The 72089-nt window shown below is 38.6% G+C and overlaps 1 protein-coding gene and 1 long non-coding RNA gene across 2 annotated transcripts; both read left to right on the top strand.

The window, feature by feature from the left end:
• The first annotated feature begins 1214 nt into the window (after positions 1–1214).
• LOC128509847 (uncharacterized) lies at positions 1215–11214 on the top strand. Its single transcript, XM_053481705.1, has 6 exons — positions 1215–1412; positions 3226–3525; positions 4796–5083; positions 7236–7354; positions 8165–8452; positions 9740–11214. The coding sequence occupies exons 1-6, from the start codon at positions 1352–1354 to the stop codon at positions 9962–9964; spliced, it is 1281 nt and encodes a 426-aa protein (XP_053337680.1). The 5' UTR covers positions 1215–1351; the 3' UTR covers positions 9965–11214.
• Positions 11215–50206: 38992 nt separating this feature from the next.
• LOC128509850 (uncharacterized) lies at positions 50207–70617 on the top strand. The gene is made up of 4 exons (XR_008356077.1): positions 50207–50320; positions 62222–62413; positions 69718–69780; positions 70270–70617. It is a non-coding gene; the product is annotated as an uncharacterized LOC128509850 (long non-coding RNA).
• Positions 70618–72089: the final 1472 nt, after the last annotated feature.

The following is a 72089-nucleotide window of genomic DNA, read 5'->3' as shown; positions in this document are numbered from 1 at the left end:
AAATCATATTCGGAGAATTGTGTTCCAAACATGGGAAACGGTTTAAGCAATTCTTATATCCTGTTCAAGTATTTGAATAATTTAATGCTAAATAACAAATATCATGTGAATTTGCAAATCTTTATAAACAGATTTAATTACAGAGCACTGCATAGATTATATCCCGATAAACACTTCCTGCGTAGATATTTAAGTTATGAAAACCAGGAGATGATGTGATACTGATAGTGAAAGTCTTTCACATGAACTGTTTGAAAAATTCTGCTTGTGTTTTTAACATGAAATTAAAGATTATTTGATAACTATCTCAGGAAGCAACACTTAGAAGCCCTTTCTCTTTTTAAAGATTATATGTAGTGTTTAATTTGTGATTTGTTTACTTGTTATATGTTCTTGTATTTCTTACTCTCTGTGCTCCTTCATGTATAGATGTCACTGCTGATCTCTGTGTTTTATGCTCTAATAAACTTTACCATGAAAAAAGTCTAAAGTTGTGTCTTTATAAATATTACATATAATAAATAATGTTATCTATGAGACTATAAATCAGTGTTAGTGTGATACCGGTGGGCGTGTCCGATGACGTCACGTCGAAACCGAAAGTCCCAGTTGTGAGAGAAGAGAAGATCAGTGACGAACCGGTGAGTTTATTACAGACTTTACAGCAGTACAGATTATAGAATGTGGTTTAGAGCCCGTTAGTGTGACGTGAAGTGTTATTGAAGTGTGTGTGTGTGTGTGTGTGTGTGTGTAATCCTCACTGTGAACAGCAGTTACACACACACACACGGATATTTCACATCGTTGAATGTTATTCCTGCACTAAACCCTGCTGTCTCTAAGTCCCGCCCTCGCGCTCTGTGATTGGCTCCTGTACCACAGACTCTCACGCGCTCAACCAATCACAATGTGAACTGATTACAGGAACTGAATTCTTGTAACCAATCATAAGTCAGGAGGCGGGACTTGTAGTTAAGGTGTTTGTAGATGATACTGTATCTCTGTGAGTGTAGAATCAGAAAACTACACATCAGACACTTTAATATTAATAATGTGTCTAAATGTAAAGTCTGAGCTGCTGATGAGACTCAGTGTGATATCAGTGTGTTACTGCTGTGTGGACTGATGACACACACACACACACACACGCACACACACACTTTCTCTAGGTATTCCTATTAAATAAGTGCCTATTATTTTCATAACTGAATGAGAGATGAAAGCTTTTAAAGTGTCCTGAATGTGAGTAAATGTGAGGTTTAATGATGTAATGTTGCTGTGAGTGGGTTTCTCTCTCCTGCTTTATTCTCCACCTGTGCAGTGCTGATGGTGGTGTTGTGTCTCCTCAGACATGCAGTCCTGCAGCGTCCATCACTGTGTCCTGTTCTTACTCACACTCACACTCACCACTGGTAAGTCTCACTCTACACTCTACACTATACACACTCTCACTATACACACTCACACTCACCACTGGTAAGTCTCACTACACACACTACACTATACACACTCTCACTATACACACTCACACTCACCACTGGTAAGTCCCACTCTACACTCTACACTCTACACTATACACTCTCACAACACACTCACATCACTGTGTCCTGTTCTTACTCACACTCACACTCACCACTGGTAAGTCTCACTCTACACTCTACACTATACACACTCTCACTGTACACTCTCACTACACACACACACTCTTACTGTACACTCTCACTCTACACACTCTCACATTCATCACTGTGTCCTGTACTTACTCACACTCACCACTGGTAAGTCTCACTACACACTCTATACTCTACACTACAAACTCTCACTACACACTCTACACTATACACTCTCACTATACACTCTACACTATACACACTCTCACTACACACTCACTACACACTCACCACTGGTAAGTCTCACTACACTCTCACTACACACTCACTACACACTCACTACACACACTCACACTCACCACTGGTAAGTCTCACTACACACACTACACTATACACACTCTCACAACACACACTCACTACACACACTACACTATACACACTCACACTCACCACTGGTAAGTCTCACTATACACACTCTCACTACACACTCTCACATTTATCACTGTGTCCTGTTCTTACTCACACTCACACTCACCACTGGTAAGTCTCACTACACACTTACTATACACACTCTCACTATACACACTCTACACACTCACCACTGGTAAGTCTCACTACACACTCTACACTATACACACTCTCACTACACACACTCACACTCACCACTGGTAAGTCTCACTACACACTCACTATACACTCTACACTCTCACTATACACTCTCACTACACACTCTCACTATACACTCTACACTCTCACTATACACTCTCACTACACACTCTCACTGTACACTCTACACTCTCACTACACACTCACTACACACTCTCACTACTCACACTCACTACTGGTAAGTCTCACTCTACACTCTACACTATACACACACTCACTACACACTCTCACTACACTCTCACTGTACACACACCCTCACATTCACCACTGGTAAGTCTCACTCTACACTCTCACTACACACTCTACACTAAACACTCTCACTACACACACTCACACTCACCACTGGTAAGTCTCACTACACACTACAATATACACCTCACACTCTCACTACACTCTCACACCCATCACTGTGTCCTGTTCTCACTCTACACTCTCACTACACACTCACTACACACTCACTACACACACTCACACTCACCACTGGTAAGTCTCACTACACTCTACACTATACACACTCTCACTATACACACTCTTACTACACACTCTCACTGTACACTCTCACTACACACTCTCACTACACTCTCACTACACACTCACTACACACTCTCACTACACACACTCACACTCACCACTGGTAAGTCTCACTACACTACACACGCTCACTGTACACACTCACTACACACTCTACACACTCTCACATTCACCACTGGTAACTCTCACCTCACTCTACACTATACACACTCGCTACACACTCTCACTACACACTCTACACTCTCACATTCACCACTGGTAAGTCTCACTTCACTCCCACTACACACTCTCACTTTACACTATACACTCTCACTCTACACTCTACACTATCACTACACACTCTCACTCTACACTCTCAACACACACTGCACACTCTTACTGCTCACTTTTAACTGTTTCTCTTTATCCTCTCCTCCAGCTGGTGTATCAGCTGCCGTCTGCTCTACAACAGTGAAGCTCCATCAGCCTGTGACTCTCTCGTGTGAACATAAATGTTCTGGTTCAGTCAAATGGAGCTTATTTTATAATCGAGACGTTGTCCTGGCTCGGTGTGATCAGACATCATGCAGCTCACAGGAGGGCTTTACCATCTCTCATGATCAGTATAAGAAGGGAGATCTCTCTCTCACCATCACTAAAGCTGATTACAGTCTGAGGGACACGTACTCGTGTGAATGTGGGATCTCAGAAATCTCTACTGTACGTCTCAGCATCGAGAGTAAGTGTCTTATTACTTCTCCTGCTGATTATTCAATCGGAATTCTCAGGATAATATGTTAGGATCTCAGGATTATAGTGCAGTTAAATACACAGTGAAGGTCTAATTCTGAAATTATGCTCATTAGTACTCAGACCTAAATTGTTCCATAAATAAATATTATTCCTGTAAAGTCCATAAAAACTCTATAAGTTGAAGAGACATTAAAAGATTTAAAAGACATTAAAGGTTATTGTGTGTTTAAATGTGGTTGTTTAGACACTAAGGGAAAACCCCAGTCTTGGTGTTACTGTACCTACCTGAGAAACAGCCCTTCACTTTCTATTTTGGGGATTTTTATTTTATCTTTTGGTTCCCTTCAGTTTTTATAATGCTTGTCACCTGTTTCTAATTTGATCTGTATTAGTGCCATCCTTTAAACTCCTAAGATTCTTAGTGTCATCTTTTGCTGCATGTGTCTTTCATGATGGACGTGTTTTATGTTGCTGCTGGGATTTCCATTAACTACCTTTGTGATGCTAAAGTTAACACTGGCTTAAATTGCTAGTTTGTAGCCTCGTTTTGTGTTTAAATTATGTCTGCTTAGCATTATGATTTATAAAGAAGACATGCAGGGGCTTACTGTATATCCTGTTTTAAGCTCATTTCTATTACTTGTAGGCTTCATAAGCATGAACTACACTTAGCTAATTAAATTCATTATTAAACACTGCACAACAAAGATTTTGCTTTTTGAACACTGTTAATGAAAATCACACCTAAATTTGACTATTATGTAAAATAGTATGAAAAACTGTCGGTAAACTGGTGTGTGCACACACGTGTTTACTATGTTTACTGGAATCTATCAGTGCTCGCTGGCTACTGTTGGACACTGAAACGTGATGCACCAGACATTGAATACAAGCAAAAATCGTGAGCTTATTACTTTGAATTATGTTAAACTTTAACAGCATATGAGAAACTTGAATGTTTCTTTCTAATTGTTTTATTTGTCTAAGTTTCTATGTGATGCAGCCAAACCAAAACTATATTTGTGTTTACCCATAAGGTGCATCTCATAATCAGCAAAAAAAACTTTTCAGGAAGCAAAACTTTTTATTTATTTATTGTTGTTGTGCAGTGTAATTGAAATGTGGAGCTTAGAAACTATAATAAAGCAGCTGTGTAACCAGACTACCACAAACATTTACACATAAATCCTGGACAGAATGTTACTATAAGGGTCTGTGTTTGGATCTAATTAAAGCTGAATGTTTTTTCTCCTCAGCCATTTTCTCAGCAGTTCAGAAGAGTTTTGGTGAAGATCTGAAGCTGGATTTGTCCGTACCAGAGTCAGTGGAGGTGATTTATAGAAGCAGAGACTCAGCTGGTGATGTACAGATCTGTAACGTGACTCAACGCTCACTACAGTGTAAAGCTGAATACACACCAAGAACATCACTCAGTTACCCAGAGCTCACACTGAGAGACGTGAAGCCAAGTGACAGTGGAAGTTACACCATCCGGGACACGGAGAATAGTGAAGACATTCAGTTATATGCTGTCTCTGTGGAAGGTATGTCTCTGTATGGTCTTTATTATAATAAGATTAACACTGAATTATAGCTAACATTTCATGTGTTTTGGTCAATAAGTGAACTCTGTAAGTGATGCACTTTGATCAGAAGAAACACTGTTAAGTACAAGTAGGTAAGCTGAGTAAAAAATACTATTATATTAAACATCAGATATTGTTTTTATTTGTAATGAACTCTGAATCAGAAATGAGAAATCTGGTTAATAGGACATGGATTCAGTGGGCAAAGTAATCTCAGAGAGTGAAATATGACTTGATAGTGGTTTCATCCAACAATTAAATAAATGTTCAAATGTTGCTTAGTTTCTGACAGAAGTTTGAACACTGAAGCTTTATACAAATGTAGAAAAGACAGAGGGGATGACACAAACAGAGTGTAGACAACTGTTAAGAACGATCTGATACAGAGTGATAAGAACTCACAGGATTGGGACTAAACAGCTGTGTATCCATAAGAAAACTTCTTGTTAATGAGATTAATTAGAGAAAAGGCTTCTGTTTGCTAGGGAGAAGAAAGATTTGACATTGGAACAATGGAAAAAGGTTATGTGGGTATAATGAGTCTATTCCAGAGTGATGGGCGTGTCAGGATAAGAAGGGAAGAGCATGAAGCGATGCTCCCATCATGCATAGTGTCCACTGTACAAGCCTCTGGAGACAGTGTTATGATCTGGGGTTGATCAGTTGCTCAGGTCTAGACTGTGGAAATAAAATTAATTTTAGACAGTTCCCCGACTGGGAAGGGAGTCTTAACATCAAGCGTTTTCTATTGGTGGCTGAGTTGGGATGGCTGGCCATAACCAAAAGCAAAAAAGTTTGGGGCAGTTAGCGCAGTCTTCCAAAGCCGACCCTGGACAGGCTGCCAAGCGGTGATGCAGGCATTTAAAGTCTAAGAGGCTTATAACAGGGCCCTCAAAACATGTCACTCTCTCTCTTGACTTCCAAGCCCCAAACTGAACCTCATGCCTCCCCTTTAAAGAGCAGAGAAAGACGTAGGTCCCTAGGAGGTAAACTAAAAGCCTACATAATCATGGGTCAGTTAGGGTTGCAGACTTTAAGTGTGCGTACGTGCAAGAAAGAACAATATGTACAGGGAGTAGCGGCCTTGACCTATGTACGTTGATAGAGACTCCGCATCAGAAGATGTAACTCGCCTGGTTATCAGCACTCCATGGATCATCAGCTGTTGCTTGTCACATTATGTGTTTCAAGTGTCCCAATGATCTGCTTAGGCAGGATATATAAGGCAGTGTAGCACTGTAAGGAGAGGGAGGGTTACCTCTCTCTTGAAGACGCTTTGCGGTCTGTGTAACAGAGATGTCCAGCGCTGTTTAAATAAACCTCTAGTCTTGTTGTGATACTATTTAAACATCTCTAGAATTAAGAGTTGAATAAAAGTATGTTTTTTCCATGGCAGGGGTGTAGCTCCTCTGCAAAAGCAGCCCTCTGCCAGCTTAATCCTGCTTTCCCACAGGGCTCAGCAGGAGAGGACATTAGCATTGGGCCTAAAACAAAAAACTTGCAAAGGCAGGAATTATATTTATCACATAGATGGCTAACTAGCTGCATTACATTATGGGATTATGGGTCCAACATTGCCTCATAGAATCATGGAGACTAAGTCTTTGATAAAAAAAAAATTATATATTGTAATTGAATTTAATATTCTTTGAAGTGCAGTGGAACCTTGGATTGTGAGCTTAATTTGTTCTGGTAGCATGCTTGTATTTCAAAACACTCATAAATCAAAGCAAATTTCCTTCATAAGAAATAATGAAAACTCAGTTGATTCATTCCACAACCCAAAAATATTCATATAAAAATACTGAATACAAAATATAAGGTAAAAATAAAACTAATTAACCTGCACTTTAACAATGATGCATGATGATATTTGGTACTCGAATATCAAGACTTGCTCGTTTAACAAGTCAAAACTTATTTAAAAAAAATCTTGTCTTGCGGAACACTCACAAACTGGGTTACTCACAATCCAAGGCTCCACTGTACTTGATAAATGGACACCCTTAAAGTTAATGTTAAATAGCTGCTATGTTTTAAAGAAAATACACAAATTATTCATTCAAGCTATGTGTGTGTGTGTGTGTGTGTGTGTGTGTGTGTGTTGTAGATGAGAAGACTGGTGTTCCTGTGTGGGTGATTATAGTTATAGTGCTGATTCTGTTGTTGTTGCTCATTGGAGCAGTGTTACTGTATCTAAAGATCGCACCCCATCAGGAGTTCCTCAAGGTAAGAGTTATGTAGACATGCACATGTGTGTGTGTGTGTGTGAGTGTATACATGATTTACCACTGCATCCTTATCTCGGGAGATCTGATACATCCTTTTAAACATCCTCTAGATTTTATCGTTATGTTAAGAAAGAGCTTCCTTGAGTGTCTTTATACTAAGGACAGGATGTGATGTGATCATTACCAACATGTCCTCTAAGATAATAAATACAGTATATTGTTTGGAAATATTTCTATTTCTTGCCTTATATTGATAGACAGACAGACAGACAAATTAATAGATAGACAGATAGATAGATAGATAGATAGATGGATAGATAGATAGATAGATAGATACTTTATTGATCCTGAAGAAACTTTTAGAAGGGTAAATGTGCTGTGATCTTTCTAAACACATACACACAGTCTGTAAAAGATTATATGATGAGATTACAGATGTGGTGTATATGGTGATGATCTTTTAAATCAACAATCTGAAATGACTCTGACACTTTCACACTTCTGTTTTTTTTTTATTTTACAGTTAAATTAGAAAACTGTGTACAACTACACTGATGTTGCATTATTAATTCAGTGCACTGGGGAACCTTACAGACCTCTAACCTGTGTGTGTGTGTGTGTGTGTGTGTGTGTGACACTCAACATACGTTTTAAATTAGTTTCCTAATTCTGTTGTGTTTTTATGAACTGTAACACTTTAAAATCATTTAGAAATATGTTGGGTAAATAAATAATGCCTAAGTTACTAAACATAGTTTGGAATGTGTGATTTATAATGTGTGTGTGTGTGTGTGTGTGTGTTTAACAGTTGAGTAAGCAACTGCAAAGTATAGACAAACATGTAAAACAGGCTCAGCCCAGGCAGGGACAGAAGAATAAAGAGTTCACCATGACAGGAGCAGCTCTGAGGAAGGTGGAGAAGGAGCTGGATAAACTCGAGCAGCAGTACAGAGAGAACATCAGACACTCAGAACAGGTCTCAATGTTCTGCAAGGCCAAGAGGTCAGAGCTGAACAGGTACAGACTACAGTACTGCAGTGAGGAAGAAGGAGGAGGAGGAGGAGGAGGAGGACTGCTACTGACTGAGAGAGAAGGGGTATGGTTATTGGTGGTGCACACACACACACACACACACACACACACACAGAGTTACCTACTGTGCAGTTAGTTACTGAGAGAGAAGGGGTATGATTTAGTCCCTATTCTGTCTCACTCCCTAACTAACACAACAACATGATTAACCCGATTAGCATCAGCTATGTAACTAAACTAATATTGTCAAACCTTAAACCAAATTACCTGATTAACCTAAATAACCTAAACTACGTCATCAGGAAGATCTGACTATGTTTATCCTAATCTCTCTAACTAACCTAAACCTTTTAACCTAAATACTGTCTGTATTCAGACTGTGCTGTCTAATCTAAAAGGGAATAAATCCATCAGATAAACTGCAGGTGTAGGGACACAACAGATGAGTCTCCGCCCTGAGTGGTGATGTCACTTACTGTCCTCATGTGCTGCTCCTCAGTCCGTCTTCCTCTCTCATCTGCATCGTCTCATTAAAATAAGATTCTGGGCATGATCGGTTCATAACCTCTGTAATCACACAAAAAGCCCAGATAAACAGATAACGCATGTGTATTTTATATTCAGATAAACATACAATATACAAATACAGTAAAATACATAACATAGTGCGACTGCATCAACATACAATAAGACAGACTGGGATTGGGGGATCATTACGAAATACCCAGACCATTCCAACTCTACTAAAAAGACTGACCGACTTACCCTAACCTAAATCACCTGACTAGCATAAGTGACTTGACTAACTTAACTTCTACAGTTGTAACCCAGGTGACCTCATTAAACCAACCCATCTAACTTGGCTAACACTCACTTACTCATCTTCTATACCACTTTATCCTGTATTCAGGGTCGGGGGGTGGAGCCTATCCCAGGAGACTTAGGGCAATAGGCGGGGTACACTGTGAACAGTGTGCCAATCCATCACAGGGCACACACACACATTCACACACTATGGACAATTTGGGAACACCAATAAGCCTAATCTACAGGTCTTTAGACTGTGGGAGGAAACCAGAGAACCTGGATGAAACCCACCAAGCACTGGGAGAACATCCAAACTTAATAAAAATAAATGATTTGAATAAACAATTTAAACACCCTAACCCCATATCTAACAGAAATGATCTGATTGTTCTACTTAAAATATCTGATATTATCTAATATAATAAGGTGGCCCAACCCACACAACCTGAATTTAACATCCTTCCTGACCGAACTAATGACCAGCTGTTAATGATTTGGTGTGTGTGTGTATGTGTGTGTGTGTGTGTGTGTGTGTATTGAGCAGATACTGGAGAAGATGGAGGAGGTGATAAACAGTTTACAGTGGCTCAGGGGCGGTGCAGATCGAGAGCAGCAGGTAACAAGCAGCACCACAGGGATGGATGAGGTGGAGGACCAGGTGGAAAAACATCTGGAGGAGATTGAAAAGTGGTGTGGAGAGAAGAGGGTGGAGCTAAAAGACCTTATACAGGAGCACAAAGGCGGAGCTGAGAGACTAACACTGCAGTGATCGGTCCCCCTTAATGGTCTCTAACAAAAAGATTAAACTCTATTACAGTAGATTTGTATTAAGCTGAAATGGCGCTTGTACAAGAATCACTAACAATACAGTTAAAGCACAGCTTCTCTTCCTCTCCTACAGAATGACAAATGAGACAGTTTACACATGGATCTAGAATGATTGACAGCAGTGTGTGTGTGTGTGTGTGTGTGTCTGTGTGCGTTCTGCCTTTATAACATCACAGCTAACACACATTACACACATGCTGTACACAGCTGAGATGATTCTACTGTGTTTATAAGAGACACTGCTGAACTATTTCAGCTGAAAACAGATGAATGTTTTTATCCAAAAGAGTAAAAGGCAGATAGTTTTAGCCTAAAGAACAATATATCAGATGTAACATTTATAACTAATGATAATGTTTTTGGTAAATGTGCTGCTTTATTATTTTCTTTGTTTTGTTTTTTTACATTTCTGAGACTGAGGTCAGCCACGATGTATCAACACTTTTTCATCAGATTATCTGATCAGCACTGAGACACTTTGAACAACAGATAAAGGTTGAAAATGTTGATTATTGGAATATTAAATCATTTGTGAAATGATTATATCAATTACGTCCTGCTGCACTTGGTGACAGTATTACAGTCATGTCCACTTACCTCGTCTGGTGGAAATGATACTTTTACTTTCTTTTTAGACTAAACGATCAAAAACACACAACTGATTGTAATTAGTGTAACTAATGTACTGTTGGTGTTCATACTGTAATAAAACTCATCAGTTTTCATAAGTACATCATACTGATCATACATCACACACACACACACGCACGCACACACACATACACACTTTAGCCACGCTATTTGTCGTAATCAGATTTTTTTTTTCCTTCTGAAAGTTGCATTAACTCTGATCTCTTTGAGTAAGAAGCTACAGAACGCCGCACTAACACTGGCTGTGCTGTGTGTTTTATCTCAGCAAACCGTCTGAGCTGTTTACTTTATTCTGTTTACTTCCTCCTCCTAAATGCAGAAATGTAAAAATGGTTCTGTCTGTAAAATCGTCTTCTTCAGCCATATTCAGTTCCTACTTTTACATTTTTATGTTAACGTTTACATTCAGTGTTTTTTACTGTCCGGTGTATTATGTATATTTAAGATCTACTTTTACTGATTTTTGGTGTCTTTTCCTTGTGGAAGCTGATCATCTGTGGTTTGTATTTAAAATGTCCCAAATAAATATGGTTTGATGTTGAGGGTTGCCACATTGTTTTATTTTTATTTTATTTTTTTATTGTGCTCGGGGACAGAACTTACTTATACGAAATCAGAAAATCATGTGTTTGTGCAGTGTTTTTCTTTTTAATTCATTATTTGATTTGTTGAATTAATAAAATGAAGCCAGTGTTTGTGTTTATTCATGGTGTGTATGAGTAAAGTACACATGTTCAGTGTGGAGCACAGTTCAGTTCAGTTTAATTAAATTTTATTTGTATAGCACTTTTAACAATGGACCAACTTTATAGAAATAGGAATTCCAGATAAAATTTTCGAAATTATTATTATTATTATTATTATTATTATTATTTATCCCTAATGAGTAAACTGGAGTCAACAGAAAGGCAACACTCCCTGAGATAACACGATGGAGAAACCTTTAAGGGAACAAAAGTCAAAAGGAACCCATCCTCTTTTAAGTGATAGTAGTGTAGACATTAATTTTTTTATAATCATGTGCCATATGGTCAGAGATGCATTGTATAACAGGGAATGTGTTTTATTTAACATGTTAACATTTCAGTTAATATTTTGTTGATTTGTGCCAACAGTTCACTGATGGAGACTGATGATGTACAAATCTGTTGGTGGGAATTTCAGGCCTAAAACTATCAGAGTGACTGCAGTCACATACCATCACAGTTAACCTGTTTGCATCAGTGCAGTCCAAAGCCATCTGTGTAATATCTTTTAAGCAGACCAGTGAGTGGTCTACATTTAACATGAAATCAAACCAGCACTAAACAAATTAGATTTCAGCCTAGACGTAATCACTGAGCCTGTGTCTGGGCTATTTCAAAGCTGTGAAAAAAAGCATTGGCTCCTGCTGTGTTTTTTATTATACATAGTACCAACAAATAGTCTGCACTTTTTAATTAAAGTAGGCCATTTAATGCTTTATACAGATGTGGCCATTAAGACTGCGCATGTTTTCCCGCCAGATGCTGCAATTTAGCGCGCAGCGTTCCGCGACTTGCCGTAGGCAACATTCGTGAATTTAAATAAATGTGTTGTGCTTCACTGAATATCCACCAGATGGCGCATGGAAGGACTTTATCTAAAAGCCGGACCAAGTACTGTACAACGAAGAATTGTGTATAATTACTTAGCCTAAAACAATATTGTTCCCAATGCTGAAGCAAACATGAATTTTATTTTGCTTTACAACAGATCTTTCATGATGAATGTGTGTTTATGTGCTTCATATTATTTTCACAATGATGAAATAAGATGCCCAAATTCATGCTTTAAAAGTTTCTTATATATTTTTTGTAATGTCTTAACAGGGACAAAACAGTAAAAGACATGGCAATGCCTCGGTTTACATGGTGTTGAAATTAATTAATCTGATAGTGTTAACTGTGAATGTCCTGATTCGTGAATATGCCAACATATCTTATTTAAAACGTAAAAATGTGTCGCCATCATGAATGAACAATATATATAATTTGATCATATTAAGTAAATATTCACAAAGTGCTTCGGGATTTTTAGAATAATAATAGGCAAGTTTTTAGCTGTTTGTGTCCAGCATTAAATAATTATTTCATCCATTATTTGACCAGGGCTGGAAATTATAGCTGGAATGTGATTGTGGATTTATGACTGAAATTCTTCAGTCATATGTGAATTTATGACTGACGTCGTCGTGCAGAAACCCGCGGCTCGTTTTTTCACTTTACAAAAGGCCGCGGTGAAGTTGGTTTTATATTGGACATTCACCACACATTCAAGATTATCCCATCTGTATGTGAAAAGTAGAGGGGGAACCTTACTGTATCTGATAGCACGAGCTCTAGCCATCAGAATGTGTTTCCCTTGCTATAAAGGACATATTTAGAATGCTCAAACTTCACTAAATCACCAGATTTACTTTTGCTGTGTAAACAGATGAGCAGTAACAGAACTTCTACTATTTACTTAGAACATGGACATATGAACATACTGTACTTAGTTTTAAAACGATGAAACTAGGAGAACTGCAGTAACAGTCTGATACATAAGGGAAGTTATTTATATAGAAAACAGTGTCGAATCAGTATCTGTGTAACTGCTATTATAATCAGTTATTCTGTTTCTTTATCTATTTTAATTGTTTCAGTTCAATATATGAATATTTTATGTTAAAGTATAATTTTGTTTAGCATAAATATCATTAGGAACAGGAGGATGTGTGGTTAAATTACCTCTTTATAGTATTTTCAGAGTGGAACCAATGTTCTCCAGTCAAACGTGAAGTAACAGTTTAATTGTGTGCGACACCATATACTTGCCATGTGAGAGTTGTTGTTGTTGTTTTTGTCTTCACTCCATCCTTAAATACACGGATGGAGTGAAGATTAAGTTTATTTTTCTCCCTTTTTGGTTATTGCGGCCAATGAGGTATGTAAGGGTTTACTTAATGCTTTAAGTTAATGCACGCTATCTTAAACTTAATGCATGCTAGTGGACCTTACAAGAGCAGTGTTCACCTGCATTTAAATGAATATAAATATTCTTTTATTTTGTGATTAGCACCTCATTGTTTCTGAAGTGTTATAATCAAGCTATTTGTGTTGTGAAGATTTATTTGTTTATCATTCCTATGAGAATGCTTGCGTTATAAGACATTTATGCGATGTGTGTTTTATTTTTCTTATTTGTTTTATTTTTGTTATCTAGTTCTTACGGCATATTGAAGGCATATTGAAGTATGAAAGTGAAATAAATGCCAGTGATCAAACAGATAACGCCTTGTGTCCTAATTTGACTAAAGGGAGCAACAATCTGACATTGACAATGAACACATTTAGAAGGATAAAACTCAGCTAATTCACCTGTGGTGTGGGAACAAATCAGTCTGTTATGTATGAGAACTCGAAAATATAGGGGAAACAGTATCTGACAGTGACACAGCACAATGTACAGACCTTCCCTGTGGTCGGGAAACAAGTCAGCAGTAACACTGGTGATATTTTCTCTGATATTTCTTCTCAGGCGTCTTTTTAGCTAAACCATAATGCCAGAATAGAGACCCGTCAGATACAATCTCAAGACATTAATAATAATAATAATAATAATAATAATAATAATGCGAAATAATTAGCATTTTATCCGCGTGATGTCAACTCACTAGGTCACATCAATCTGAATAAACCCAAACTGTATATTAAAGGAATCAGCACTGGTAGTGGTCATTTATTTTATTTGTTACAGTTTTTGCCCGTTGCTTGAACACATTTTGCAAAACTTCGCTCATTGTGCCAAAACTCTAAACACAAGTAAACATGACACAACACTGGGAAATATACCATTCACATCTGTGCCAAATTGAAACTCTGCTATCAAAACCTAACATTCCTTTGTCAAAATGTAACTCTGTTGACTAAATGACACATACTCGCATCATATGCAAACACTTTCAGATCAGGGGGAACACACTAGTCTACTTTATATAAAACACTGCAGTCTTTGATTTTCATTGTTTATTCAGAAGGCATATTTTCAGGAGACACATTTTCAAACAACCAAAAAAGCAAATAGGCCTACTCAATATACAAAAAACATAATACAGTAATAGAAAAAACACTATACTGTAAACACAAAAAAATCATGACAATTGTGCATACGTGGGCTCTCCCATATCACCACAAACCTGGGCTGATCTGGTCAACTATATTATGGAGAGCATCTAGAAATGTGAGTATATGTTGGCTATTGTATGGACCTAGCTTTGCATGATGATGCAGAAGCCCTCGAAGGCTTATGGCGGCACACAATGTGATATTTCCCCCGCGCTGCCCTGGGACGTGCACAATTGCCCTTTGGCCAATTACATTACGACCCTGTGGTCTTGTTTTGCACAGGTCGAATCCAGCTTCATCAATGAAAATGAATTCATGAGGCTATGCAGCTCCATCCATGGCCAAGATTCTCTGTAGAAAAAGAAGAGAACATATTACTGTACTACAGTGCTACACATACAGAACCCTCACCCCATCACACAGGTACCTGTGTAGCTCTCAGAATGTATCCATGTGGTACTAATATGGTACATATTCAGCTGCTACTGGATTTCACCAATACTGTATTGTAAATGTAAAGGACAGTTACACTTACCCGTCAGCTGCTTCATGGTGATGCTGTGTTTTCCCAAGCTGCGTCTAATGGTGGTGATGCTTACATGGTTTATGTTGTTGAACACTTGCCTGTCTGCAAGTATTTTCTTTCGTAGCTGGTGGAGACGGATGGCATTGTCTGCCCTCACTAGGTCCACAATGGTGTTGGCGTCCTTATAGTTGGCTAATTGGTGTTCAGTTTTGCAAGTAAGTGCCTTTAGATGTGTATTTGAGTGGTTGCAATTACCCGATGTGTTTTGTATTCTGGATACATGTGTTTTCCAAATGGCACCCTAAGATTTCATTTTTGAACGAAGTGTCTTATGTATGAAATAGAGTGTAGTATGCAGGACCATGTGTGTTGCATAAAGGAGTAAGGGTGTTGCATAATTGCAACTAGAGTGCAAAGCAGCGTTTTTGTTTAAGGTATGGGTACATGTGTTTTAGGTATGGTAACAAAAACTTCAAGTTGTGTTACTTTAGTCTAAGCATGGGTTTATAGTGTTCAAGCAACTGGCAAAAACTGTAAAAAAAAAAAAAAAAAAAAAAAAAAAATATATATATATATATATATATATATATATATATATTCCCTTGGTAAAAGAGCATAAATAAATCATAGGTAGCGTATACTAAAAAAAGAAACTCTGCAGCGCAAGAGAAAGAAAAACACACACACACACACACACACACGGATTGATTATACCAGTAAGAGACGAGCACTAAGACCCAGCAGGGGAGATGAATACCCGCAGCGCAAGAGAGAGAAAAACCGTTGGCTCAGTTGTGATGACGCGACGCTCGGTGTCAAAACAAGAAGTGCATGCATGATACATGATACTCGGAGCTCGTAAACCATGACAACGCTCGTTTTTTAAGTCAAAATTTATTAAAAATCTTTGCTCGTCTTCTGGAACACTCGTAAACCGCGTTACTCGTAATCCGAGGTTCCACTGTATATATTTTTATCTGTAAAAACAATTTATAAAATAAAATAAATACATCTCCGTACATCTTGTAAATTAATCAAATCATTTTCGATAAGTTATGAACGTTTCAATACGTTATATATTTTATAATGGTATTAGTTTTTTTTTCAATAAATATTCTATATTTAATATCAGTAGTGTAATATTTCCACAGCAGCAGCGACAGGTATCCGAGGTGCTTATGTTACCATAACGGAAAAATGAAGTTGTTCAGCTGTTTAGTGTCACCATGCAGATGTTACACCCGGTGTAGTTACCGAAATCTTTGGTTTAGTTCTCATTGAGTGGCCACACATCACTTCCACATTCCCCATTAGGCGCGTGGTCCGTTGCCTAGCAACACTGAACGAAACGAGGCATAATCGTCGTGTTTGCTTCAGTTATGACATAGCATAGTTTATTATCTGCTGTGGTAGATCTGATTTATTCAAATTTAACATTGTTTTAACGATAATTTCACGGAAGCGAGTTCAGAACTAAATCGCTGCTCCTGCTCCATCTAAAGCACTGTCACACTAAACAAACATCCGATATGTTCAGAAGCTTCAAATAGAATAAACGAACTAATGAATTTTCTCAAAATGTTATAAAATTAAGTAGAGACTTAGTGACACCCCTTAGAGACTCTGTAGTAGGTTTTCTCAGTTGAAGATGAAAAAAAATATATTGCTGATTATCAACGCGGGAATGAATGGCGCATTGTCCAAGTGCAAGTTGATCTTGCAGCTAAATTATTTGCTTTGGGTGAGAGCGCCATCTAGTGATCCTTGTGTGTCAGCAACAGCTTCCCATTCAAAACAATAGGCGGTCAAATGACCAGTAAACCACGTTAAAAGTAGGTGACACTGGCGCGGCGCTTCTAGTGTTAAGTTGTTAAACTTAATTTCTGAGACGTTTTGAATCATATGCTCAAATGACATTTCTCTACCCATTCAAACAGTATCCAGTTTCTATTAAACTTTATGTATCCAACACACAGATGTAGCACTTATAAGACACAAAACCTATAATGCACAGGTCAGGAGAACAACACATAATATATCATGCATGTAAATCTAGATTTCTTATCTTTTAATTTTACAAATTGTGAAAGCTTTAAACTAATACATATGATAACTAGAGGGAATAGATTTTCTGGGAAATAGAAACTGGTGTCTCTGACTAGCTTTCAGTCATCTCAGATACTTCTACAGTCAGTCAGGACAGGGGGACAGACAGGCCTGACAGCCATGAAATTCTGTACAACCTGCTAAAATTTCTTTCTAAAACATCTAGCTTATGCCAAGGATTTTCTCTTAATGAGAGAAAATCCTTGGCACAGGTTTTACACCAGATGCTGGAACTAACGCAACCCTTTTTATCCAGGTCTCGGACTGGTACTGCATCCAGTGGCTAGGGTTTGGGTGGGAATTGAACCCAGGTCCTCTGCATGGCAGGCAAGAACACACACTAAAAAACGCTGGGTTGTTTTTTCTACCCAAGCGCTGGGTTTCCTCTGTTGGGTCATTTTTCTGGGTTATTTACAGAAAGTTGGGTAGTTTTTGTGTAACCCAGCTGCTGGGTTGAAGTTTGATTGGCCCCTCCCTCAAAGTTCACCGGTGGATTCAGTGGCTGTCAGCTTCGTGTGTTCTCTTTTGAGCGCTGATGACGGTTCATTCTCCTCGGGCATTTAAGGGAAAATGAGGTTAAATACAAGGTCTGTATACACATGTTCACTCACCTAAGTCACATATGACTGAAGAATTATCACTGTATGTAACATTTATTACTGTTACCGTGTTAAGGTTACACTTAAACTTTCAGGCTGGTCTGAGGTAAGATAATTTAGCTGACAATAGCTGCTATAGTTAGCCAAAGAACCCCACCTGTGTGTGAAAGAAACGGATAAGATGTCTGAGCTTTTTATCTTTCTCTGTAGAATGTTTGCAGGGTGACGAAGATGGTGAAGTGATGAATGAACGCTAAACTGTAACTGTAGTATTAGCATGACGCTAGCATTTAGTTAGGTTGCTAGCGTTAGCAAATATTAACATTAACATTAGAACTTTATTAATCACTGCTTGAGACAATAAAATGCTGGAGTGTTACAAAACACTGACCCTCTCACAAATATACACACCTGCTAACCCTCCCGTTTTTCACTAGTAATCTAGTGATAGCGGTCAAATTTCTCCCGCATTTCTTCCAAGTTATAACAATATTTTACACCTTTCCCCCTTTGGCAAGTATGCAAATGTATCACCAGTAATTGCATGTAAGCTAACCAGGTCGCCCTCTTTAACCAAAGCTGCTTGTGACTCAGGCTAAATTAACTTTCAGTCAACGCGACAACTACACGAAAAGTACCACAGCTGTACAGATAGCACCAGATAGCACACACACGTCGCGGAGGTGTCTATGTGACGTCGTCTTTTTCATCTGGCAGATGTCTGGCAGAGGGCGTTTGCTCATCTGGCAGATGTCGCCGAGACGTCCGTGCCAGATGTTAAAACGACGCTTAGCCTACGTATTTAAGACGTAAATGAATTAAAACGTCCCTGATCTGCTTTTTAGACGATGTTAATCAGATGTTCATACATGTGCCAAATGTCTGATTCATGTCGGATAGACTTCGTTTTATTAAATCAGCCCCCTCCCATTATTTTAATTAAATACCCTCGGTTAATTATAATTAACCCTGGTCAACAGAATTCTGTGAAGGAAGGAAGCATAAGACAAACGGAATAAAACGAAGATTTTTATTTTATATTTAATAAAAACACTATTTTACACCAGCAGCAACTTACAAATGAGGTCTCAATTTGAAAAGATGTACAAAACATAAAAGACCACAAATAAGTATTAATCATAGAAAAACAATATACACCAACAGAAACGTTTGTACTTTATAACTGTCCGTTATGACTTTTAAATATCTAGAACTTCCTCTAGATGTCCGTACATCAGAGACTTTGACTATCTTTAAACGACGACTCAAGACGCATCTGTTTCTCCAGTACTTGGACTAACCCCCCTCCCCCCGAAAAAAAAAAAAAAAACTCTTCTCAGTTGTGTTGGACTAATGGCACTTAGTTATTAACCTAGTTAACCCAGTGTAAGTATGTATCCAATGTTGTAAACATTAAAGCACTTTTTGTAAGTCGCTCTGGATAAGAGCGTCTGCCAAATGCCTAAATGTAAATGTAAATGTAAATATGATGATTGGAGGAGCTGTTTAAAGGGCGGAAACACTTTTTTGATTGACAGCATGTCTTAAGTATACATCAGCGCTACAGAGATTCGAGTTCAGTCCCATACGGATTTGCAAGTGAAGTAGTACGAAGAACTGCTGCACTCTGTATTGTTTGCTGGTGATATAAACCATTTTTGTTTGTACAAATCATTCTTTAAATAATAAAAAAAAACATATTATAGCGTTCTTGACTTTGCTCCTTGTTTCAGCATTGTAAAGTTAGTTCGTTCATATAATTAAAGTAGCTCGTGGAAGGGGAAACTAGCCAGCTAGCAAGCTGTGCATAATGGCAGATGCAGCCGGTGCTAATATTGTTGACCTGCTTTTGGCAAAACCATTTAGTAGTCTTCCTTACAAGGAGAGACTCAGAATTAAACGGCAGGGCAGAATTTACGTACAAATAACAATGAATTTTATGATGAAGGCCTAATATGAGCTTCCCCTGTTTCAAAAGCTAGCAGCCGTCACTGTTTTATATATATATATATATATATATTTCCCGTCCACATACCAGCAATTTTCGGATGATAAAGATACGTCATATAGACGTCGTATAGATGTAAAGGCGATGAATTTCCTCGGTAATTAGCTTAAAATCAACGCAGACCACAAGATCAACTAGTCTAACTTAAAAAAATATATATAATAATATTTAGGAGCTTTATCCTAAAAGCCATGCTTATTTTGCCGTTTTATTTTTGGTAGTAGCTGTCTCCATGTTTTTGTTTCAGGTTACCTATATCCTATCTTAATGGACAGCTTTGTAATTTTTTTATTTAGTATAAATCCTATTACACATTAAATTGATAGTCTTATTCAGTTTAATCTTTGTTATTCAACCAATTTTTAACTTTCTTTTATTTCTTTCTAAGGTTGGCACCAACATGGTGGAATACCTCCACAGGCTGAAGGGTCAAGGCCGTACCCCTACTGTACATCCTGACGTTGGGAGATGATGACCAGCGCTGCTCTCAGGGATTCATCATTCTGGTGGGACAGGCTCTGGAGCAATGCACACTACTTGGGGCGGTTGATGTGTGCTTCAAGGCATTTTATATTTTTGACATTAACTATTTAAAGTAGTGTGCACCTGTATAGGACTTTTTGTAATGTTGCTATGAAATAGCAAGGCCTACTTGAAAAGTCATAGACAGTGTTTGTATGTTAAAACAGAACCAGGGCTGGATAGTTTTGTTCTGCAAAAAAGATATCTAATGTCACAGAGAGATCCTGCTCTGTAGAAGCTGCCTCAGCCTATTTGTGTTATTACTCCATTCTGCCCTTGTGAGTAATAGTATAGTAATGATGTCGCTGTTGATTATCTGTTCTTGTACTTTTGAAAAATAAACGTTTTTTCCATGAACATTTAATAGGATGTTGTTTATTGCATATATGTATGGTTTGCAAAACTTGGAAGTTTTTTTGTAATAGATCAGTATATCAAAGTAATTTAACTGTTTACAGTTTTTTCTGATGGCTTAAACCCTAACGGTGATTCTTATAGCACAATTTCTAAAACTATTAATACTTATAGCAAAACCACTCACTGAGTTTGCAAAACTAAAAGCACAAACACTGCTTTGCACTCAGTTCGCAATTTTGTAACACACACTTTGCAAAACTGTAGGCACAATTCACTGCACAACACTCTTTTTGCAGAACTTTAAACACAACTCACTGCTTACACTCAATTACCAAATTTCCAACACACTTTTGGCAAAATTATACACATGTACAGTATGGCTATCATTAACACTATTGTGCCGACTGTCTGACACACTGTCACATGTGAAAACTGTTTTAGATAATTAGTTCACTTTGCAATCAGCCTAGGCACTATAAATAAGCCACAGGTAAGCTGTCCATGTGGAGTAGAATGGAAGGAGCAGTAAGAGTGAGAAGAGTGAGAATCAGAGGAGGTCGAGGGAGAGGACGTGGAGGTAAAGAAGCGAGAGGGTTAGAGGAAGTTAGAGGAAAAGCACAAGGAGGAGCAAGAAGAGGATGAGGAGGGGGAAGAGGAAGGGTAAGAAGAGTAAGAAATAGAATAACTGATGACATCAGAGCTACAATAGTGGACCATGTCATCAACCATGGGATGACCCTGAGGGAAGCTGGCCAATGGGTTCAGCCTAATTTGAGCCGCTACACTGTGGCAAGCATCATTAGGACAATGAGAATCAGTAAGTACTTTGTAGCACTGCCATACTCTAATGAGGAACACAACAGTACCATACATGCAAAAATACTGAAATTGTTACTTTACTGAATTGCTAGACGTCCAGATGTTGGGGGCAGAGGAAGAATGTTCACTCCAGAGCAAGAGACCCATATAGTGAACATGGTGATTGCCAATAATGCAATAAGACTGCGCGAAATACAGCAGCGCATAATTGATAATGACACCATCTTTCAAAATATACACAGTGCAAGCATTTCTGTACTAAGTCGTGTACTTGCACACCACAGAATAAGAATGAAGCTAATTTACAGAGTTCCTTTCGAGAGAAACACAGAACGTGTAAAGCAACTGCGATGTGACTACGTGCGGGTAAGCTATAGTGTCACTGGTTCTAAATTTGGAAGTGCATACTGTAGTGCTGTGCATGGGCCTGATGTGTTGCATTTGTTTTGTCCTGTCCAGAGAGTGATGGAACTAGAAGAAGATGCCATGGGACATGAGCTACTTTTTGTAGATGAGGCCGGTTTTAACCTCAGTAAAACCAGGAGACGTGGGAGGAGCATTATTGGACACTGTGCCATCATCAATGTCCCAGGACAATGTGGTGGTAACATAACCATCTGTGCAGCTATAAGCCAAAACGGTGTTGTTCACCATCATGCAACCGTAGGCCCATACAACACTGCACACATTATTGCATTCCTGGACACCTTACATGACATGCTCACTGTTCAGAGACTAGAGCATACCCGATATGTCATCATATGGGACAATGTTAGTTTCCATAGGGCTGCTTTGGTCCACAACTGGTTTACAGACCACCCATCCTTCATGGCACTCAACCTCCCTCCAACCTCTCCATTCTTAAATCCCATCGAGGAGTTCTTCTCTGCCTGGCGCTGGAAAGTGTACGACCGTCATCCTCATCAACAGGCAGCCCTTTTACAGTACAGGCAATGGAGGAGGCATGTGGAGATATTGACCAGGCATCATGTCAGGCCCGGATACGGCATTTAAGGAGATATTTTCCCCGGTGTCTTGGACTCGAGGATATCGCATGCGATGTGGACGACATAATGTAGGTTGATTGTCTTTTTTTTTTTTTTTTTTGTGAAATTACTATTTTGTGTTCTGATTTTGTCTTGGTTTTGATGAGTGTGAATAAACACCAATAATTGAAGTTTGGATCCTTGTATGTTTACATGACACTATGACAAAAGTATGACCTCAAATTGACATCTGTACACAGAGAAAGCAAAAGCCAGATGTGTTTTGTATTCATACCATCAGTGTGCAGTTGGCGCATCGTGTGCTTAGTAGATGATGGCTTGTGTGTACTGTTTGATACGAAAACACCATTTTTACGAAGGTGTGAAGAGTTAATCTAGCTGTGTTCGCTTTTGCAAGAGAACTACAATGTTTTGATAATTGGGTGAAAGGTTTTCTTATTTGTGTGTAGAGTTTTGCAAAAATAGCCAATAGTTACAAAAATGTGCTTAAGCAATCAGAAAAAAACTGTAATAGACATGGGTAGTTTTTTTAATATAAATAGGATACACCAGAGCTTAATTCTTAATGTCATAATAAATATTTCTAAATGACTGTTTATCTGACATTTATCTATAAGCTGTGCCTTGTGTTCATTTTGTGTGTCTCCTCTGTGTATTTTATCTGATGTCATTTGTTTTCTACAGTCTGGATTTAGGCTATTAATTAATAAATACAAAAACAAATTATTTTCTTTTTCTGCTAAAAAAGACTTTTATTTTGTCTTATCACTCCAACAAAACTGTTGTGTTTCTAATTCCCTCACTTTCCTCTCCTTAGCTGTAGAGAGGCGTGTTATTACCCCAGGAGAGCCCATAGACCTGCACTTACCCCTCACTGACCAGGTGGAGGTGAGTTTTACTCCCAGTGACACTGTACAACCATCAAACCTGCAGATCTGCACCGTGGACGAGGAGAAGATACACTGCAGTCCAGATTATAAAGAGAGAGCGTCTCGTCTCAACACTCTTCAGATTAAAGATGGGCGTGGCTCTGACAGTGGGAACTACACAGTACGGGATTTAGTGAACAATGTGGGAGGTGAGGGAGGCCTATAAATCCTTACAGCTATAGCATTACCTTATCTTATCTTAAACACAACCCCAGGTGATAAGTGATAACACTGATCATCTGGTTATGAGGTGGGGATTATTATATATCAAGTGAACTGTAAGTTCTCAAAGTTGATGAATTGGAAACAGGAAAAATGGGCGAGTGTAAGGATATGAGTGACTTTGACAAGGTAACACACACCAGACTGTGGTGTCTAGATGTCAGAGCAGCTCCAAAACTGCAGCTCTTGTGGGTGTGTCCCAGGGTGCAGTAGTCAGGACCTACAAAAGTTCTATGGACGCCCCACCTTCAGAGGTCTTGTGAAGTCTATGCATTAATGGAGCTATTTTAGTGGCACAACGGGATCAGATATTTTTAGTAACAGCACCATTACTCAACTACACTCCAAAGTTTACATTCTGAACAAAAAGAAAAGCTGTAGAAACTCACAGCACCATCACCTGAGCAGGTCGAGGTAAGAGCTGAAATACAAAACAGCTAGGATTCAGGGAAATAAAACTCTATCATGCTGTTAATGAAGTGTATATTTTGCTTTAAAACTCACATGTAGTGTATGTGTGCATGTTTTGCAGAAGAACAGCCATGTCCAGACAGGGAAAGGAAGTATGTTGTGCCAGTTTGGGTGCTGGTTGTGCTGGTTGGCATTAATATGCATCTAAGGAGAGAAGTTCAGCTGCATCCATGTTAGCATGAATGACACACAAACCACAATCCCAGGCTACCAGAAGGAGATGAGATCTCAGTACACACTGCTGTCACTGACGAGCAGCACTGAACACTGGACACTGGTACAGATAGAGTTTCTTCATTGTGGGACCTGCATGAGATCGTTCACATCACAGGGCTGAAACACTGACCATCTCAGGTCTCATCAGCAGTGCTTTTATCTGTCTGTACCTAAACCTCCGTGGAGAAAACACACAAGAGGAAGATTAATGAGTGCTGAGTGGAGATCAGATCCACGCTGGTAAATCATGGTTGAAGACGAGGGGGGGGGGGGGTCAGGGTTTGTGATCCAGATTCATAGTCATCCATCTATCCATCCATCCATCCATCCATCTATCTATCTATCTATCTATCTATCTATCTATCTATCTATCTATCTATCTATCCATCCATCCATCCATCCATCCATCCATCCATCCATGCATCTATCTATCCATCTATCTATCTATGATTCTTCTGCTCAAACACAGCTGATTCGTCTAATCTGATAATTACCAGCTTCAGTGTGTGTGTGTGTGTGTGTGTGTGTGTGTGTGGTGAATTACACCCTGTACTGGATATCGAACCTCTAGGACTGGTGTACAGGACTTAATGAGTGTAAATGAGCTTTATGGTTGTAGAAAACATCTTAATGTGAAACACAGTTTTAGAAATACATTTTTTTCCTATTGCTTTCACACTTATTGCAGAATTTGGCCCAACATGTCAAAACTCCACACACAAGCCAATCAGACATAGACACTTGGAGATTAACAAGTCACATCTCTGTCAAAATAAACACTGTAATCAAAACTTAACACTCCTTTTTAAAAATTAAATACTTGCAACAAAACTATACACACAAGTGCTATTTAAATTACACTTTCATATCACCAGCAACACACTGATGGGCTTTATATAGAACACTACAGTCTTTGTGATTCTATTTATTAATTGTATTTTGCTCTTACATAAATTCTTACATTCTTACATAAATTTAGCAACAAAAAGTAACTAAAACAAAACAATGACATGTGTGGTGGGGGTGGGGGGTTATGGATCCCATCTTCTATTTGGGTCTGGCCACAAGACCTCATCGGCATCACAGACGATGTCCTCGCGGGCCTGGAATCGGGGAAAATATCGCTTTTTGTGCCGAATCCACCCTTGAATCGATCCCACCCCAATGTCTCCGCATGCCTCTTCTATTGCTTGCAGAAGAGTCATGTGGACGTGTGGGTGCCGATCATATACTTTCCACTGCCATGCTGGAAACAATTCCTCAGTTGAATTTAGAAAGGGGCTGTAAGGGACAGATATAAAAGTGTGAACTTAAAAGTGTGAATCTTAGACCAAAGCTGCCCGGTGGAAACTGACATTATCCCAGATGATACCAAACCTGGACTGCTCTGGTCTGTCCTGCACAACTGCATGTAGTGCATCTAGAAATGCAATTATCTGTTCAGTACTGTAGGGACCTAGTGTGGCATGGTGATGCAGGACGCCTTGGACACTAATTGCAGCACACAAGGTGATATTTCCCCCAGGCTGGCCAGGGACATTTACAACAGCCCTTTGTCCATCTATGTTACAGCCTCGATGCCTTTTGGTCAGATTAAACCTGCCTCATCCACGTATGAACTCATGTGGCAGTTCAGCAGCATCAAAATCCAGAACTGTCTGTAAATATCGAATAGTGTTACTGAAAACACAGACAGTAACTACAATGTCTATATTTTTACACATGTAGCGGCTGGGTTGCGTCAGTATAGATAAAAACTACAAGTTACAGGCAGCATAAACCCTCGTTCCCACATCACAATATATAGTATGTGAAGTAAAGTGACACATACCTGCACATAATCATGACGCACATCCTTGATTCTGACACTCTTCCTCTTAAATGGCTCCCTGTACAGCTGCTTCATTCTGAAGTTATGTTTCTGTAGGATGCGAATATTGTAGAAATGCTGACCCTGTTGATACTGCTTTGCGTTGTTGCAACTTACGAAGTTGGACTGCATTATTTTTTCACACCATTTCAGTAATGGCAAGCTCTTGTTGTAGAGTAAAGAGCCGCTCCCTACCACCTTGAGGAGGTCGTCCAACCATTCTGTCGAAAATACCACCACAAGATCTCAGAGTTCATGTTCTTTTTCACATACTGTAACTTCAAACTCTACACAGTACTGTAACATCACAATGGTATTCCTTTAGATATACTTCACAGAACTACCTATTTTTGTATGGTTCTGTTCTCCAGTCGGAATGTCCTTATTATCGATGCTACTGTGTACCGACTGAGGTTAGGTTGGACTCTTTGCCCAGCCTCCCTCATGGACAGGCCACGATCTGGTTCGACCAGAGTAGCCCTGATGTATCATCTGATACACGTCTCCGCTCTGGTTCTCGTCTATGTCCTCGTCCTCTTCCACGTCCGACTCCTCTCTCTCTTTGTCCTCCTCTCACTCTGACTCTTGTCGCCTCCATGTTTGCATGGTTCTCTTACCTGGGGCCTATTTGTAGTCCTAAGGCTCAGACTAATTGATGTTCTGTTTCTTGTGCAAGTGCTTTCAGGTGTGTATGTGAGTGACCACAATGGCCAGGTGAGCATTGCTTTGCGTGCAGCAGTGTTTTCCCAATGATAACAGGTGATTTCGGTATTGGACAAAGTGTCTAATGTAAGAAAATGTGTGTAGTGTTTCACAATAAGTTTCTTACAAATTTGTAAACAAAGTGCAAACTTGAAAATGTGTTTAAGCTGTGGTACAAGAAGTTTAAGCATTGAGCCTTTGGTCTAAGCATTCGCTTTTAGTGTGTAAGCGATTAGCAAAAACTGTAATATCAAAAATGAATAATAATATCAATAATAATAATAATACATTTATAATGTTGTTCCACAATGTGTTTAAATATATGAAAAGCTCCTGATTAGGTAGCTGGAGATTCAGGAAAACCTAATGTTCCTTGAAAACTAAACACACACACACACACACACACACACACACACACACACACACACAATAGGCGACAGCTTGGAAACACACTCGAAGCGAGAGACAGTTCTATCGGCTCAGAACAAGGCTGCTCTACACACACACACACACACACACACACACACACACACACAAACAGCTCCCAGTTCAGGTCAGGTGAAGGTCAGTGAGGACATGCTGGTGTGTAAGACATGTTTTTGTGAACACGGATGTGCATTAATTAGTGCATTAATTATAACAATGACTTGTAACCACACGTTGCTACAACTGCACATTACACACACTCACGGATACACACTCTCCCTTCTGAGTAACAGCACAACTGTGTGACTGACACTGATTTACATCTTACTGCAAAACACTGACAGAGTAAACACCGGCTGTATGACACGTGTGTGTCCACTTTCACCCTCACACACTTACACACACACAGCGTAATATTACACCTCAGTGTGTGTGTGTGTGTTTAGTGACTGAATATCATTTTAGTTGAGACACTTTTGATTGGAGAAGTTCTAGAGCAGGAATTGACACCGATGTGGACAGAGAGACGGTTCTAGAGTCTCTGAGGGTCTGTTCTGTTTAAACACTCACCTTCATTCGTTTCTGACTCAAAACTACACAACAGTCAGGAGGTAGTGTGTGTAACGTCCCAGCTTGTGTTGGAAAGCCTCATATGGAGTGTAGTGGAAATCTCTGGGGTGGGAATTTACCTTTGTGTGTGTGTGTGTGTGTGTGTGTGTGTGTGTATACAATCATCTGTCAGTGTTTATTATTATTAATATTATTATTATTATTATTATTAATAATAATAATAATAATAATATAATAATAATCCTGGAATAAAATAACCAGAGAGACTGACTACTGTCTGCAGTGTGTGTGTGTGTGTGTGTGTGTGTGTGTGTGTGTGTGTGTGTGTGTGCATTGAATTAAAGAATGTTGGCCCTACTCTAACTCTGTCCCTTTCCTCTTCCTGCAGACATAAAGACTTTCACAGTGCATGTGATCTTCTCCTCACTGATGATGTAAAGCTTTTTTATCTTCATATCCTTAAGTGTTCATCTACTGTAGAACTTCTGTAAGTCACTGTGGATCAGGAAAGGACACAATTACATCTCAGATTCATGTTTGTTCCATATCGAAAAATCCTTTAAATGCAGCAGACAAATGCAGGTTTCTTTCTCCTGAGTGTGAAGGACATCAGTAGATCCTTCAAAGCCCAGTCTGTCTCAAGGAAAGAGAAGGCGTTTTTACGCTTTTAACAAATGGCCTGCATCTGACCTGCCTTATGCCACACCCTTATGTGTTTTAAACCACAACCATTGTGATTTTATAGATCATTCATACTGCATTTTATCCAGATGGTGAAAGGTTGTGAACTCTTGGTTTATGTTTTGTCTCCCAAGTGTAGAGCTCTGAACATCTTCACTGCAGTGAACCACATATATTATATTGCTTTTCTTATGTTGTGAAGTTTGAAGGTGCAAACTTCTGCAATAAGTAACTGCACTAATTTAATAGTGGTAATGATGTTCTCACACAGTCCGAGGCTGACACCTACTGGCCAAGACGATGTACTGCACAAAAGGTGCTGATGATCTGCTGCTAATCATCCGTCTTATTAAATCACGTGATCAGGATTAAAATAATTGAAATAAAGACATCTATATTAAGTAGATTTTCTTTCCCAGGCACTAATAACTTCTGCAACAGATATCAGCTTTCACCTAAAAACCATCCTCATACACTCACCTGTTCTTCACCTGCCCTAAACTTTCTACTTACTGATCTCATTCCTTTAACACAATGTCCCAGTTCTTGCTCTTTGATGGTAATGTTTGATACAGTCAGTCAGACTCTGTAATTGTCCTCAGAATAATCAGACACTTTGGTTTTTACTTATCAGGTCACTGACAACCGCGGTGAAGTTGTGATAATATTGAATATCAAAGTGATAATATTGAATAATAAAGGTTGTTCCCTCTGCAGGACAGGTGGACACATATTTTACAGTCGATTTGGGGGCAATAGGTCACATGACTTGAAAGTTATTGAAATAAAATATAGAATTATTGATTATTAACTATTAATAAATATGCAAAGTGATAATATTTAATAATAAAGGTTGTTCCCTCTGCAGGACAGATGGCCACACATTTTACAGTAGATTTGGGGGCAATAGGTCACATGACACTGGTTAAATCCAATAAATAATGAAATTATTTATACACAACCACGCATGACACTGACATTAACAGTAGCAACATGTACAATTTTTTTATTTATAATATGAATATTATCTGTATTTTAATTGGACAGTAATTTACAGACGGTCCCTAACTCTTGCAGTAGGTGAGGTTCTGTCCCCGGACTCTGTTACTGAATCTCTGCTACAAAACAGAATCTGGAAGCCGGAGCTTAAATATCCAACGTCCAACTTCAAACCAACTTCACCGCGGTTGACTGTGTAGGATTACAAATTTATAAAATGTTAAATCTAGCTTCTAACGTAATAGTATATAAACTGAACAAGTTATGTACATTGGGTTTTACATTTTAAGGTAAAGTTGGTGACATTCTAAGAAGATCAAGTCTTGTACCCCAGGTGTCAGAGACATTAACCTTTTGTCTTTATGTACTTCCTGACCACTGGGTAGGGTCCCAAAGTCAATGTGAATGCTAATCTCAAGACCAGGCTATGCCTTTTGTCTCTATGAGAATGTAAAGGTTTGGGGGATACTGTCAGGCTGATTAGATTAGCACCTATGCATTTGAAAGCCACTGTTATGCTGATGAGATCAGGGCTGGGGAACTTCCGTTACCAGGCTGACTCCTGTACTAGACTATGCTTTGTTTAGATTGTCTCCACCTCTTTGTATCCCTCCCTCTTGTAAAGTATAAACTCTTCCGAGCTAAGTTTTTCGGTCAGACTTGGATGACTACAGCGACGCTCGGCGAGTTCTCAATAAAGAGTAACTTCTGCTTGAATGATATCCCAACGTCTCCTGGTCTCTGAAAAAGTTCCCAACAACTGACAGTAGAATCCTGCTATACTGAGGAGCCCTTCCACTTTTTGTGTCTTACTGCATTAGTCTACATTTTATGGTATTTCAACATAATAATCCTGCATGTGAGAAATTATTAACAATTCGGCAATTTCTTTCATATATTAAAAACATTAACGGAGAGACTGTTTTTAAAACCATTTAAAAATTAGCAAGGAACATCGCTAGTCACATTTGCGTGAGCGCATACTAACGGAATCACTGCTGTAAAGTAAAACAACAACAACAAAAAAATTAACCAGCTCCTTACCTTTGAAAACAATCGCGACAGAGAAGAGTTTCTGTGTGTTTGTTTGGGAACCTGAGAGGAGGGGGGGCTGTAAATAAAGAGAGAGTAAAACCGTTGGCTCAGTTGTAATCACGTGACGCTTGGTGTTAAAACAAGAAGCGCATGCGTTATACATGATACTCGTTACTCGTAAACCAAGACAACACTAGTTTTTTTTACGTCAAAATTTATTTAAAATCTTTCCTCGTCTTGCGGAACACTCGTAAACAGCGTTACTCGTAATCCGAGGTTCCACTATACTGAGACTGTGTCTGTTCCCTAAGCTAAAAAAAAAACTATTTATTTAGCCAAGCATTTTTGTAAATAGATCTGTGCAGATCTGGGGGACTCATGGACGTAGAGTATTATGGTGAACTGGTATGTTTAGATGCTGTCCTCCTCACTCTCATTGATCACTCAGGTTTGTTGACGGTTGTAGTGCTGGTTGCTTTACATCTCAGTTCCCCCTTATGTCTGTGTTTCCTTTGTAGAATTTTTTGAAGAATTTCAATTATATATCATTTAGCACAAGTATGTTAATCAAATCAAAAGCATCATAATCAATCAAAAGTATGTTAATAAAATCAACATGAAGAACAGAACATTCTGTGCAGTGGCTCAGGAGGCCCAAAATGTTCTGTTCTTAGGGAAACAAGTTGAGACGTAGGGCAGACAAAAAGAGGAAGTTAATCATGTGAGCTCAATGTACAAAATGTACAAAATAAAATGAAATCATCTGCTCAGAACTGCTGAACTGAGCACAAAGCAGGAAAGGGCTCACAGATGGAGTGACTTTCACTATTTAGAGAGCGCGCATGGTGCTGTAATTACAGCAAATAAATAAGTATTAAATCATTTATCAGAATTGTTAACATAATCACAGGTGAGGTGGGATTAAGGCTGATACGGCTATCAGGATCAGTAGAAATAAGTCATGACAGTTACATATGCAACATACTGTACACATAATAATTAACACATTATAGAATCAGAACTAGTGATCACAATCTGTTAATGTCATATTCATGTTGATTAATATAATTAGTTAGACTGAGTTATACTCCAATAATTCATAAGGCATAAAAGACACACAACAGGCCAATAAAAAGTCAAACGCCTTAAGTACTTATACATTGTGGTAAACGTTTACAAGAATGATTGGACGATATCCAATGTCATTATTTGAAGATGGCTGCCGCAGCATGTGGTGCTGCATGTGGAGCTGCTACAGGCAGGAGCAAAATTTGAATAAAACCTGAAATCTACCATACAGATACAGGGCAAGTGAATGTGGAAGATGAGCTTTTGAACTTTTTGTTTGTTAAGCTTAAAACTGTGAAGCAGGATGAGATTGTTTTGATGGCTACGGACCGATTTGGATCAGAATGGATTGCAAACTCCACCAAACTGCTTTTTGAACTGTGCCCAGGTTCTACTCGCAAGCTTGTGGCTCACACCGGACCTCAAAAAGACTCAAAGAACATCAGGAGTTGCCTTAGGCTCCTTAATCAAGCTGGTGAAAATGTACCTCGGTTTGTTTCGCACAATCTTGATGAACTTCCACCTGTGACTTTCAACAACCTTGATGTGTCCTGTTTGCTTGGTAAGATTAAACAACTAAGTGTGGATATTACAACTATGAAACAGGCTGTGTCTCTGCAAACTAACTCCTGTAACGATCTGCGGATTTTCACCATGGACATAAATCAACGTTTGAGTGCTATTGAGCAGCCTAAAACAAATCTGAAGAGAGGGCCTGTTCTCCAAACCACCAAGCCTGTGACGACTCAGAGAGTGTCCACTCCTCAAGCCTGTGAGAAGACCCAAGATGACATGGAGGGTCAGACCAGCGAAGGAGATACAAGCCAGATGGATTCTGCCTCAGGCCTGGGCAGGTTAACCAGTGTTGCAAAGGAAGACTCTCATGTAAAGTGGAGTGACATGGCAGCTACTTCACCCTGGAACCTGGTCCAGGGCAAGAGGAGCAACAACCGCAAAAAAGAGGTCCATGAAAATGCTTCAGTAAGGCCCAAACCTCGGCTGAATCCTCACAAAGGGAAGAAACCTGCTGGCATTGTTGGAACTGGTACAGGTGGAGATATCCAAGTCATAAAATCCAAACTGGTAAGTGTATTTGCAACAAAATCTCTCCTGATTTGGACTCTGAGACTTTGACTAAATATATGAAAGATAAACTTGGGCGTGATGTAACCTGCCAAAAGACAGAAGCTGTACAAAGTCGGTTCAGCTCTTTTAAAATAACCACAGAGTGCAAAGAAGTAGATGAAATGTATAATCCAGAGCTGTGGCCTGAGGGCACTTTTGTGCGGCGATTCTATGAGGCACGCAAACCTAAATCTACAGCTATGTCAATATCAGTGATGAATGTGCCTGTAATGGGATCAGGGGTACCTCATGCCTAGTACTAGCAATAGTGATGGTGCTCAAAGTGGTGTCATACAACTCACGAGGCTTGCGCCTAGGACAGAGTGCTGGGGACAGAGCACATCGGATTGTGGTTGACCTGCTACTGGAGACCACAGATATTCTCATTTTTAGCCAAACAGGACCTTGATAAACTTAATTCTGTCCACAGTGATTTTCATGGAGCAGGAGAATCCATAACAGATTTAAGCACCAAAATGGTGCGTGGTAGAATACCTGGAGGCGTGGCCATTTTGTGACGCAAGAAATATGATCCAATGATCAGTATTATCAGATTAGAGGTGGACTGGTGCATTGCAATTAAAGTTGTGCATATGAATGTTTTTATTATTTTAAATGTCTATACTCCATATGACTGTTATAAAAATGAAGATGAATATATGAATAGATTGGCTTTTTTGAACTCTTATATTAGGGAATGTGCATATGCAAATATATTTGTGATGGGTGATTTGAATGCAGATATCTCTGATGACAAATCTCTTTTTGGTCAGCACTTGTTACAGTTCTGTCATGATAGTAAACTGGTTCTTTCCAGTATGAATTTTCTCCCTGCCGGTAGTTATACTTACATCAGTGAAGCTTGGAACACTATATCTTGGCTGGATAATGTAATTTGTACAGCTGATGCTCATGAAAGTCTGGAAAAAGTTGAAATTCTGTATGATTTGACTACAACTGATCACTTACCTGTCTCTATGACTATAAATGTCGATAACTTGCCTGACTGCAGTAGTTTGACAGAAGATGGTGCCAACATGGGTAAAGTGAATTGGGATAAACTACATGGAAAGGATGTTTTGTACTATTGTGGGAGGACGGATGCTCTCCTAAGGGAAGTACAGCTATCCATGGGTGCTATTTTGTGTTCAAATATTAATTGTGATTATGTCACTCACTGTAATGATCTGGGTGAAATGTACTATGGTATAGTGAGTGCTATACATGATGCTAGTCGTCCACTATATACACATTCCAGAAAGGCTAAGAATATTAAGCCTGGTTGGAATGAGTACAGATCTGGCCTTAAAAAACGCACGTTTTCGGAAAAGGGATCCCACGACTGTGAAAATGCCCTTCAATACCTGTAGGGGGCAGTCGTGTTTCAGTCTAAAGTATTGTGTGTCTACTGAAGCCGAAAAATGTTGTCTCTTAGGTGCCCATTGACGGCAAGCGACAGAGCTCATAAACGTGTCAAGCTCAAACTGTTATGTATTTATTCTTCATTTTCATTCAGAATTATTATTATTATTAGTAGTAGTAGTTCTCCAAATTTATTATTATTATTATTATTGTAACGCACCCGCGCGTGTGCAAAAGGACTACAAAGATGTATGATGTTAGCCTATATTTATGCGCTTTAAACACAGACGGGTACTGGTGGCTCAGTGGTAGGTGATTCGCCCGTCATGCGGGAGACCCGGGTTCGATTCCCAGCCAGTGTTCAAAATTCTGGTGCTATTCGCTAAAATACCACGATATAGCCATTACATTATCAAGTTATGCTTCAGTACTAAATGCATGTTTGCAATTGAGAATTTTTTTTTGCTTAAGCTATGAAACACATTAGCACTCACAGTTGCTGTAATTTAATGATTATCATAAGCAAAAGTGTAAAACAAAGGATTCACATTTATTACATTTTCACCCAGAGCGGGATTCGAACCAGGGTCTGGACGATTTTATAGGATATACGGATATTATACAGATATTATTTAAGCAACGCCACACCACGTGGAAAGCGGCAAAAATGCTTCAATTTCATTGGCTGTCACTGAGTGTCAGCTATTCACGACTGCCCCTCCGGGGAACACAGAATCCCCGGGCTTTGACTGCGCTTTCTCCATTCGTTATTACAGGGGCGGACTGGGACCAAAAAGTGGCCCTGGACTTCCTGGCCCACAGCGGCCCACACCATAATACATTGGCTCATTAATGTAGAGATACATTTTTAACACCAGTTACTAGTATAAAAATATAACACAATACAGAAATCAATGCTATTTAAACATGTTATTTTAAGTATCACTGAACATATATTGGGTCAAAGAAACAAACAAAAAAAAGAACATCAAGACAAACAACATATAAATCTATAAAGACAATATTTTTTATTTTATTCTTTAATTATTATGGTAGTCAATATTAACACGAAATAATGCTGAGAAACATTATTTCAATTAATATTGACCACCATCATAATAACTAGCACAAGTTAATGCTGCTACTAATTTTATTCTGTTTGATTGCCATTCTTTTTACTTGGCTCTGGTAGATCAGGGGAGACGTGTTGGTCATCATCAGCATGTATTATGATGTGGGATGTGGTGCGCTGCTGGGTCCAGCCTCACTGTCCCTGACCTGTTATAGGCAGAATCTGTTCATTTGAAGCATTTCACAGCATTTACCTCTAAAGCTTTTTCTTATTTTCGCGTAACCTTTTCTTCTTCCTCCTTTTCATTCATGGAAATTATTATTAATTTGCTCAGAAAATTCGCTGCATCGAGAAAGGATCAATATCAAAAAATTTAAAGATGCCCACGTGTGTGGACAAAGAATACAAAAGTGTATAATATTTAATAAAGTTAGCATAATACAATATTGTTTCCAATGCTGAAGCAAACATGATTTAGTTTTAGTCTATTCATTGAATACAACGCGACAGCGCGCTCCGAGGTGAAGCGCACCCATAGTTACTGTAATCCCCCATCTCACCTTTACAACAGGTGTGAAGTCATCAAACCGGTTTCGCTGCTGGGGAATTCACAGAATTGGGGGTTTTAAAACAAATTAACAAGACCGAGCAGACTTCAGACAGGGGGTTTGGTTCGTTAGAAGTGGCGCTGACCGGGGGGGGGATGGGGGGCGGGAGGGAGTCTCGCCCGGGGAGCAATTCAGTGTAGAACCGCCACTGCCTATTTTCCGCCACATCTCGTACTTCCCTGATCTCGGACTAAACTCCGCGCTTTGCTTTTTTAATGTGGAGCAAGCCCGAGATCATATTAACGTAGCATTCATCATTCAAAGTTATTCATATCAGTGTATAGTTAGTGTGATTTGAAAAGTGCTATAACTCCACCTGCATCAGTTTCAGCCCAGTGGAACAATCTGACTACACGTGAAGTGCCATGAAAAAGTATTTGCCCCTTCCTATTTTTTTTCTTTGCATATTTGTCACACTTGTATAGGTGGAATTTTACCTAAACACTTTAGGTGAGAACGTATAGGTTAATATGTATAGGTGAGAACAGCTGATTTACACTTGGGGAGAGTGAATAATTTGCATTTGAATGTTGTCTGGCATTGTAAGCACACGCAGTGACACTAAAAGAACAATAGGATTAATAGGAATAGGAGGCACTAAAGAGGAGGATTTTAATTTAGACTATAAAAAAATTAACCTGCGTCTATTTTTAGGCGTGCCAGCTGCCACTTTTTAGTCTTATAATGCCCACATGACATGCTGGTACAGAGCTGGACATAGCTCATCCATGCCAATTATCCCGGGTTTGCACCCTGCGCTATAAAATACGAGTACGACGGCCATCCGCGGCCAGCAGCTCCTGCCTCCGTCCGCTCGCGCTTGCTATTCTATGAAGTCTCTGGGGCGCGTTCCAATTGCCCCGTTTGCATGCTGCACTTCCGCGTTGTGTGTCCGCGTCTCACTCACACCGTGTAGTAAAATCCACTGTAAACCAACAAACCCCGAGAATTTTATAGCGCGGATGAACCCGGGATCATTAGCAAGGAGAGCTCTTCTTCACTATTCGTGCTTAATTCCGCAGCCCTGCTTCTTCGCATATCTGAAGGAGAGGCCGCCTAACTAGTGAGCGAGAAGCGATATTGATTTGGGCGCACGCCGTGACAGGCTGAAAAAAAACTATTGTCCTCAAAAATGTAACAGATGAGGACTCTGATTAATGTGCAAAAACTATATAATAAAACTATATAAGACTACATGCCTTTATAAGACTCAACTTTTATTTAAGCGCACTCACAATAACGAAAAAACTTTGTGATTTTGTAAATGTTTGAAAGCAAATAAGCTGCGCTGTTCTGTATTGTTTTTGGTGAACTTGAGCGCGACAGAAAATAAACGCAAATGTTTTTATAAATGGTCAGAGTCAGTCTGCTTGCTGTTTTCCCGACGCGTTCATAATCATTAGTCTACTTCTGCCGGTGCGCTCTGGAAAACTCCATGCATGCGGCTGAGCGCTGATTAAAACTATGGAGTAAATTAAAGAGGAGAATCACGATGCCGAATCGAAGTCCTGAGCCCAAACCTTATTTAAATTAAATTAACAAATACTATAAGTAAAAAAAACAATAGCCCACGTTTAGAAACCGTTTATAAATTCTTTGCGACATGAGTTGGCCCGGTGTTATGCGCAGAGCGCCGGGAGATTTCCTGAAGCTCCGAAATCACTGGGGCATTTTTTCTAAATAGATGCTATCTTTAATAACTGATGGAGGTTTTGAGCTGTATATACACGCAGTTTTGAGGGGTTTAAAACTAATTAGTCCGAGCAGACCTACATGAAAGGTGAGAAGTGAGTAACTGCGCGCGCTGTCGCGGTGTATATACTGTACAACAAACGTTTATCAACGTTTTGATAAAAACGCTGCCTTTTGTAAAGTGAAAGTACTTTACAAAAGACAAACTGCTTTATTTCTGTCATGAATTCACAATCACATCACATTCCAGCTATTATTTCCAGCCGTGGTTAAATAATGTATGAAATAATTATTAAATGCTGGACACAAACAGCAAATATGATGATTATTATAAAAAGCCCGAAAAAGTTTGTGGTCATAAGATAATATTTACTTAATAATATAATATATATAGTTCATTCATGTCTTCTGATGATGTCAACACATTTTTTACGTTTTAAATAAGATATGTTGGCATATTTACGAATCAGGACATTCGCATAGTTAAGACTATCAGATAGCCTACTATCAGGAAATTAAATTAATTTCAACACCATGTAAACCGAGACATTGCCATGTCTTTCACTGTTTTGTCCCTGTTAAAACATTACAAAAAATATATAAGAAACTTATTAAGAATTTTAAAGCACGAATTTGGGCATCTTATTTCATCATTATGAAAATAATATGAAGCACATATACACACATTTATCATGAAAGATCTGTTGTAAAGCAAAATAAAATTCATGTTTGCTTCAGCATTGGGAACAATATTGTTTTAGACTAAGTAATTATACACAATTCTTCGTTGTGCAGTACTTGGTCCGGCGTTTAAATAAAGTCCTTCCATGCGCCATCTGGCGGATATTCAGTGAAGCACAACACATTTATTTAAATTCCCGAATGTTGCTTACGGCAAGTAGCGGCGCGCCGCGCGCTAAATTGAGGCATCCCGCGGGAAAACACGCGCAGTCTTTATGACCACATCTGTATGTAGTTGACTACCAAGAAGCCGCTAAGACAGCTCATAGGTCCTGGGTTATAGCTGGTAGACCCAGACAGGGGCCAGAGTTAGAACATAAAAAACATACCAGGGCTAAATATAAATATGCAGTGCGCTTTGTTGGAAAACACGAGGAAGCCTTAAGAGCTCACTTTATGGCTGGAAACTTGATTGGCAACAATGTCACTGAGTTCTGGAAGGAGGTGATACCTACAAATAGGGCCAAGACAATATTGCCTTGCCATATCGAAGGTGTATCTGGTGCAGAAAATATAGCAGAGCTGTGGAGACAGCACTATGCAACTCTGTTTAATTGTATTAAAGGCGAGCCCTATTGTGTGGGTGAGTTAAATGAGGATTTAATTCACTTTACTCCTAATGAGATCTATAATGCTATAGAGCAACTAGCTGATAACAAAGCTAGTGGCAAAGATAACATCACTGCGGAGCATCTCAAGTTAGCCAGCCCTAGAGTGGCAGCCCTGTTATCTATTTGCTTCACAGGGCTGATGACTCATGGTATACTGCCAGACACCATGTTGACCGTCACATTAGTGCCCGTCATCAAGGACAAGGCAGGGAAAATAGGGAGTCTTAACAATTATAGACCCATCGCTCTAGCTAGCATTCTTTCAAAGGTGTTAGAAAAGTTGCTACTAGATAGACTGAGTGGGCTCATTTGCACTACAGAAAATCTATTTGGCTTTAGGTCTCAGCATAGTACTGATCTATGTATCTATGCCTTGAAAGAAACTGTTAAATCCTACAGAAGACAAGGTTTATTGGGTTTATTGATGCGTCCAAGGCATTTGACAGAGTAAATCATCATAAGCTTTTTACTAAACTCATGCTTAGGGGTGTGCCGGGATGCATCATATGTATACTGGTTTATTGGTATGCTAAACAAAGCATGCAGGTTAAATGGGGAAACCCTTCAGTGTAAGTAATGGAGTACAGCAGGGGGGGCTTTTGTCTCCAGCCCTGTTTAACTTATACATAGACAACCTTTCAAAGCAGTTGGGGAAATGTAAGACGGGTTGTGTAATAGGGAATACTCTGTTAAACCACCTGATTTATGCAGATGATTTAGTTATTATGTCCCCCAGCGCTGTTGGGTTCCAGCAGTTGTTGGATATATGTTCCAAGTATGGGGGTGAGTTTGATGTACAGTACAATGCAAAGAAGAGTTTTGTGTTGATTTGTAGGACTATGTCCTATTTGTCCTGTCAGGACATTGTATCTGTGTATCTAACTGTACAAAATATCTTGGGCATATTATTACTGACAAGATGGAAGATGATGCTGACTTGTATAGGCAGAGACGAATGTTGTATATCCAAGTGAACATGTTGGTCAGGAAATTTTATTACTGCTCTGATGATGTGAAGGTGCATTTGTTTCGTGCTTATTGCACCCCTATGTATGCAGCCCCATTATGGGTCAACTATAAAAAAGGAGACTATGCGCAAACTGCAGGTAGCATATAATGATTGTCTGAGGATTGTTGAAGAAGCCTAGGAGTAGCAGTGCAAGTAAGCTTTTTTGTTACGTGAGGCTAAGTTGTTTACAGGCCCTTTTAAGGAACCTAATGTTTAAGTTTATGTGTTGACTTGATGAGTCACAAAACTGTATTATAGTAAGGCTCACAAGTCCTATGTGTAGCTCGGTTCGATATCAGTCACATCTATGGAAGCATTGGTATGAGTGCCTTTTAAGACTCTTGTGAAAAAGGGGGTGTAATTTTTTTATATGTTTATGTAACTTTTTCTTTCTTTCTGTATATGTTGTATGCCCTGTTATTGGGTCTAGAGCCTGTAATAAAGATTTAGTAGATATAAAGTGATCTGATGGAGTGTCACAGAGAATCTGGTCGAAAAGAGGAACTTAACAAATCACCCTCAAAAACAAGAAATGAAGAAGGCAGAGGAAACCAACCCTCACATGATAAACATGATAAAGGAGGAAACTGGGAATCAGTTACTTAACTAGACAGAACAAATTACAACTTATCTAACAAATATCTAAAATTTATAGAAAAATTGGATCAAACTAAGAAATAAGGAGGAGGTACAGCGTAAAGTCCAGGGGCCTCATGTATCAACGCTGTGTACGCACAAAAACTTTGCTTACGCCAGTTTTCACGTTCAAGGTCGGATTTACTAACAGTGAAATTAACGTGAGAATGTGCGTTCTTCCACGCCAACTTCATGTTTGGCGTACGTGTATTTTTTTGTGTACAGTATGTTTGTTTTATTTCCGTTGGCGACTCCTAGAGGCAATTATGTTAAATTGCATAATAATAATAATAATAATAATTTTTATTTATATAGCGCCTTTCCAGAGCTCAAGGACACTTTACAATTAGAGGGAAAAAAAAAAACATGCAGAGGACAGGTGGATTTAAATGTAACATTCTGAAAACAAATGAGTTTTGAGTAGAGATTTAAATGTGGAGACGTTGTTAACAGAACGGAGAGAGTGAGGTAGAGAGTTCCAGAGTTTGGGAGCGATAACACTGAATGATCTGCCGCCCATTGAAGAGAGGCGGTACCGAGGGACAGCAAAGAAACCAGAATCGGAGGAGCGTAATGAACGGGTCGGAATGTAGGGGGCAAGCAGATTAAAAAGGTAAGTGGGGGCTAAGCCATGTATAGATTTGAAAACAAGGAGAAGAATTTAGAATTTGATACGGTAAACAACTGGGAGCCAATGGAGATCAGACAGGAGTGGGGTTATATGAGCAGATCGTTTGGTATGAGTGGGTATTCTAGCCACAGAGTTTTAAATATATTGTAATCTGGAGATGGAGCTGGCGGGTAGACCAATTAAAAGTGCATTACAGAAATCAATGCGTGATGAGACGAATGCATGGATGAGAGTTTCAGCATCTTTGGTACTAATGAATGGACGCAGTTGGGCAATGCGGCATAAATAAAAGAATGCAGATTTAGTGGCAGATTTAATGTGAGGCTGAGTAAGAGGAGAGTGTGGAGTCAAAGATTACTCCTAAATTTTTGACAGAAGTAGATGTTTTGATGTGAGAGCCAGCAATCTCACAGGTAAAATTGGTGGAGATGTTGCTGGTGAGTGCTGGGGTTCCGATGAAACTAATTTCAGTTTTGTTCATGTTAAGTTTCAGAAAGTTTAAGGTAAGCCAATCTCTGATGTCCTTCACGCAAGCAGAGATTTCGTCAATTTGGGCAGATGCAGTAGGTGTACAGATAGAGTAAAGTTGAATGTCGTCGGCATAAAAGTGATAGTTAAGACCATGACGTGGAATGATCAGATAGAGTGGGATTATGTAAATTGTGAATAATAGTGGGCCAAGAACAGATCCCTGGGGAACACCTCGCTTCAGTGGGACGGTGGGTGATCAAAAATCCTTAACAGAAATATAAAATTGTCTATCAGAGAGATAGGAAGAAAACCAAGAAAGAGCAGTACCAGAAATACCCAGACCAGAGAGACGAAAAATGAGCAAATCTTGGGAGACAGTATCGAAGGCAGAGCCGAGATCAAGTAGCAGCAGTATGGACAAGGAACCAGAATCACAAGAAAGAAGTAGATCATTTACTACCTTTACAAGTGCAGTTTCGGTACTATGGAGGAGGCGAAAACCAGACTGAAAATGGTCAAAGAGATTATTATCAACTAGATAAGACTGGAGTTGGGCAGCAACAGTACTTTCCAGTAATTTGGATATGAAAGGTAAATTAGAGATGGGACGATAGTTAGATAAGACTGAAGAGTCAAGGTTGGGTTTCTTGAGCACAGGTGTAACTGCAGCAGTTTTTAGTGGCAGAGGAAATGAAGCAGAGGTAAGAGATGCGTTAATGAAATGAGAAATAGGTGCATAGATGGCAGAGTGACAGCGTTTCAGGAGAAAAGTAGGAGCAGGATCAAGATGACAGGATGAAGAGTTGGATTTAAGGATTAGCTTAGAGACAGAATCTGGGGTCGTCAGAGAAAAACAAGACAGAGACTGATGGGATAGATTTGTTGGATGGCTGAGCTCTGTATTAGTAGGGAAACATTGGTGGACAGCATTAGTCTTCTCAAGCAAATAATCCAAAAAAGAGCAGCAAAACTCATTAGATACTAGAGCATCCTGAGGTGGGCAGTTGGTAAGTTTATTTATCGTTTTAAATAATGCTTTAGGTCTGTTGCTCGATTTATTGATTGTGGCAGAGATAAGGTTAGAGCGGGCTGAGAACACTGTAAAATCTAACAATCATTTTAACTTATTTCTTTATGTTGACTTTACTTAATGTGGAGTTGTTTGTTTACCTTACTGATGTATATGTAGTAATCCTTACTATTTGCCTTCAAAGTCTTATTTACTTAAATATATCTAGTTACTGTAATATGATTTGTTTGAGTGCCATTCTACTATCATTTTAGCGTTGGAAGATCCCGACCTTTAAGAACCTACTTGGGCTAATCCAAACACAAAAGCTAAATTAATAAATAAAAGTCAGTAAAGGAACTATGAATGAGAGTGATAAGAATATGTTCTTTGTTTAAAAAAAGATAGTTTAATAATGAGTATTTTTAAAAGGGGAATTCATCAATGTTCAAGATTTACACTAGATCATTTAAAACCAGATCAAGCAATGTTAAAATGATTAAAAGCGTTTTAAATATCATTAAGAGTAATGGCGTCATATAATATAGAAAAATAATTTCTAAACTTCGTCGTTATTGTACACCAGGACAATAGGGGGCTAAATGCGCTAATAAAGTAAAAAAATAAAATAAAATCGGCGAGCAAGACTCGCGTAAAGCGGCGAAGAAAAGAAGAAGGATTTTAATTGGATGAAAAGTTGTGCACCGCGGGGGGTAACAGCCGTTAGAAAAAGGGCTCGTGCATCGCGCCAATTTCGCTTGTAAAAAGACGTTTCTGTCAGCATTTCAGCAGCAAAGGAGGAAGAAATCGAACGGAGGGGAATAAACAACTAAACTGTGACTTCGGGAACATTCTGGAATCCAATGCCGTCTATTTGGCCGTGTAAGTATTGTTCATATCACTCAGATAGAAGAGTGCTTTTACTGAAGCACTACAGGTTAAATCATGGAAATTACACTCGTATATCGCCAGTCCCGTGCTTGTACAAAGACTGTTTGTGCACATTTAAGTCTTTTAATGCTCTAAAAGTGCATTGCTGTGAATCCCACCTTGTCCAAAGAGTGTGGAGTTAAGTTTAGCAGCATACTTAGTGAGAATCTGAAACATTTTTGGATTAAGTATGTACCAGATATGATTGTTTCAGCTGGCTCGTGCTCCGGTCTCCCAGAATTCAGACAGATTACAAAACTTGTAGTTATTAACACTCATGTTGTGTTTGTCTGCAGACAATTGACCTCATGGTATAATGAACACTTAAGGTCCTATGAGCTTTGTGGCAGTCATTTAAGTCCCCATTCAGTCACTGAACTGTCTGAATTGAATGATGTTTTCCCGCTCTCAGCTTACCGAGCCAGAGGAAAACATTTTGTCACATTAAAACTGTATATTTTATGCTAAATAATAAATATATGAGAACACATTTCTTAACCAAACATGCCTTTTTTTTTTCTTTTTCTTTTTTTTAATAGAGGGATGCTCAGCATGGACCTAGGACTAGTTCTCCGAATTGTCATTAATGATGGAGATATACGTAAATTAACTTTGCCAGATAAGCCTAGCTCGGTAGAAGCTTTTACAATTGAGGTAAAAGAGAAACTTCAGTTGACTTGTGACTTCACATTGCAGTATGAAGATCCTGACTTCAATAATGCACTCTGCAATCTCAGTGATATGAGTGATCTTCCTAACAAAGCAACACTGAAAGTTATTCCTCATGTTACTTTGGTGAATTTTGAAATTAATGAACAGATAACTTGTTCAGCAAATGAGACGCCTAGCAGAGTAGAGTCCACCCACAGCACTTCTGATACAGAAATTTTGTCATCTGACAGTTCAAACTCGTCCAGCAAACATCAGTGGCCCAAGTCTTTTGAGATTCCTGACTTTTCAGTTGACATTAACTACAGACTGCGACAAGGAGACCTACTTCATATGAGGGATGGAATTTATCTTACTGTTTCAAGAGACATGAAACATGAAATACTGCAAAAGTTGGCAGAGTGCATGTACTCATATAAAGCATACCCTACTGATGAAGATTTTGCTGAAGTTGCAACAGCCCTTATAAACAAGCATCCGTGTCTTCGAGAGCAAGGATCATCAACAGGGTGCAGAGGGTGGAAAAATAGTCTCAAATTTAAAATGGGCAATTACCGGTCAAAACTCCGTAAAGCTGGATGCCTTGATGTCTCTGTTAATGGAGGAAGAAGGGGCAAGTACTCTCCTGAAGGACAGCCTCCAAAACAAAACATTAAAAAACCACGAAGAGATGAAAGAAATTACCTTCCTGATTTTCCTTTGGGAAAGGATAAAATATCTCTTGAAAAAGATAAAGAACTGCTTGTTGAAGAAATGCGAAAAAGATTGCCAAACAAGACCATGGTCGCACAAAAGATGGACCAAACATTTCCCTTACGAAGAAAAGAAATCGTGGAAACAGAGCCACCAATCAGAACAATGATGGAACGCTGGCCAGCACTTTTTACTGAGCGTGAGGTAAGAAATCTTATTGTGATTGGCTATTTGCATATGTTTCATTGGTTAAATGATTTTCTGTTTTTAGGTTTTTGCAGAATTTACTCGGATTGCCTGCAAGAATCTCCAGAGTGAATTCTTTGGTGAACTTGACAGACACACACCCCGTCTAATGAAGATTTTTCGGTCTAAAACTGGAACCTTGGGTCAGACCTTATCAAAATTACTAGAGCAAGTTGAGTCAAGAAGAAACGCCAATCAAACATCAAATCAGGTATAATTATTCATGTGTGAATGAGACTTAATTTCTTGCTGCTACTGCATGTCTTTACTGAGCTTCATGTCATCCCAGATGTATAAGATGCTTAAAAAAAAAGGAAATTTATTTGACCCATGTTAATCAGCCATTTTCTTAAGTGATGCAAAGGGTGGGGGTGGGGGGACAAAACTAATATTCAGAATTTTATTTTTAAATCCAAATCAATGTTTCCAGTATAATGTTATTAGGACGATCACCAGGGGCACATTGTGATGTAAGCAAATTTAAAACTTGTGCAAGAATTGATGATCTTCCATGCTTCCAACATTACTTCTCATACTAACCCATTGACCTAACCTTAACACCACAAACATCATGGGGTCACAACACCCCCCTGCATGATCACTCTCTCGTGACAGACTGGAAGCATTGATTTTGCAGTTTAAAACTTTACAAATATTACTGTGTTTCTTGCACCCACCTATATTTTTTTCTTTAGAAGACTATGATTTGTCCATGTGGGTCATATGAATTATTGTCATGATCACTGTGTTATTTAAGCATCAAACTAGTAGCCCATTTTATATACAGTATAACCCCCCGAAAAATTTTTTTCTTAAAATCTTTGTATTTGCCTGAAGAAAGTCATATAATTGGACATGGCATGATTGAATAATTTAAATTATTCCTTTAAATTATTGTACTATTCTTCATGATTTTATAAATGTTAAAGAAAAAACAGTTCATCAAAATAAGATTTAATGTCATATTTTAATTTGAAGATAAAAATACTAAAATGAAACATGGTTCCTTCAAGAAACTACATTGTTACAAAAGCAATGCCATTTTTTACACACTCTGAATAACATGGAATTTCATAAACGCCTCTGTTTTTTCAGGAAACGGAAGTTACAATTCGACGCACTGTGGTTCTTCGTGGTCTCCCTGTCCTTCTTGGGGACAACCCCTCAGAATTTTTTAAGGTTTGCTTTGTAAGTATAGCTGTAAAATTTTATGATTAATATTTTAACTTTTTTTTATATGGTTAATGAATTTTGACTTTTTTTTTTATGACCAGTACTATAGAAAAATCTAATGTACAGCTCTACTGTCTATTTGATATATTTACCTTATTTATTTTTTTATATTCATATCTATTTAGGACTCAGAAGAAAACAACATTGAGCAGATTCCTGTTGGCATTCTGTTAGTCGACAATGAAGACTCTCCTCACTGCTCTTCGTTGATCCCTGTACGTCCAGTCTCCACTGCTATCATCATACTGTAGAGGGAGGTATTGTTATGGATGATGTCAGGGACCTGCCTCTTGCTGTTTGTCTCTTGTTTGGACTATCATACGCACTCCATCTTGATTACCCAAAGAACATGAAGAACACATTCAACTTCATCCAGCAAGTCATGCTTGATCTGGGATCGAAGTCATTGAAACCAAAACTTCAGACTTTGAAGAACCAGTTATTTGCTTAAATCAACACATTTAAGTCAAAATGATCTGACCTGCAGTTCACATAGCCACTACTGGGATGACATGATTCATGTCATCACACATGTCATAGCAAGAAAAAAATTATTTGTTTAATTCTACTTTTTGAATAGATTCAGTTGTGTTCAGCATTAATCTTTGTTTAATAGGCTTACAATATTTAAGTTATAATTTATATAATTTATTTTCATTGTTTGACATATGTTAATGGATCACAGTATCCTTGTATTATTGTTATTGTGTATCAGTCAGCATGGTCTGCTTAAAAGCACTTTAAATGAGGATTGTGTTATATGAATGTAGAGATGTTTAGACAGCAGAGGTTTTTCATTCAACCGTTCTGTTGACTTTATTTCTGGGATGACAGTTCAGTGGAGCTACATAGTTTTTATAAGACATTCTGCATGGTGTATGGAGTGTTGGATATTTTTTGGTCACAATCTTTAGTATGATAATTTTAAACTTGCATAACTATTATTCTACTATTATTATCTCCCTTCTCAGGTTTCCACATTAGACATGTTTTGTGCTTTTAATTAAGACAACCTTACGGCAAAAGTGATTTGTCCTGATTTTGAAGGTTGCAATTTGCTTTGCTCTTTGCACTTTTGTGTGGTCAATCAAAATTAAAATTGAAAACAATGTTATTGTTTCTTAGAACCAGGTGCAGGAGTGGGATTAGAAATGCTGAGAGAATTTCATCTTTAAAAGTTAATAAATTGTTATTTAGTATTTTGTTTGAAGCAGTTAGCGCTCAGTAAAAAATTATTCTGTGCATTTGCCAGTGAATCATAATAAACCTATGACTGAACAGTCAATTTTGATGCAGGACTTTTCGTTTAGCTTCCAGTGGCAGTCATCCAATAACTGATAGTAATGTGTGTTGATTCAGATTTTCTCAATTGTTTCAGACATTTCTGCTGTAATCAACATTTTGAAAAAATAAATGTTTTGAAGTGATCTAAATGGAGACCTGTGATTTTTACTAGTTGCAATGTATTTGAAACTGTAAATAAAATTAAATAGGAAAATAGCTATTATTTTATTGATAAATTATAATAATTATTGTTATGCTATAGGTTAACTTTACTGGTACCATTCCTCAAATCACAGATTCAGTTAAGTTAATAAAACTTAAATGCTTTAAGTTAATGTGACTGGATACAAGTAAGGAATACTTTTAATACATAAGTAAATATGACTTAAATGATACTTGATATGATAAAGTTAATATTACTTAATTGAATTAAGGCAACGAGTTTGCACAATTTAATTAAGTAAACTTAACAAATTACTTTTTACAGTGAAGAGAGCAGATTTATAACATTTAAGATGATCTAGAAAAGCCAAATAGTGAACAGAAAGACCGGTTTTCCTGTAAAGACGTTTAAGCCGTCTGCCAGTAGCCTTAAGAATATGGAGCTCAGGGGTATACCAAGGAGAAGAGTGAGTGGCGGGGACATTTCTGGTCTTAATAGTATACTGCTGTAGGATTTCAGAAATTGTAGAGTTGTAATTAGATAGTATCACGGATGGAGAAGAAATATCAATGACATCAGAAAGATTTGAAGAGACAATAGAAGTACAAAATGATACAGTGTTAATTGCTTTAAAATTACGATATGAACAAAGTATCGTAATAAGACACTACAAAGTATCGCACCAACACGTGAAAAACATTGCTATTAATTTATAATTGATAAAATGGGTTAATTGACACAATATTTTTCTACAAATTATTTGATTTAGAACATATAACAACATTTGCAAATGTATACAGCCCTTAGTCTATGGCAATGGCAGTGTTGGCCTTATTAAAGGACATTGTCAATGGCCGAATCCGAAGGGAACACATTTTTAGGGATCACAGTGATTTTCTAGCCCACGATGATGACTGGCTTATTAGTCGTTTTAGATTTCCAAGAGCTATCCTCTTGGAGCTCTGTGTTGAGTTGGATTCAAATTTGGAAAGAGAGACAGCGAGGAGCGAGATCGCCGTTTTTTTGTAATGTAATCGACTGCACGCACATTGCTATAAAGGCGCCATCCGAAGACGAATTTGCATACGTGAATCGGAAACATTTCCAATTAATAAATGTGCAAATAATATGTGATGCTCAAATGCGCCTAACAAATATTGTGGCAAGGTGGCCTGGGTCAACCCATGATTCATTCATCCTCACAAACAGCATGGTTGGGATGAGGCTCCAGGGTGGCAGGGTGCGCGATGGGTGGCTTCTTGGTGAGTGATGTATTTAAAGATTTTATTCCAGCTAAGTTTTTTTTAATTTTGTTATTAATTCCGGAGGACAAACTTGCAAATAACAGTTTTTCTCCGGTCTACCTCCGGTAGGAGCACCTCCAATTCACATTCTGTAAAGTTTCTCTTCTTGCTTGTTTTTGCCATTGCTTTTTCGTTTGGTTTTGCCAAAGTGGAGTCATTAACATATTTATACAAAGGAGGAGGCAGGGAGCGGTTTTGTGCTCGTGCATGTGCGCTCAATTTCACGTTAATTCGGATGTACAAAGAGAATATGCATGGGATTCCGTGTACGCAGTGTTTCATACATTAGATTTTTTTACTGTGTACGCACATTTACAGCTTTGTCCGTACGCAATGTTTTAGTATGAATTCAACACAAGTCTTTGTACATGAGGCCCCAGGTATATAAACCAGAGGTGGATTAGTGAAGGTAGAACTTCAGGGGCTTCAGTCAGCGCTGACGTCGTCTGTCAAAGTCTGTCATCAACTGGATTTACTTTTCTCTACTCAGTGTTTGTACAGCACAATTGTTTTGCTTAAATTTGTTATAGTGATGTTTTTATAATCTAAAGAAATGAGCAGAATTTTATTCACCTTCTTCACTCCATTCACTTCTAGATGTAATAAACCCTCCTGCTGTGTCTATAAACATCACTGAGGGGATGTGAAGTGTATTATACTGTATATTAACACTCTATAGTCACATAAACACTTCAGTATAGAGAGGAGAGAAAGATTTAAAAAGAGTTCCACCTCATCTGTCCTTCTGCTTTTAGCTAAATTAGCAAACAAAACTAGAGCGGTGACGTCACAGGAAGCAGTGAGGCGGGGCTCCTCCTACTTCCGGAATCTAAACCGAAAGTCAGAAGTTTGTCCGTTATACAGAGAGACACGAGCGGAGTGAAGCAGCGGATAAAGGTCAGTTTATTACTACTGGATATTACACACACACACACACACACACACACACAGCTTGCTCACCAGGGACAAACTGACCATTTTGATTCATACAAATTCACATTTCATACAAACCTAAATAATTCTTTTGACTATGTAAAGCTGCTTTGCGGCAATGAAAATTGCTAAAAGCGCTATACAAATAAAATTGAATTGAATTGAACAGTATATATAACAGAGAGAGTGTGTGTGTGTGTGTGTGTGAGAAATAAATAATTCGCCAGGCTGGGTGCGGATATATATAAAGTGTGTGTGTGTGTGTGTGTGGCGCTGCAGCTTCTCTACAGTGTCAGTGTTATGGTGCGGTCACACTGAACGCGGTGAGAGCGTCAAAGCGGTGTTATGTGCTGAAATGCCCCCCTGACATGGATTGGCCCCCCTACATAATCACTATCAAATATTATATTAGAACATAAATTTATAGGTTAATGGTTTACAAATTACATGAGACAATAAAATAAAATAAGCAATATGAAAATAAATATGTTGTATATGAAAAAATAGAAATATTAATATTTTTTCATATACTGTACAACATGTATACTTTTAGATTGTTTATTTTATAATAAAAATAGTTTCGTCAAATTTTTCATCATAAACATTATTTATTTTTATTATATATAAATGTTTATTTGCATATTCATGACAAAACACTGAAAAATAAATGTGTTACAAAATAAATATTATACAAGAATTTGTATTAATGATCTTGAAGGCTGTCACGTGCCGAGGGTTTATTATAATAGTAATATCATATTATGATATAATAATAAACCTATGAATTTATGTTCATATATAATATTTGATAGCGAGTATGTGGCGGGGGGGGGGGGGGGGGTTGGGGGTCAATCCATGGCAGGGGGGCATTTTAGCGCATAACACCTGTTCCACACCTGCTACATTAGTCCCCAAGCGAAATGGAGGAGAGATTAATTATTGCAGTAGCGGATGTTTATTAATTATTAATGTTATTTTAATTAAAGACAAAGTCTAGTAAGTGATTCTAATAATGTTATAAGAAGAAATATAACATAATAAATATATAATAAATTAGGCTAGCAATTCACAATGAACAGAAGCCACACCATACAAATGTCTTATAATTGGTTTATTTCTACAATGCAGTTCTTTCTATCAATCAGTTTCTTGTTTTCTTCCACATTTTGGTCTCCACAAGATGAACAAGCTTGATTGCTTTGCGGTCCTTTTAAATACAATAAAGACATTTGATCTACGTCAGAGCTGCGACAGTCTTCGTCGGAAGGGTGGTGAGAGCGAAAGTTGACGCTTTCGCAGCGCGCGGTGTGAACGCAGGGTTAGACTTAATAAAGCCTCAGACAATAAGGATGCTTTAACTACATTTATAATACAGTATAACATAAACAGTATATAATATAAGACTACAGTGTGATGTAGTAGAACACTGTTCATATATGTATATCACTACATCATTTATTAATAGTACTTTATAATACTCGAATTTAAAATCAGTATATTCACTATAACCGCTCCAGCTCTGTTTATCCAGTTAAACCCTCAGACCCCTGGTTTACTCTCATTACTCTAAAGCCCTGAGTTGCCAGGACCAATATGGCGGCCGCGGTGACGTGGAGGGGGCGGAGTCTGAGTCCGCCATGTTAACTCTGAGTGTGGTGGTGGTGTTATTGTTAACGCTGTGGAGACGCTGAGGCGCGCGGACACACAACCCTCTGTACAGGAGACTGAGAGGGGGAGGGGAGGTGTGTGTGTGTGTGTGTGGCGGGGGAGTGAGTGGGGTAATGTGTGTGTGTGAGGGGCAGAACTGTGGAGAGGACAGGGGTAAAATGGAGGAAGGGGCATTAATGAGGAAGTGAGGGGAGGGAACGCCCTGAGTGTGTGTAGTCACATAATAAACTGCGCGTGTTACTGGAGGACTTATACGGGTTATTTTTTCTTGGTTGCTGAACTTCTTTTATCCACACACACACACACACACACACACTGTATGCTTCGGGCGCGGCGCGTTAATGTCTGAGCATGCGCACAAGATACCCACCCAATGGACATAGGGCTCGCGCGCGGAGTTAAAAGCAAGCGTTAATTTAAAATTGAATAGTAACGGTGTTATGCGCTAAAATGCCCCCCCCCCCCCCCCGCCATGGATTGCCCCCTCTTCATAATCACTATCAAATATTATATTAGAACATAAATGTATAGGTTTATTATTACCAAATATGATATTACTATTATAATAAACCCTCGGCACGTGACAGCCGTCAAGACCATTAATACATATTCTTGTATAATGTTTATTTTGTGTCACATTTTTTTTCAGGGTATTGTCATGAATATCCAAATAAACATTTATATATAATACAAATTAAAAATGTTTATGATGAAAAATTGGACGAAACTAATTTTATTATAAAATAAAGAATATAAACGTATACATGTTGTAGAGTATATTAAAAAATATTCTATTTTTTCATATACTACACATTTATTTTCACACTGCTTATTTTATTTTATTCTCACGTAATTTGTAAACCATTAACCTATGAATTTATGTTCTAATACAATATTTGATAGCGATTATGTTGGGGTGGGGGGCAATCCATGGCGCGATTATGTTGGGGGGGCAATCCATGGCAGGGGGGCATTTTAGCGCATAACAACGGAACCAATTCTCAGGCTAAACTCATTCCTATACACCTGAAGATACGCGCTCTCAAATTAATTGTAGTCTATGACTCTGTGTGTGTGTGTGTTTGTGTGTGTGTGTGAACTGGGCCGGACTGGGACACAATTTCAGGCTGGAAATCGCAACCAGTCCCTCCTGTACACCCAAATACATTTAAACTACAGACAGATTTATTTTCCCTCTAATGTATGGTATATACAGAGTCAACCAAAAAAGTGTCCACACTTCAGAAAAAGGAAATCTTATATAAATATTTTAATACTAAACTAGTTGATACTGTATATATACACGATAATATAATATAATAATAATATGATACTATATTAATACTAGCTGTGCCCGCGTCTTTGTTCGCGTGGAATTTTGGAATTGTATAATTATGACAAATCGACAGATATACTTTAACTGACCAGTACATTTTAAAACACTCATAAGTGCATTATTAAAAACTGTACAGCGTCATCGGTTCTATTTTGAGATGAATATATTAATCAATATATATTTTTAATGGTTTCTTATTCTGTATCAGTTATTAGCAAATTTAGAATACGTCCAGTGCCATCTGTGGTCATGAAAGTACAGTGGAACCTCGGGTTGCGGGTAACGCGATTTGCAAGTGTTGTGCAAGATGAGCAAAAATATTTAATACATTTTGACTTGAAAAAGATTTTTTTTTTAATTAAGTAAAGTTAACAGATGTTATTCAGCTCATAGAAAACGTTACTGTGACCTGATATAACTGTTCAGTCTGATCATCTCCTATAGATGTGAAATGTAAAAGTGTTTTGGTAATTATTTTTGTTTTGGTTTATTGCTTTATAGCATTGCTTTAAACTTGATTTATTTTGTTAAGTTTTTTTTTAAATATACAAAACCATATGTAAAAACATACATATAAAAGGTTTTGGCTTGTATACCCACAAACTGTGTTAAGAATAATACATTTTATAATAATAATAATAAGAAGAAGAATATATATTATTTTTAAGCATGTTACAAGTACCAAATGACGTTCTACATTACAGTGGAACCTTGCACTGTGAGCATAATTTGTTTCGGAAGCGAGCTTTTATATCAAAACACTCATTTATCAAAGTGAATTTCCCCCAGAAAAATATTGGAAACCCCGATGGAGGGGGTGGTGGTTGGGGGTAGGACAACTTACACACACACACACACACACACACATTTTTGCCAACGGAGACTGTCACTCACACATGACAAAACACAAAAATAAAAATATAAAAATGCTTTAATTTATCTCGTCTTGAAAAACACTTCAGGACCGAGGTTTTACTGTATATATAAAGGGTAAAAAATTAAAAACAGTAAATAATAAAGAATCAAATAGTAGATAATTAGGGTCTGCAAGATTAAATATAATATAAACGGAAATAAAATAAAATAGGATGAGTCAATTAGTGATCAATATTTAGAAGTCGCATAGAGATAATTTTTTTCAAGATAACCCTGCAGTTAGGAAGCGACTACCTTTTCCAAGACCTTTGACAAATATGGTAAGTTAGAAATTAGATGGTAATTATTAAAATCATTAGGATCTAAACCTGGGCCCGTATTCACAAAGCTCCTTAAAATTCTCTCAGAGAGCTCCTATCTTAAAAGGTCCTAGCAGGGAGTCCTAGACTAAAAGTGATTTAGGAACCTTCTCAGAGCAACTCTGAGTAATGAAACTACAGAAACCTTTATCGTAGTGAGGAGGTGTGGTCGCTCCGTTGCTAGGGATGATGCAGCAAGTCAAGGACTGTGCTTGGTTAATAAAAAAAATCTGTAAAGGTCTTAAAATGGCTCTTGGTGAAAATAGAATATATGATAATAGAACAGACAGTGAAATCATAATGTTTGTGTAACAAAGCGGATCTCATGAGGGGCAAACCCGTTCAAAAATGCTTTGCACTGTTCAGAACGGGCAGATCCACAGGCTGCTACCCTGCGGAGTTCTGAACAGGCAGAGGTGCGGCCATTTATACACACGGTTGCCAGGCAACGCCGCAATCAGTGTGAATACACCCCACCTGGCAGCCTGTTTATTTAAGGGTCCTGAAACCTCGGCACTTTGTGCAATCATTTAGGTAGCACCGGTAAGGTATCAGGGCCAAAGAGAAAGAAAGAAAGAAAATACAAGCACGTGGAAAGTCGAGAGACAGAGGCAAAGACCCAGCCTCTTCCTCCCTAAGACACCGGCGAGAGAGAGAGAGCGGCGTGCTATCCTTTAAGCACACGCTCTCGGGCTAAGTGTAAAGTGTACACCAAAAGACACAAACCCCTCTCTTACTCAAATAAATCCTCGGGAAGGGCATAGGTTGCGAGAGGATTTTCAGTTTAATTTTTAGTCTCCAGAGTCCCGTTCGTTCTCGAATAGGTGGCGGAGCTCTGTTTATTTTTGTGTTTTCAGTTCTCTTTTGTTTCCTTTTGAGTTTCCTAATTAATAATCCCACGCCATCTCCAAACGGAAAGGTCTTCCTGTGCGTGTCACAAGCTCTCTCACAAACTCCTATTTTATTGACCCCTCAGAAGCCCTGCGTTAGGGCTCTTATTAATATTATAACATCTTGTGGTGTGGCTCTCCATACCGCACCACGTAACAGTTCGTATATGAAGAAATTGTATATTCAAGACTGCAGGCTACTTCATGCAATGTTTCTGCTATAGGCTAAATATCTTAAAGTTAATTAAAACAGCCAAATGTTGAAATGTGTCTAGTTTTGAAGCAACCGATTTCCACACAGTAGTTACTATATTTAAGTTCTTGCATTTATTTACCAAACTGATTTTATTATTTCTAATCCATTACAGATTGATGGGAGCAAAATGGCTCAGTTTTTACCAGTTTACATGATTGACAGTCTGTTTAAGTTGCACTTTTGGCTGGTATGTTTGTCAACAATCCAAAAAAGATGGAAGGAAGTAAAACAACAAGAAAACCAAATTCGACGGAAGAGCAGCGTTTACTTTTAGCTTTAACTTCAGAGTTTGGAAAATATTACTTCTTTCCACCATTTTGTTCTCTGCTATAGAAACTCTTAAGCCTCTTAACAGTCCTCCTCTCTACTCTTAACAATTTTTATCTTACGAGCTATTTTTAGGGCTAAGATATTTCGTGAATCATTTTTATCTTTACTAAGATTTAGTCCTAAATTTAAGGGGAAATTTTGAGAAAATTCATCATTCTAAAAATTTTCTTAGAATTTCATGACTTTTCAGTGACAATGGAACTACACCTGAAACCAAAGCAGCATTAACTACTGAACAAGAGAGGATGTGAGAAGGTTTGTTGGGACAGGGTCACTTAGAGAGCATTAAGAAAGCATCAATGCCACCTGTCGGTTCACCACACATACCCCTGAGGAGTGTGAAATACGAGGGTACAGAGTGTTAATAAAGTGATAAAGTGCTGCTTATAACAAGGGATCTCAAGGGAAAAAAAGTTGTCTACACTCCACAGCTCAGTTTTGGTCTTGTTCTCCTGGGAAGGTCTTAATGAGAGACAGTTTCATCATCATGGAGCTTGATGGGTTTTACAAACGCACTCGACACAATACTGTTCTTGTAGGAACTGATCCAGAACAGCCCACCTTCATGTCTTATAATAACAACTGAGTGTTAGTGTTGTTATGTAAATACCTAAAGCGATGTGTGTTATTTCATAGTTTTGTAAAAGTCCAGTATTGTTGTAGAATGTAGAAAACAAATCACTAAACAAAACAAAGAAATTTGCAAGTGACCCCAAACTTTTGAGCAGTAGTGTATATAAAATGTATATATAAATAGGATTATTTTAATGTATGTGCCATGGATAATGCCCAGAACTTGTCTTTGATTTACGTGGCTGTACGCATTTGTCTTGCAGTGTGATGGGAAATGTATAAATCTGCACATGATCTGCGGTGCTGTAAGAGTTTAATTTATATCTTCACTGTTGCTAAACAAACATACAGTATCAGTCACCTGTTGCAACAGCATACGACATGTTCATTAGTGGACTAGTTGTATACCGCACGCCATTAAAAAAAAAAAAGGATTCCATTTTTCCATGTCTTTTATGAGCTCTGTGTCGCTCAGTGTTACTAAAGCGTCTCTACTCCACGTGCGTCCCTGCCTGAACACCATTGCCTCACTACTCTTAACCAGTTAGGACATCTCCGGAGCTTTCCTACTTTTTGGTGGAGATAGGAGTGATTTCCTATTTTAAGAATGTTGATTAATTGCTCTTAATCTTACCTCTGAAATTGGGACCAAAATTGTGTCACTATGTTCCTTTTTTGTTCCTGGGCTCGTATTCAGGAACTTCTTTTAGAGCATAGAGTTTCTTCTAGTAATGAATAATAAGAAAATTCTTAGAATTGTGGGTGTTTTCCAGGAAAAAGAGTAGATCTTAGTAATGATAAAAGTTAATGAAACATTTTAACCCTAAAAAGAGCTCGTAAGATGAACCGCGAGAATAGCAAGGAGGGGTTTGTCATATACATAATTAATTAATTTATGTCTCCCCCCTTTTTTTCTCCACAACAACAATCCAGGTCTTCAGACAAGTGTGTCATCCCTAGCCATAGATAATACTTTTGTAAAAGTTCCCAAACTCTCTTGTCTTTTTTAACTGTATTTTCTTTGGCTGCCATCAGCCTCTTTTGAAACAAACTCCTTCGTCTTGCTGTTAAAAACATCCACATGCCGAGAATGAAGAACACCATTCCGTCGATATGCTCCATTGTTGTGTGTTTGTTTGTGGCGCGTTTACGATGACGTCATGGCAGTAGGGGCGGCGCAACTATAACGACACGTGAATAATCCCGCCCACTCTAAAGCGGTACTAAACTGCAGTGGAAACGCAAACCGAGCCGAACTGAGCCGTGCCGAGCCGAGTTGTACCATGCAGTGGAAAAGCGCCATTAGTTTGTTCCTCACTCACACTTGTCCTAAGATTGCTCCTAAATTAAATTTAAGCTAGGACTCCTAACTAGAAGAATTTTTAAGCTAAGTTAGGAGCTCTCTGAGACGATTCTTAGAACGTTTATTGATGTGGCCCCTAAAGTTAATTAAAACAAAAAAATTTGTTCTGAGGGTATGGAACTCCAAAGTGTTCTAAATTAAATAAATAAATAGGACATGATGAAATAAATAACTCTTTAAATAAATAAGACACATGCATGTAATATGAGAATGATATTGTGAAATAATGGAACATATTTTGAAAAAAAGCTTATTATTGTAAAATATATTGCACTCTGCAAATTATTTTTCCCAATAACAGAGATTATTGCAGAGGCATTTTATTTATTTCATGCTGTTTTTATTTCAAAATGTCATTTTTTCAAAGTCAGTTTTTATTTCAAAATCCCGTTTTTCACGATAGCCTATTTATTTCATAATGCGACTTTTCAGCAGAATGAGTCATTCTGTCAATCAGCGCCAGTGGGTGGGACCTGCGCGCCTATTGGCTGATCCTTTAACATCGATTAGTTTCCCTGGATACCTGCTCCGCGGACCGCCGCTACAGCTAACAATAACGTGCTAGCCAGTGGCGGACTGGCCGTCTGGAGTACCGGGGGTTCTCCCGGTGGGCCGCTGGTCAATGTGGCCGGCCCAGTCAGTACGTAAATTTATTTAAAAAATGACGGAAACTATAATATTGCATCTCTTCTTTACGCAGATAGATGAGTGCGTTAATCGTACGGGCGCCGCCGATAAAGTGCGAGTGTTTTGTAACGGCCACCACTATGTTGTATATCACATCATGTATGTACAGTATGTTGTAGATCACATCATGTATGTACAGTATGTTGTATATCACATCATGTATGTACAGTATGTTGTAGATCACATCATGTATGTACAGTATGTTGTATATCACATCATGTTTCTACAGTATGTTGTATATCACATCATGTATGTACAGTATGTTGTATATCACATCATGTTTGTACAGTATGTTGTATATCACATCATGTATGTACAGTATGTTGTATATCACATCATGTATGTACAGTATGTTGCCCTTTATGAGTTGCTGCGCGTGTCCGCTGAAGAGGAGTGCGCATGAGGAGGTGTGTGTGCTTGAGAAGGTGTGTGTGCGCGCATGAGGAGGAGAGAACGGAGCAGGAGCTCAGCTGTGCTGAACCCCCCCCGAAATGCTCTATTGTTTTACCCTTTACTTTACTTTTACTGTATGTTTTGTATTATAATTCTGTGATGCTGAAAAGGCTGATAAAGGTTTTGTGCTGAACGCTATTGTTGGCTCTGAGCTCTTTTTTCCCGGCTATCCGGCCCAGAGCGGCACAGTTTGTGTGCATGTGAATGTATTGTAATCCTATTCCATACATGTTCTGAAACCACGCCCCTATTCACTTTTAATTTACAGAGGGAGAGATATGGATCCTTGGATCGATACAGCAAAGATTGAATAATTGCCATGGATGAAAATTGAAAAAAGTTGGAGCTGAAAAATTACGCGACAAGAAGAAAAAGCTTTAAAAGCAGATACTGTGAAATTCTTCATATTAACAGATTCTGCCATTGGCGTGAGGGGAAATTACAGTTCCACAGGCTCTGATATCTCTAACATTACGGTCAGGGACAGAGAGTCTGGATCCAGCAACCTCAGGGTCAGTGATGATGATGACCAGCACCTCTCCCCTTCTGTACCCGACACCTCTCCCCTTCTATACCCGACACCTCTCTCCTTCTATACCCGACACCTCTCCCCTTCTGTACCCAGCACCTCTCTCCTTCTATACCCGACACCTCTCCCCTTCTGTACCCAGCACCTCTCCCCTTCTGTACCCAGCACCTCTCCCCTTCTGTACCCAACACCTCTCCCCTTCTGTACCCGGCACCCCTCCCCTTCTGTACCCGACACCTCTCCCCTTCTGTACCCGACACCCCTCCCCTTCTGTACCCGACACCCCTCCCCTTCTGTACCCGACACCTCTCCCCTTCTGTACCCGACACCCCTCCCCTTCTGTACCCGACACCTCTCCCCTTCTGTACCCGACACCTCTCCCCTTCTGTACCCAGCACCCCTCCCCTTCTGTACCCAACACCTCTCCCCTTCTGTACCCGAGCCAAGTGAAAATCAACTGAAGAGATAAACTGGAATAAAATCAGAGGCAGCATTAGCTCGGGCTAGTAAACTAGTTACTCATTTTAATTATTATTGTAGACAATATTAATTCAAAATAAGGCTGAGAAAATATTATTTTGAATTAATATTGACTACAATAATAATTACTATCATGAGCTGATGCTGCTACTAATTTTACTCCAGATGACCTGTTCATTTTGATTGGCATCATTTTCACTCTGGTAGAGAAGGGGAGAGGTGTTGGTCATCATCAGCAGGCACTGGTTCATCAACACTGACCTGCTGCACTTACAGCTTACACTGATGAGTGGTGTATCTTACACTGACTGTATCAAGATGATCCCTAAAAGATATTGTCTTTATAGTTTTATATGTTGTTTGTCTTAATGTTCTTTCCTTTGTTTTACAAATATGACCCAATATACACTACCGTTCAAAAGTTTGGGGTCACTTGCAAATTTCTTTGTTTTTGTTTAGTGATTTATTTTCTACATTCTACAACAATACTGGGGATTTCAAAACTATAAAATAACACATATGGAATTAGGTAATTACGTACCAACAACAAAAACAACAGTTAGTTGTTATTTTAAGACACAGAGGTCTTTCTGTAATAGTTCCTGCAAGAACAGTATTGTCAAGTGCATTTGCAAAATCCGTCAAGCACTATAATGAAACTGGCTCTCATGAAGGCCGTCCCAGGAGGGCGAGACCAAAACCTACCTCTGTCTCAGACGAGAAGTTCATTTAGAGTTATCAGCCTGAAAAATGACCAATTAACAGCACCTGAGATTAGAGGCGTTATGAAGTCTTTACAGAGCAGAAGTAGCAGAAACATCTCACCATTAACTGTTCAAAGGAGATTAATGCATTTTTTGGACTTTAGTCAGTTCTGCTCATTTTAGCAGATCAGATGGAGATAGATAATTTACCAGTAGACACTGTACTGCCACCTACTGCATAGAATTCGTATTGCACCTAACTCGATACTTCATGCGCTATTACGTACGTCTGAATAAAGGAGCAACCAATCACACAGCTGGCTCCGCCCTATCGCTCTAGGTTGACAGAACGACTCATTCTGCTAAAAAGTCGCATTATGAAATAAATAGGCCCTCGGGAAAAACAGGATTTTTAAATAAAAACTGACTTTGAAAAATTTACATTTTTAAATAAAAACAGCAGGAAATAAATAAAATGCCTCTGTAATAATCTCTGTTATTGGGGAAAATAATTTGCAGAGTGCAATATATTTCACAATAATAAGGTTTTTTTCAAAATATGTTCCATTATTTCACAATATCATTCTCATATTACATGTATGTGTCTTATTTATTCATAGAGTGATTTATTTCATCATGTACTATTTATTTATTTAATTTTGAACACTTTGGAGTTCCATATGAGGGGATCTGAAGTTAAAGCAATGTTGCTAAAAACAGAATTGTAATGTGGAGGCTCATTAATCGTGCAAATAAAAAGCAGCAGTTTATCCAGAGTTTGACACAAACACAGTGATTACCGCTAAATGTTTAAAAGCTTAACCTGTAAAAACTCCTGTGCTGCACCGTGTTCTCCTTAACCTCCTCAACCTTTTAAATATCACCCCAGGGTTCTTTACAGGGTCTCTATCACATTATAAAGGATAATACACACCCACAACACAATTTATTAGTCACAGACAAAAAGACTTGCAAATAGTTTTATACACAATCCATTAGACTTCTGGATAACACTTTATTATCCTTAAATACCTAAATTTCTGTGTAACTTCTATGTCTTCTCTTATGTATATATATTTACATGTTGTATGTACAGTATGTGTGTTCCTGTGTGTGGTCAGGGAGCCCGACAAAGTGAGAATTTCATTGTACTGTTTAAACTGCTGTTTTTATCGTGTACATGATAATAAACTAAACTAAATATATATTAAAAGAAGATTTGTAACTGTATATATTAAATCTGGTTTAATTCTGTGATTAATAAAAAATAAATAAGCAGAAGAATTAAAGTCTGTAGTCTGTGTCCCATCACATTAAATCTAACGAAATAAATAAATCTTTCCTTTTCATATTATTACTAGAAATTAAAGAGGAAGAGCAGAACTGCAGGAGGGAAGTGTCAGAGCTTTAGCGCCCCCAGTGGCCGTGTAGAACGGTGCAGCGGTGACGTCACATGAAGGGAGGAGGTCCTCCTACTTCCGGAATCTAAAGCGAAAGTCAGAAGTTTGTCCGTTATACAGAGAGACACGAGCGGAGTGAAGCAGCGGATAAAGGTCAGTTTATTACTACTGGATATTACACACACACACACACACACACACACACACACACACACACACACAGAGTATATATAACAGAGAGTGTGTGTGTGTGAGAAATAAATAATCCACCAGGCTGGGTGCGGATATATATAAAGTGTGTGTGTGTGTGTGTGTGTGTGTGTATATGGGTGTGGTCTCGCAGGCCCGTTCTATCTCTCTCTCTCTCTCCTACACTGTTCTCTCTCTCTCTCTCTCTCTTTACTGTATTAATGAACTCTGTGCTGTTTCTCTCTGTACACTCACTTTTATTCAGTGTTTAAACACAAAGCGGAAGCTCTGATCTGGGGTGCGTTTCCCAAAAGCATCGTTAGCCAACTATGGTCGCAAGTTCCGTCGTTACCAACATAGTTCAACAATTCGGTGTTTCTCGAAACCATAGTTCAAACGAACATTCGCAAACAGCGTCGCAAACTTACGTGGTTGGAACTACAGCCTTCGACCTGTGGTTAGAAGCATAGTTCCTTGCCGCGGCTGGGTGTGTTCTATTCACAGTTCACGACCCTACGCCCTATTAGTTTCTAAATATTTTCCCAACCACTTTGAGCGATTTGGAAAACTTAATGTTTTGGTGCTTAGATATTAGGCTATTCGTTTTTCGGTTATTTTAATTACAAATTCACTTTGAAACGATATAACAGCGATACCATCGCAATTATTCCCCCTTCGAAGTGCCCTACGAAAGCATTATTTATGTTCCGGTTGGAACACAGCCTTCGTTTCGTTTGTGCGAAGAAAAGTTTTTAAGTGATTTTTTTTTGTTGTGCTCTCAGAAGTAGAAGTAGAATATGGACTATTCATAGGTAAAAAAAAATTAAAAATTATATATATATATATATATATATATATATATCCTCATCATATATATCCTCATCAGAAGTGTCATCTTCCTCATCCACAGCAGCACCAGAAAGATCCTCTTCCTCATCAAAAAGCGGGAACTTTTCTTTGACTGCAATGTTGTGGAGAATTACAGTAACTATTACATAGCAGCTTTTGGAGGGGTTCAGTTTCAGGCCACCACTGGACTTGTTTGTTTGGTCACACTTGCAAAGTCCCTCCACTTGTTTCTGACTTCCTCTGGGCTTCTCTCATACCCATTTCCAGAAGCATAATTTTTTTTTTTTTTTTTTGCGATTTCATTCCATGTTTTTTTTTTTCCCCCAGAATTTGTAACTGTGTTTTTTTAATTTGGAGAAAACAAGATTTGATTGTTTCCCACCTCCTCCAAAAGAACTGCAAGCTCTTTTGTAGTAAATTTTGGTTACCGTGTCATTTTTTCAGATCAACTCTCATTAAAACATGGCTTTACTGTATGTAAAGAGACTTATATAGGAAATGATCTTAAGCAAAATAGGTAACAGGTGTTCACAACACAATCCCAGCATTTTCAAAACCCATAATTTCTTTTTATTTTAATTGTACTTATGTATCAATACCAAATAAAAATGAGTTCAAATGAAATATAACTAAAAGTTATAGACTTTGTTATTCGAAAAGAGCACATTTAAACTGTGTATGCCTATATATGTTTTATTTAGGGCTGCAACAACTAATCGATAAAATCGATAATTATCGATAATGAAATTCGTTGTCAACGAATGCCGTTATCGATTAGTTGGGCTGCTCACGTCATTGAGGCGCGCGACCACAAGATGCACAAATACACACAGATACACAGCTGCTCGCGCAATGGAGGTTACAGAAGCGCCGGTGCTGTGTCGAAGTTGGTTCCCCCATCAGGATGCGTTTTTTTAGCCCCACCCCCGTGAAAAGGGCACAGGGAACGCGCATTTAGGAGAAGGCTCGCCCGCGAAGGGTTATGCGCGGACCACTGAGCTTCTACGGAACCCAGTAAAGGCCAAAAAGGACAGTTAGCGTTTTTTAATCCCATGACGAACTCTAGCCATCAGGATGCGTTTCCCTTGTTATCTTGGACATATTTAGAATGATGAACCTCGGCTAAGACACTTACTTCGACACAGCACCGGCAGGAAAAAGCGCGCGCCCCGAGTCCTCAAAGGTTTGATAGCAGTTCACATTAAACTCCTCTAAGAAGACGGTAACCTGCACGCTCTATGTAAGACCGAGCCTTTACGGCATGTCATGCACGAACACTTAAAAAGAAAACATGTTGGTGTTACGGATGGCGAAACGTCAGCAGGGTCAGTAAAAACTGTATCTCTTCATCGTGTAAAAGTTGTATAGTTTAAGTGCTTTTGTTTAAACTGTTTGCTAACTTCGGGACAGTTGCGCTAGATCTGTTCACGTGCTACTCACTAGCATCACATTGCGCAATCACCTCATGAGCAAAAGTGATTAGTTAAATGGCGCTAATTTAGATTATCTTAAATTACACGGTGCAAATAACAGTCGAATATTACATTTAGTGATTGTTGTGGTTTTCAGCGAATGCAAATAACAGTATATTTGTCACTATTAGCTTTTTGCATTTCTACAGTTTTTTTATAGTCCACTACAAAGTTAACTTGTAATTTACTGTGGTTTTACTTATGCATACATCATTTTATTATACAGAATTACATTATTTTAGCTGTTTATATCTTATAAACTGAATATATCAGTGTATTTTTTAAACTATATATAAACTGTATATATTATATACTACATTTCATTTAAGGTTTAAAATGTCAAAATTAAAGATTATTAAACTCTATATGTGGCTTTTGCATTTTTAAAAGTTTATTTTTATACATAAATAATACCCTGATTTATGTTTTTTTTAAATAGTTATAAGCAAAATATCAAATTTAAGAAGCGGTTAGGTTTTATCCGATTAATCGATTAATCGAAAACATAATCGTCCAACTAATCGATTATCAAAATAATCGTTAGTTGCAGGCCTAGTTTTATTGTACAAATAATGAATGTTGCGTTCGTGACATTATTACACCACTTCTGCGTAACGTCACTGCGAAAGCGCATTGAATGCGAGCCAAAGAGAGAGAAAAAACACTTAACAGTAGGGGGCGATATGTGCCTATGGCACTACTCCACCATTGTATCAAAGAAGAAGAAGAAGAACGACAGATTAAACCAACATGGTTCTAACGATGGAAGTGCGACGCAGGTACTATGGTGTTGGGAAACACTCGTGACTAGTTAGTTATTTTCTTCAACGTTGCATCGTACAACGGTGGTTAAGTAAAGAGCTACATCGTTGTACGGGAAACGCACCCCAGATCTCTTTCCTCCTTCCACACATGGCAGTAGATCTCCAGTAGATGGCGCTGCAGCTAAATAAATATCTAGCCTTAGACAATAAGAAAACTCTTTTTTTGAGCTTCAAAATGATTTTATTTCTTTATTCATAAGAAATGTCAGTGTAAGTCCCGGTTTGACTTGAACACTCCTCAGATATTATTTCCTCACTCTATAATATCTCTATATGAGCTGTTTGTGATTGTAATATATGTGTAAAAGTTGTGTATATACAGTAGGAATGTATATATTATTATAAATAAAACAGTTAATATTATTTACACTCAGGTGATTTACATTAAGTTTATTAGTAATAATAATCAGAGTGTATCTATCAGTTATTACACACCGGGGGGAGGGGGGTAGAGGGGTAGAGGGGTGTAACTGGGGAACTCACCTTCAGTGAACTGACAAAAAAAACAACATGTTTTAACTTAGTGTTATGACCTGAAACACTGGATATGAAGGTTAACACACACAACATGAGGAATGTTAACTATTATAAGTATTACACTCACCTGTTTTACCCACTACATCATATTATAAAGAGATAACAGATACACACACCTTTATAGTTTATCTTAGGATGGGAAAACACACACTGTTTATAATTTATAGTTATTTTTTGTATATTTATCTATAGTTTTATAGTTTATACAGTCATTGTTTCATATAAAAACAGAGTCAGCCAAAAAAAAAATTTACACACCAGGGGCGGACTGGGACCAAAAAGTGTCCCTGGACCCACAGCAGCACCACATCATAATACATTGGCTCATTAATGTAGAGATAAATGTTTAACACCAGGTACAAGTGTAACAATATAACACAATACAGAAATCAATGCTATTTAAACATGTTATTTGAAGTATCACTGAATATATATTGGGTCATACTGTATTAGTAAAACAAAGAAACGAAGGAAAGAACATCAAGACAAACAACATATAAACCTATAAAGACAATATTTTAAAAGGAATGGCAATAAAACTGAACAGGTAAGCTGAAATAAAATCAGTAGCAGCAGTAGCTCACGCTAGTAAACTAGTTACTTATTTTAATTATTATGGTAGTCAATATTAACACGAAATAATGCTGAGAAACATTATTTTGAATTAATATTGACCACCATAATAATTACTAGCACAAGTTAATGCTGCTACTAATTTTATTATTTTATTCCAGCGTATATGTTCAGTTTGATTGTAATTCGTTTGACTTGGCTCTGGTAGATCAGGGGAGACGTGTTCCCTCTCTCCTTTCGTAAATTAAAAGTGAAGGGGGCGGGGGGGAGGGGGGTGTTTCAGAACACGGATGGAACAGACCAAACAGACTGTGTGTGTGTGTGTGTGTGTGTGTGTGTGTGTGTGTGTGTGTGCTCTGAACGCTTCACACCACATCAGTGTGTGAAAAGAATCACAATCAAACTGAGCAAATAGCCTGGAATAAAATCAGTAGCAGCATTAACTCGTGCTAGTAATTACTATATAGTCAATATTGACTACCATAATAATTAAAATAAGTAACTAGTTTACCAGTGTGAGCTACTGCTGCTACTGATTTTATTTCACCTTACCTGTTCAGCTTACCTGGAACAAACGTACACTATGGGCTATTTAGGGGCACGTGTCTTTAAGTATAAAGGATTTTAAAACATTTAGTCTGCCCAAGTGAAAAAAAAGTTCACTGAGTATATTAAATCCAAGCATATTTAAGTATACCTGCAGCAGACTAATGACTAGTATACTCAGTGTGCTATTTTGGAACAAAATAACAAAATGTATTTAAGTTGTAATTAAATTGTACAAAAGCACAATTTTAAGTGTATTGAGTATACTTTTATGTGCTAAAGTGAAACAACTTTAAGTATACTTAGTACACTTAGTGTACTACTATATATATATATATATATATATATATATATATATTATACCAAGTATACTTAGTGACTCCCATAGACGCTATGCAGTGCAGTAGATTCTAAAGCATGAACGACTCAGACTAGAAGATATGATGGTGAGCTGCTCATTCTGTTTATTTAATTTTTGATCAAAAGAACGAAATGAAATAAATGACGCAAAAATAGATATGTTCATTTTGATGAACAAGATTCAAAGAACCGAGTCACATGTGAAGTGAAAATGTCCTCCAGAGCTGGTAGTTGTGTTTTATAACTTCCTCTGCAGATCTGATGCTTCTCTTCTGGGCCTTCATATCCGCTGCAGAACTGCTGCTGTACCACACAAGAATATCAGGATGCTCTCCACAGAGCAGGGATACAAGGACAGCAGGTGTTGTGACAGGTTGATCCTCCTGAGAACTCTGTAGTAGTCGCTACTGTGCTTTCCTGATCAGCCAGTTTGTGTTGTGTGTCCTGGTGAGGGACTCAGAGGTTTGTGTGCCAGGAACTTGAAGGTCAAAACCCTCTCCATTCTTCACCTCTTATCTTCAGAAGCTCAAGGCCCAAGTTGGACATCTTGTAAAACAAGAAGGATAGTATTAACTACAGAAAAATAATTCACAGATTAATTAAAGAATTATTAAAGAATAATTCAACTTGCACACTGTATGTTCCTGTTATTTTTCTTCCAGAAGTAGCAGTGTAGTGTGGAGGGCTGTGGAGATGGCATCATCTATTGGTCTGTTTGGTCTGTATGCATATTGATGTAGGTCCAGAATGATTGGAAGAACAGGCTTTCCATCACTATTGGTGTCAGTGCCACTGGTCTGTAGTCATTAAGTCCCATTATTGCAGTGTGTTTGGGTAGTGACACTAGTGTGAATGTTTTGAGACAGGTGGGGACAGAGCACTGTTGAATATTGTATGTTTGTAAGGACCTCTGCCAGCTCGATGGCGCAGTCTCTCAGAACCCGTCCCAGGAGACATCAGGGCCTGCTGCGTTCTGTATATTGACGTGACTGATGGTGCGTTGTACCTCAGCAGTGTGCAGAGTGAGTGTCTGGGTATTTGTAGCCGGTGTTGTCTCTGTCTCTGTAATGTCTTACTCATGGCAGCCAAAGAAATGATTGATCTCTTCTGCTGGTGCAGCACTATTGTTGGTGACTACGTTGTTGTTACTGTAGTTCTTTGGGATGTGTTGTATCCCTTGCCATGCACGTCTTGGGTCCAAGCTGTCAAAGTGTCTCTCAATCCTGTTGGCTGCTTCGGTGTCTCTGATGGCTCTCTTCAGTTCCAGCCTGGTGATCTTGTATCATTGTACTTCACTGGATCTGAAGACTATGTTACAGGCCTTAAGCAGGAGTCTGATCTCCCAGTCATCCATGGGTTGTTGTTAGGATACAGATCTGTTTGGTGGTAGTGACAGTACAGTGGATGTGTAGGTGTTCATGTCATCGTCTTTGAACATGGACCAGTCAGTGTGATCAGAACAGTGCTGAAGCTGGTCAGATACTCCCTTACACTTGAATTTCTTGAACAACTGGTTTCCCTGAGTTGATAGGTGATCTGTATGCTGGATACAAAAACAGAGAGATGTGACCCAGATGAGGGAGAGGTACTGAACTGAACCCCATGCTTGATCTCACTGTATACATGGTCAAGTGTATTTCCTCCACTAGTGGGCCACAGAACATGCTGGTAGAACTTAAGCAGCACAGTTATCAGGTTTGCTTGGTTAAAGTTCTTGTTTTGACGCAGAGCGTCACCTGATCACAACTGAGCCAACGGTTTTTCTCTCTTGTGCTGTGGAATTGTGGGTAATCGTCTCCCCTGCTGGGTCTCTTACTGGTATAATCAACATCCATGCACATGTGTACTGTTTACTATAACACTGTGATCATGTGTGTGTGTGTAAAACATATTTTATTTTGTGTCTGTATGTTTGTGTGTACAGCGCGCGTGTACTGTTTATTATAACACGTGTGTACAGTGTGCGTGTACAGGTTATTATAACACAGGTGTGCGCCCGCATGTAAAGCAAAAGAAATTCTCATTAGAAAGTAAGTTTCTGCTGATCCACACAGTAATGTAGTGAACTAGTGACGCTGTAACTGATGGTGGTGTTGTGTCTCCTCAGACATGCAGTCCTGCAGCGTCCATCACTGTGTCCTGTTCTTACTCACACTCACATTCACCACTGGTAAGTCTCGCTACACACTCTACACTATACACACTCTCACTATACACACTCACATTCACCACTGGTAAGTCTCACTCTACACTCACACAACACACTCACTGTACACTATAACTGTACACTCTCACTCTACACACACTATACACTCTCACATCACTGTGTCCTGTTCTTACTCACACTCACATTCACCACTGGTAAGTCTCACTACACACACTACACTATACACACTCTCACTACACACTCTCACTACACACTCTAATTACACACTCTACACTCTCTCTGCTCACTCTCACAGTTCTGTAGTGCACTAGATGAGGTTTGGGATACAGCCCTGAGTTTCTCTCTGAGTGTGTGTTCCCTTCACACCTGCAGCAGTCAGATTAATACACACACTGGAGAAGAGTGCAGGACTCTCACTGTATTTTACATTTAAGGATAAAAATCATCTTTATAGTTTTGTTCTTGATATAAAGTGTTTATTCTCTCTTTCAGATCCTGGATCAGCTGCTGAGTTTCCTATTTATGCGAAGCTCCATCAGCCTGTGACTCTCCCATGTGGAGCTCAGTGTTCTGGTCGGGCCAAATGGAGTTTGGACAGTAATAGAGACGACGTCTTCGCTCGGTGTGATCAGACATCATGTAGATCACTGAAGGACGGATATGAAATGTCTTATGATCAGGTTAAGAAGGGAGATCTCTCTCTCACCATCACTAAAGCTGATTACAGTATGAGGAAGACGTACACGTGTGAGTGTGATCTCTCAGACTACGCTACTGTGCGCCTCAGAATCTCCCGTAAGTGTGTTTATCTCTTCTACTGCTGATAAATCCTTCACTCTTAATTATTGGGGTCACATTCAGAGTTAAGGACACAGTTAGGGTTTAATCACACACACACCCACACAAACACACACACACAGACACAGTTCCACACACTGGGGGCGGGGCTTATCTATAACAGGAGTGCGTCTCACTGTCGATTCTCAGTATGTGTTTATTGTGTGAATGAGGAGCGGTGTGAAGTCCAGCGCCACCATCTGATAATTTGATGTAACCACAGTATGTCATGTTGAATATGAGGTTTTGGCTTTAAACACACACACACACACACACACACACACACACACACACACACAATCGAACATAACTCACACATAATATTAAATCAATAATCATGAATTCTCTAATATGATGCTGTTCATTAATTTAAAAACAGATTTTATTCAGTAAATCAGAGGTACACCCTGGACAGGGTGCCAATACATCACACTGGACACACCGAGTCTACACTGATGTTAATTCATTATGACCCCTGGAGAGTTCGGGACAGGACAGTACCGGCTGCTTACAGCCTCTTTTGGGCTCTGTGTGAGTTCTGACGTGTTCATCAGCGTCGTTAATGTCGAGAGGAAAATTGGAGCAGATTCAAAAACTTCCTCTGTCCACTCCCGACATTAACACCTCTGTAACACCTTATTGATTCTCATAATCCGTTATTGATTTATTATCGGTTCTTAAGCATTAGTACCACCTCCTCACCTGATCTGCAGCATTCAGCAGCTAAACATCCTCATATTCAATGTAGATGAAAGAAATGAACTGACTGAATGACTGAATTAACAAAGTGATATTTAAAGGAATACACTGATGATTAAATATGATTAAAAGATATATTACATGCTATAATACACACACACACACACACACACACACACACAATAAAGATGGGTCAGGAGTGGATGGATCAGGGGTCACTCAGTGGTTAAGGTGTCGGTCTACGGTTCAGAAGATCCCAGGTTCAAACCCCACAACCACCAAGTTGCCACTGTTGGGCCCTTGAGCGCGGCCCTTAACCCTCAACTGCTCAGATGTGTAATGAGATAAAAATGTAAGTCACTCTGGATAAGAGAGTCTGCTAAATGACGTAATGTCCAGTGGAGAAAGTTATTCCAGAGGTCTGAGTTATCAAAAGTAACACAAGTACATCATGTGTATTAGATATTTATTGTGTTAAATTTACTGAACGTGTTTCTCCTGATGAAGCTGTCTGAGATAAATCACTCACTACACACTCCAGTGACACCAACAGATAACATCTAGAGCAGAGGGAAAGTAAACCAAGCAGTGTGTTAATAGTGTGTGTGTGTGTGTGTGTGTGTGTGTCTGAACAAGAGAGAAAAAACATCATATCTGTAAGATTATACACAGTGAAAGATTCATCACCCCCAGATGATGAGTGTAAGATCATAACAGCTGGTTCCTCTGAGTGTGTGTGATGGTGTCATGATAGTGATGATCATTTAACACTCTGG

The sequence above is a fragment of the Clarias gariepinus genome, chromosome 21 (genome assembly GCF_024256425.1).
Source record: "Clarias gariepinus isolate MV-2021 ecotype Netherlands chromosome 21, CGAR_prim_01v2, whole genome shotgun sequence".
Classification (NCBI taxonomy): Eukaryota; Metazoa; Chordata; class Actinopteri; order Siluriformes; family Clariidae; genus Clarias; species Clarias gariepinus.
The sequence above is the reverse complement of the archived record's forward strand: the minus strand, read 5'-3'. Positions and strand labels throughout refer to the sequence as shown.

Excerpts from the sequence above, each read along its gene's own strand:
- LOC128509847 (XM_053481705.1), top strand. The coding sequence starts at position 1,352 with ATGCAGTCCTGCAGCGTCCATCACTGTGTCCTGTTCTTACTCACACTC. Across the intron at positions 3,526-4,795 it reads TGTACGTCTCAGCATCGAGA|CCATTTTCTCAGCAGTTCAG; the intron begins GTAAGTGTCTTA and ends TTTTCTCCTCAG. Across the intron at positions 8,453-9,739 it reads TACTGACTGAGAGAGAAGGG|ATACTGGAGAAGATGGAGGA; the intron begins GTATGGTTATTG and ends TGTATTGAGCAG.